Genomic DNA, 72,089 nt, shown 5'->3' with positions numbered 1-72,089 from the left:
CTATATATATATATATATATATATATATATATATACATATATGGTATATGGTTGTAAATGCAAAAATGTGAGCATTTGATTTGTTGAAATTTGAGAGTTTGCATGTGTTACATGTTGCTTTTGTTATTTAGCAGGATGGCTTTGTTTTAAGGGAAAAGGAAACCTTTTTCTTGATGTTCTGATTCTCGCTGCAGTGAGATTCATTCTCACTGCAGCGAGAAACTCTCAAGTTTTGAAAAGGTAAGCTGGCCGAAAACTCGCTGCAACGAGAATCCATTTTCGCTGCAGCGAGGAAGGTACAGTAGCTTCTCGCTGCAGCGAGAAACTTTCTGTTTTATGACCAAAATCTCGCTGCAGCGAAAAACTTTCTGTTTTTCACCTCATTTTGATCAATTGTTGCCCTATTTTCCACTTCTTTGCTACCATATTTGAGCATGGATTTCCAACATTAAGGAATAAATGAATTAAGCTTAATATGAGGAGGTTTGGTGAGAAACCCTCGGCCAGTCAAGAAACCCTTGGTTAGTTGATAATTGAAATCAAGTGTCGCTACAGCAAAAATTCATTCTCGCTGCAGCATAGCTGCAGCGAGAATGTCTTTCCACTGCAGCGAGGACCCGTCGTCTATTTGACTTGATTCGCATGAACGCTATTAAAGTTTTCACTCTCCAAATCCTTTGCTGAATATAAACCTTTTCATAAAGTTATTTTCTCATGTGGGGTTTACATGAGGGGTTTAATAAGATCAAAAACAAATTACATTGTTTTGAAAAAGAATGCATCATGATTTCGTTAAACATTCCTTATGCTATGCTTGTTCCCTTTCTTGTTCACTCACTAGGTTTATACTCACCGTTTTCAACTTCATGTTTTTAGATCACGAGGCAGCCGGTAACTAGGATGAGGTGTCCTTGTAGACTTGTATCCGTATTTTAGTAGGTGTCTCAGTATTTAGTAGCTATACATTCGTCCGAGTTACTCCGTTGGAAGTCGAGTATTCTTTTGTTGTGTATAGACAAACCTAATGTAATTATTAAGATACATGTTGTAGATACTATATATGCACTTGTTCGATATGCTAGTATGAGGTGGCAATGTTTAATAATATTTTGATTCTAAGTTATGAAATATGACTTAGCAGTTTATGATAGAATGATGAATACGTCAGATTAATAGGATTGCTTAGGCTTAGTGGACTACGTCCATTGGGCCCATGCGCCGGTCATGGTTCAAAATTTGGGTCGTGACATTCCTCATCTTACCAAGAACCAAAAAGTGCTATTCACCCACTCTAGCACATTTATTTGGGACCAACAGAATCTGCTTCAAATTGTTGTGGCTTGTTCTTATACATATATGACACCGTTATTACTACTAATGTACAGTTTCCATATGTTCAATATCTTATGAATTTTATTTAATCTTTTATTTATGTGAGAATTGGATGACATATAAAGTTTTCATTAACTATTAAGTGTCTATTTCTGCTTGGCCTTCCCTTAAAAATGCTCTAGCTTTGCCTTTGTAGATAAGTATATGAAACAAGAAGATAAGTGGACTAGTTGGATAGTGCATGGCTACTACAATAGAGAATGGTAATCACTATGGCATGTTATGGGGAATGAAAACCTTAATCGAATGGCCATGGGCAAAAGAGAACAAATATAAACCCAAGGGAAAAAAAATTAAGGATAAAAAGAAACGTATGCCCAAGTTGTAGTAAGGAAATGGGAACATTTAAACAACTAAAAAAGTGAAGGAAGGGAGGAGAGATATGAAAGAAAGGTTTGTATAGGTGTCATAAAGGATGAAAGTCTACACGAGCTCAGGATGAGTGTTTGTTGATTAAACCACGCAAGTGTACATATCGTTAACAAGTAATATAATGAAAGTAAAGTTCGTTCCCACAAAGAATTGTACTTAATCTACTACTATTCTTGCCAAGTACTAAAATTGACACAACCTAATCTTATTCAAACAACCAAAGTGAAAGATAATGAATATTAAAATAAAAACTAAAATTAAACTAAAACTAAAAGCAAGAACTACAACAAAAATAACTAGAATTGATTAAGCAAATTTCTAGAACCACAATATCTCCTCAATGTTTCATATGAATCTTTTCCATTCCTTCTTTACTTACTTGAAAGGCCTAAGTTGTTAACCTAGAGTTCTAATTTATTTTTAAGTCTCTTTTAATTCTCTTATAAAAATGTTTTCCTTCACCAATTAACTATATTCCTATGCAAATTGAAATCAAGAAATAGTCATTATGCTTAAACTCTAATTTGTAAGTGCATTCTTACTTTACACGTGAATCAAATCAATCATCTCATACAATTGATGTTGAACATATGCTATTTCATCCATGTCTTACTCTAAAGTCCCTCTTCCAATTCCGTTTAAGTTTTTAATTCAATCTAATTGGTGGCCTAACAATCAGACGCATTAAGAATAAGATTGAAATAAACAACTCAAACACTATCAATCATAAGCCATAAAGAATTTTAAAAATTCAAACTACGCAGTGGGTTCAATCTTGATTCTAGATTAAAAACTTAGTTCAAGTTAATTCTTAAAAGCATCATCCAAAAAAGAAATTTAACCATCAAAACTAAACAAGAAAGAATACAACTAACAAAAAAAGAAAGAACTCTAATGCTTATCAAATCTTCCGATCTGCAATCATCCTTGCTTTCTTCACTTTCATGCTAGCTTCAGTGCCTTTTTTTTTTTCTCTAAAAACCTTCTTAATTGTTGCCTTTTCGTCCTCTTAAATTGCCCATTTTTCCATGCTTCTAAATGAGATATTAAATAGGGCATGTGTTCTTGTCAAAATAGAAGTTTGATGGCACTAGAACACTTTTTTCTTTACAAATGCTGCTGTTTATTTTTGTTTAGAATTCCTCTGCGAATGTCACAACACCAGGCACTTGGTCACCATGGTGTAGAAGCTTTTTCAAGTCTAATGCATCTTTGTGGATTAAAGTGCTGCGGTACTACCTTGGTGAAGGCCGCGGTGCCCAAAGCTCTACTTTGTTCACCTTATTCTGCTACACTACTATGACTTTCAAATGATTTTTGACTCCCTTCCAAGTTGAATAGGGAAAAATGGTAAACATAAAAGTTGTAGCTCTACCTTCTTTTAACTTTTCAATGGTTCAAGAATCACATCAATTGGACTTTTTTAATGAAAGATATACTTGAAAAACTGAAACATGTGCAGTTGAAGTCTACACCTAAAATGTATCTTTTTCACAAAATTGGCCTTTTTCTTTTCAAAGCACACCTACAAAAAATAAACTAAGTTAAATAATAACTAAACATAATATAAAACATCATTAAAGAAGTTAACAACATTAAAGCCAATATAATTAAATTAAATTAAATCTTAAGAACTTAGACAAAATTATCAAAAATCGTGACCAAATAACTCTATAAAATAAAGTTATTAATAAGCCTCATCACCATGACAAAATACCAAATGAAGGTGGTGGAGATGCAAAAATACCTTGAAGGGGTGTGACATGGCAAATAAAGGTCAGAAGTTTGGCACCAAGAAACTTTTCAATAACCTCTTTTGATGAAGACCACAAGGAAACTAATATAGATAGAAGGGTGCAACTGAAAAAATGTGTTTTGACAATAGAGGAGTGGATTGAAACATATATGACGTTGGTGCAGTATAAATGGGTGGTAGTAAAGGGCATCTTAATTCATGCTTAGAGTTATGGTACTTTCAAAAATTTAGCAAAGTGTTGGAGAGAATTATTAAAAGTTGAGGAGAAAACACTAGAATGTAGCGGGTTTGATGTACATAGCATGTTAATCTCAGCAAAAAAAGAAGACAAAATTGAAAAGTTCGTAAATTTAAAGGTGGCAAGAAATAAGTACAAGATAGGAGTGGTGGAGATTGAGAAAACAGGGGACTTCAACCAAGAAATGGATAAAGAGAAGGAGAAAGAAAGAAGAAAAAAAGGATGGGAAAATATAGGTGAAGAAATGGAAAAGTATGAGAGCTAGGGGTGGCAGTGATAAAGGCTGACAAAAAAGGAAGCAGTGTAAGAGGAAAGGAGGAAGATGATGACATGGTGAGTCTTGATGACATGGCATAAAAAGATGAGGTGGTAATGGTTAATTGGAGAGAAAAAACAAGTTAGACAGAATAAGAAAGGAAGGAAACAAAACAATATTCGAATTTCAAATCCATGTTCAAAGGTAACATAGGGTACAAGACTATGGAATAGAAGGCAAAAGGGGAAGAAAAGTGGGCAAAGGTCTTGTTAAAAGAATGTAATGGCAGTTTACAAGGAGAAGAATTGTTATCCAATTACAAGATGCCACATGTCTGAAATTAGTGCATTGAAGAAAACTTTTCAAAGATAAATCATGTGCTGCTTATTGGCTCTCTTAGTTTTTGATGATAATAAAACATTCCCATTTATTTGTGTCTAATTTTTCTACTTAAGTGTGCAAGACAAGAATTGTATGCCAATGATAAATAAATTATTCCAAGGGACATATAAAAAATTATATGTATAAAAAGCCACAATTGATCAACAAAACAGAAGCTCTTTAGTTGAATAATAAAAGGTTAGTCAGCTAAAATTCAAATCTAAAGTTGGAGGACTTAAGAGTATTCAGAAACAGAAAAGACTTAGTCGACCAAGAAATGGGTCAGTCGACTAAGAGTCTCCTAAAAAAAATCTGGACTTCAAGACAGAACCAACTTAATCGACCAAGAAGTAAATTAGTCGACTAAGAGCCTACTGCCAGAAATCTGGACTTCAAGATAGAAACAACTTAATCGACTAAGAAGGAAGTTAGTCGGCTAAGTGCTCACTGCCAAAAGCTAGGATCAGAAAACAGAAACGACTTAGTTGACTAAGAGCACAATTAGTCAACTAAGATCATTTTGTCAAAAAATTTGAATTAAGCACCAAAAGACAGATTAACGGCCAGAATTGCCACCAAATTGTTTCCAACAGTCAAAAACTGCCTAACACCTATCAAAGCTAATTTTCCAAGTATTTAAGAGGCTTCCAATGACTAGAAAAGCAATTAAGGCTTCCAAGTCCAAAAAGTGCTCAAAAATTGTAAAAACCTTCAACACTCTTACTACACTTCACTCCTATCTTTGTATTTGAGATAAACACTTCACTTTGTACCACTTAGATCAAGTAAGTGATCATAGGTACACGTTTATTTCTCTATTCCTTGTATACTTAGAGTGTGCTAGACGCTCTAAAGGATTTATTGAAGCTTGGATTGCTTGATTTGGTCTATAAGTTCTAACTTAGCTTAGAAAAGTTAGTTTGGGTTTTGGTTGATCCCAATAAAAACCATTGTGAAAGGTTTTGGCTGAGCCTGGTAAAAGCCATTGTTAAAGCTTGGTGAAAGCTTGTGAATTTCACCAATCATAGTGATTGATTTGGAAAATCCTTGGTTGAACAATCAAGGTAGTGGATGCAAGTCTTGGACCAAACCACTATAAATTCTTGTGTGATTGTCTGATCTGTTTTTAGTTTTTCATTCATCTTTAAAATTTTCTTTTATCTTGCATTTGTCCCCAATTAGAAGTCAATTTTAGTAAGAGCCAAAAAGTGTTATTCACCCCTCTTAAAGCACATTTACTTAGGACCAACAAGTGGTATCAGAGCAGGTTCCATGTTCTAAAGGTTTAACACCCTTGGGAAGATCCAAATGGCTCTTCAAAAATTAGTAGTGGCTAAGGGACAATTAACAAACAGACCACCTCTGTTTGATGGCTCAAATTACCCATATTAGAGTACTAAGATGTCAATATAAATTAGAGTAATAGATTATGAGATGTGGGATGTCATAATTGATGGTCCCTTTATTCCTTCAACCTTAAATGTTGTAACCAATGAGATGATTCCTAAGCCAAGGTCTGAATGGACCAAAGCTGAAACCAAAAGAGTCCAAACCAACTTGAAGGCAATCAATACACTGCATTGTGCTTTAACTCCCACTGAATTTAATAAAGTGTCAAGTTGTACCACAACTAAACAAGTATGGGATAAACTTAGGATTACTCATTGAGGGACTTCACAAGTTAAGGAGTCCAAGATAGCCCTCGTAACCCACAATTATGAGATGTTTAAAATGGAACTTGGTGAAGATATCACCAGCATACTAGATAGATTCACAAACATCACAAACAAATTAAGTTAGCTAGGCAAACCAATTCCTGAGCATGAAATCAGTAAAAGACTTCTTAGAAGCCTACCCAAAAATTGAAAGCCAAAGGTGACTGCCATCCGTGAAGCCAAGGACTTAAATGTTATAACTCTAGATGAAATTTGTGGTTCTCTTCTTACTCACGAGCTGAAACTCAAGGAAGAGAAAGAAGAAGATAAGAGGGAAGTAATGGAAAAGAAGAAAATTATTACCTTAAAAGCAAGCATCCTTAAAGAAGAATTGGACAGTCTATCTTGTGATGATGATAAGGAACTAGCTATGGTTACAAGAAGGTTCAGAAAGCCTATGGGCCAAAGAAACTGGAGATTGGCTAAAAGAGGGTATAGAAGAGATCAAGGCTCTTCATGGAAAACAGAAAACAAAAACAAGTCCAATAAGAAGAAAAAACTTATATGCTTTGAATGCAAGAAGCCAGGACACTTCAGGTCAGAATGCTCTTTGCTGAAGGAAGAAATGCCAAGGAAAAACAAAAAATCTAAGAAAGCAATGGTGGCTGCAACCTGGTCAGATAGTTATACCTCAAGTTTTGATGATGAAGAAGAAAAGGTGGAAGGAAAAGCTAATCTGTGTCTTACGGCAAGGGATGATGAATTTGAGGTATCTTCATCCCCTTGTGATATTCCAATTGATGAACTGTAAGAGGAGTATGAATGTCTTTATGATGAATTTGAGAAACTTGCATCAAAATATAAAACTTTGAAAAGAAAAGCTACATCTCTTGAGACTGATTTGTACAAGATAAAACATGACTTCAATTCTGTTTTTGAGCAAAGAAATTTTCTGCAAATTGAATTAGATCATTAAAAAATAGATTTCGAAACTCTAAAATTGCAATTGGAAAATAGAACAGAAGCCTTGCAAAAGGTAGTTGAAGAAAATGTTAATTTTAAAATTTGAGGAAAGAAACATCAAGAAGGAACATATACCTTAACAAAACTTCTGACAATGCTTCATCTAGATGTTATAATTGTGGAAATTTTGGACATTTACCTTATGAATGTTATAGAAATAGAAGCATGCAGAAAACAAGAAAAATTTGGGTTCTAAAAAGATCCTATATTGCAGCTAACCTTCAAGGACCCATCAAAGTATGGGTACTTATTAAGAAAAATTGAAAATCTGTTTTGCAGGTTGAGTTGAATCTAAAAGACACATGTTCAAGAGCTCAACTAAAGGAGAAGGAACCATGGTTTATGGACAGTGGTTGCTCAAGGCACATGACTTGAAACAAAATGTTGTTTGCTCAGTTGGACAAGAAAAAGGGAGTTACTGTTTCCTTTGGTGATGATTCAAAAGGTAGAATTTGTGGTATTGGAACCATTAGTAAGAACTCTCAAGCTCGAATTAGTCATGTGTTGCTGGTTAAAGGTTTGAAACATAATTTATTAAGTATTAGCCAATTATGTGATAAAGATTTTAAGGTATGCTTTGACTCAAATAAATGTGAAATGATATATATAAGTACTAACAAAGTTTCATTTATAGGAAAATGAATTAAGAATATGTATGTTAATTTCTTGAAGATCTTGAGATGAATTGTGAAACATGTCTTATAGCAAATGTTGAAACTGATGGCCGGTTGTGGCATAGGAGACTTAGACATGTGAGCATGCACACCATCTAAACATTGATAAGAAAAAATTTGGTTATAGGATTGCCTGAACTTAAATTTGAATGTGATCAAATTTGTGATGCATGTCAACTAGGTAAACAAATTAGAACATCTTTCAAAGCCAATAAGGTTGTCTCCACCTTTAGACCTCTTGAACTGCTGCACATTGATTTATTTGGACCCATTAGCACAACTAGTCTAGAAGGGAAGTCATATGGCTTTGTGATAGTTGATGACTACTCTAGGTATACTTTGGTCTACTTCCTTGATCATAAGAACGATGCACTACTCGCATTTATAAATCATTATAGGAAAGTTGAATATGAAAAAGGACTTGCCATAGTTAGTATTAGGAGTGATCATGGTGGTGAGTTTGAAGGAGATGAGTTTGAAAACTTTTGCAATGAAAAGCGGTTGGATCACAATTTTTTTGCACCTAGAACACCCCAGCAAAATGAAGTTGTAGAAAGGAAAAACTGAACCTTAAAAGAGATGGCTCGAACTATGCTTTGTGAAAACAATCTACCAAAATATTTTTGGGCAGAAGCTATCAACACAACAGCATATATCCTTAATAGAGTCTCAATTAGAGCCATGATGTCAAAGACTCCATATGAACTTTACAAGGGTAGAAAACCAAATATCTTTCACCTTAGGAGTTTTGGTTGTAAGTGTTTTGTATTGAACAATAGAAAATACTCTCTAGGAAAGTTTGATGCAAAAAGTGATAAGGCAATATTTTTAGGATATGCATTAAACTCAAAGGCTTATAGAGTTATTAACAAAAGGACTTTAACTGTTAAAGAATCGATCCATGTAGTTTTTAATGAATCTAATGCCTTACAAAAGGAAATTCCTATTGATAAAAATGATACGGATGACCTTGAAAAACAAATGGAAGGAATGAGCTTAGATGACAAGAAAAACAATGAAGAAATTTCCTTAAGAAGAGAAATAGAACCTCCACCCATAGAAACCTTACAAAGAATTGAAAGTCAACATAATGACCTTCCAAGAAGTTAGAGATATGTAAAAGACCATCCACAAGAGCTGATGATAGGAGATATTACACAAGGTGTCAAAACTAGGAAAGAAGTTAGAGAGACATGTGAGTTTTCAGCTTTCATCTCTCAAATTGAGCCTAAGAGCTTTGAAGAAGTAGAAAATGAGGAAAGCTGGATAATGGCTATGCAAGAGAAACTTGATCAATTCAAAAGAAATCGTATGTGGTAATTAGTCTCTAGGCCTTTAAATCACCCTATTGTTGGGACAAAATGGGTGTTTAGGAATAAGGTAGATGAGCAAGGCAATGTAATTAGAAATAAAGTTAGGCTAGTAGCACATGGGTACAACCAAGAGGAAAGAATTGACTATGATGAAACCTTTGCACTGGTTGCTAGGATAGAAACTATAAGGTTGTTGCTTACATTTGCTTTTTTTATGAACTTTAAATTATTCCAAATGGATGTAAAAAATACCTTTCTAAATGGTTTCATCCAAGAGCAAGTTTATGTTGAACAACCTCTTGGATTTGAAGACTTTGAAACACTAAATCATGTTTTCAAACTTCATAACGCCTTGTATGGATTGAAACAAGCTCCTATAGCTTGGTATAAGAGGCTTTCAAAATTCTTAGTTGAAAAAGGTTATCTTAGAGGGAGTGTTGATATAACATTATTTATTAAAAGATACTTAAATGATTTAATTGTTGTTCAAATCTATGTGGATGATATTATTTTTGATGCAACTAATGAGGCTTTATGCAAGAACTTTGCTGAAGAGTGCAAGGTGAATTTGAGATGAACATGATGGGAGAGCTCAAATTCTTTCTTGGGCTTTAAATCAAACAAAGTGAGGAAGGAATATTCATCAGCCAAGAAAAATACATTCAAGACATGCTCAAAAAGTTTGACATGCTGAAGCTGAAATCAATTAGCACACCAATGAGTCCATCCACCAAACTTGAGGTTGATGAAAAGGGAAAGGATGTTAATCAAAAGCTCTATAGAGGTATGATCAGAGCACTATTTTATTTAACAGCAAGTAGGCCTGATAACCAATTCAGTGTATGTTTGTGTGCTCGTTTTCAATGTCAACCCAAGGAATCACACTTGACTACTGTTAAAAGAATTTTTAGATACCTCTTAGGTACATAAACTTTAGGGATATGGTATCTTAGAGAATCATCCCTTAATCTAGTTGGATATTTAGATGCAGATTTTGTTGGAAGCAAGACTGATAGAAAGAGCACAAGTGGAACCTGCCAAATTTTAGGTAGTATGCTTATGTCATAGTTAAGTAAAATACAGAATTTCATTGTTCTCTCTACAGCTAAAGCAGTATATATTTCTCTAGGTAGTTGTTGTGCTCAAATCTTATGGATTAAACAATAATTAAAAGACTTTGGAGTAACAATGGATAACATACCAATATATTGTGATAATACAAGTGCAATCAACATTTCAAAAAATCCTGTACAACATTCTAGGATTAAGCATATTGAGATTAGGCATCACTTTGTTAGAGATCATGTAGTGAAAGGTGATACTAAAATTGAGTTTGTTAATACTCTACAACAATTAGCTTACATATTCATGAAGCCTCTAAATGAAGAAAGATTTTATGAGATTAGGAGAAATTTAAGAATGGTCTGTGTGCAGGAGCTTTAGGAAAAATTCTGAAATTTTCTCAAAGGACAGTAGGCATTTAGTTGACTAAGAGAGTCACTTAATCAACTAAGAGCATTCTGTCTCTTTAAATAATAAGACTCAGTCAGTTAAAGAAATGAGGAATTAAATAATGAAAAGAAACTGCCTACCGGGTGATGGAACCGAAAAGAAAAACCTCCTCACCAAAAATAAAATTTAAGAGGGAAAATTTTAAATTTTAAAAGAGGAGGTTACTGAATGTATTTAAAGAGGGGGAGATAGACGGTTTTGATAGAATTCAACCTCTCTTAACACATTCTCACTTCATTTTCTCTCATCTAAAATCGACCCTAATGAAACAAAAATTCCTATTTCTCAAACCCACAAAACAGAAGCCATAAATCTCTCAAACTAGATGGCAAAATCATCACAAACTAAAGAAATTCTGGAAAAAAAAGGGGTAAACGACCAGTGGAGGAAAGTGGACAAGTTGAATCTGAGAAGAAGAAAAAGAAGAGTATGTCTGCCTCTAAGATAGAGAAATTTGGGAAAAAACAGCCTTGAAGGAATACAAAATAGAGAATAAGAAATAGAAGGGTAAATCCTCCAAGAAATGTAATATTTCGTCCTCCAAATTTAGGAATAAAGCCCATGAAGATAGATTCAAGAAAATAGAAAATGCTCTAATTACATATGAAAAATTCCTAGATTAGAACAGCTTTGATGAAGCCCCTGAAATTCAGGTTGTTTTATCAGATTATTTTGAAGAAATGAAATTGAATGATTTTAGATCTTTTAAGAATCAAACCTATAGTGCTAGTTTGGTGAAAGAATTTTATGCAAGTATAGCATTATATAAGGATGAACTTGAAGATTCTGATGATTATATTGATGATGATCTGAATGTCTTTTTAAATGGAAAGAACTTTATTGTGACTGTTGCCGATTTAGGAAATCTACTTAAAATTGAAAGTGAAAATGGTGACTATGAGATGCCTGAAAACTATGATCCCATTTCTTTGTGGGAGATAATTACCGGGAAGAAAGAAAAATATTCATCAAAGAGTAATGTTGGTCTGATTAAAAGTCCACATATTAGAATTTTGCATTACTTTATTACTGCGAATATTCATTGAAGAGGTGGCAATTTTAGCTATATTAGTCTTCAAGACTTATGGCTAATGGAGCATGCCTTTAATGGTGCTCCACTTAATTTAGGCAGATTCATGATTGAGAAAATGAGAGGAATCAGTCGACTAGAAAAAAATCTGCCTTATGGAAATATCATTACATCATTAGTATGACAAAAGGGAATTTGGAGCTCTAGGTATGAATTGGATAAAGTGAAGAGTAGGGACCAAGCTATTTACCTTGGGAGTCTGCCTAAGATGTGGTATAAGCTTGATGGAGAAAAATTTGTTAAAACCCCTAAGGTCACTCCAAGAGGAGAGTCTTCTCTCCCTGATCAATCAAAGGTAGCCCCTTCACAGTACTCAAATGAAATGGTTTTTAATTTGCTCATGCGAATTGATAGAAAGCTTACTGACCAGGCTATGAGGATGCAAAAAATTGAAGAAAAATTAGCAAAATTGGAAAATGTGTTGAAGGAAAAAGGAAAAATGCCTTATGAACCTACAGTTGCAAACACCTTTGCCACTCTAAGCCCTGCACTAGCAAGACAGGATGCTGAAGGTTCAGCCTTTTAGGTTGAGGGTCATGAGCCTGAAATTGATCAACCAAGGAAATCCCCTTCACTTGAGCCATAAAAGAAAGCTGAATCAGAACAAGGTACTGAGGTGCTTGGCTCATATGATGAAAATCCTCCATCTCATCATGAACCGTAGCAAGATCAACCATCTCCCCCCAATTCAAAAGAAGTCTCAATAATGGATGTCTTCCACCAAATGGTTAGAGAAGAACAAGCTGAAAAGGAAGTAGCTAAAGGGAAAGCACAAAAGTCAGTATCTACAAGAGAATCCCTTAAACCAGCTTCAGTTACAGACGAACAATCTGGGAAAGAAAAAGAAAATGTTGCTGCTACTCCATAAGCCAAGTCTAAACCATCTAGTAAAGGTAAGAAGACAATGGTAACCAAGACCAAATTCCTCAAGAGACGGAAATCCTCTAGAATAGCTAAAGAAGTTGGACCATCAACCATCTCTTCTCCTTAAAGCCCCCTTGAAATTTCTAATAAATCATCCCCTGAACCCTCACCATAAAAATGTTTTCTATGGCACTGATACGTCTACACTTTCACCCTCCTTAGAAGATGATTGAGCGTCTTTAGGATTTGATGATGACAAAAAGGGGGAGAATTAAGGTAGAAAGTTTAGGGGAGAATTATGGTAGAAAGTTTAGGGGAGAACTAGGGGTAGTTTAGGAACAAAATATTGACTACTTTTTCTGCTATTTTTTGTTCTGTTGACAGTTGAATATCTAAATTTAACTTTGTGGTTTGTGTTATTGTGTTGAAAATAGGATGTTGTTAAGCTACTTATATTATTTGTTTGTTGATGGTTAAATCTGTTCTTGAGTTTGTTTACTACTGTTTTGAGATTTGGTACTGACATTGGGTTGTTATGATGATAACCAATTTCTGTCGATGATAACCAATTTCTGTCAATGATATTGTGAATGGAATGTGAATCGATTGTGTTTGTGAATGTATATGGATGTTAATTATACTATATTTGTTGGATGATAAATGGCATAGATAAAATCTGGTAACAATATGCTGTCGACAGACACAGCTGAAATATTAATGATATTCTATCAACCAGTCACCTATTGTTGATTACTTTATATGTCAGCATAAATATATTCTGAATGCTTAATGTCATTGTCTGTAAGACATAAATAAAAATTTGCTGAAATGAATAAGTAAAATAAGTACACATTAAGGGGGAGCACATACTAAGAGGGAGCACACACTTAGGGGGAGAAATCCTCATTTTTTGTGTAGAACTAAAAAGATTAAATGGACACTGTACTGTTAATCAAGGAATGTTCTGTCATCATCAAAAAAGGGGAGATTGTTAGTTTTTGATTATAATAAAACATTCCCATTCATTTGTGTCTAATATTTCTACATGAGTGTGCAAGACAAGAATTATATGCCAATGATAAATAAATTATTCCAATGGACATATCAAAAATTATATGTATAAGAAGCCACAATTGATCAACAAAACAGAAGCTCCTTAGTTGAATAATAAAGGGTTAGTCAGCCAAAATTCAAATTAGAAGCTGGCGGGCTCAAGAGTATTGAGAACAGAAAAGACTTAGTCGACCAAGAAATGGGTCAGTCGACTAAGAGTCTACTACCAAAAATCTGGACTTCAAGACAGAACCAACTTAATCTACCAAGAAGTAAATTAGTCGACTAAAAGCCTACTACTAGAAATCTAGACTTCAAGACAGAAACAACTTAATCGACTAAGAAGGAAGTTAGTCGACTAAGTGCTCACTGCTAGAAACTGGGATTAGAAAACAGAAACGACTTAGTCGACTAAGAGTGCAGTTAGTCAACTAAGATCATTTTGTCAAAAAATTTGAATTGAGCACTAGAAGACAAATTAACGACCAGAACTACCACCAAACTATTTTCAACGATCAAAAACTGCCTAACACCTATCAGAGCTGATTTTTCGAGTATTTAAAAGGCTTCCAACTATTAGAAAAGCAATTAAGGCTTCCAAGTCCAAAAAGAGCTCAAAAATTACAAAAACCTTCAACACCCTTACTGCACTTCACTCCTATCTTTGTATTTGAGATAAGCACTTCACTTTGTATCACTTAGATCAAGTAAGTGATCATAGGTACACATTTATTTCTCTACTCCTTGAATACTTAGAGTGTGCGAGGCACTCTAAGAGATTTATTCAAGTTTGGATTGCTTGATTGGGTGGATAGGTTCTAACTTAGCCTAGAAAAGTTAGTTTGGGTTTTGGTTGATCTCGGTAAAAACCATTGTGAAAGGTTTTAGCCGAGCCTGGTAAAAGCCATTGTAAAAGATTGGTGAAAGCTTGTGAATTTCACTGTTCATAGTGATTGATTCGAAAAATCCTTGGTTGAACAATCAAGGTAATTGATGTAAGTCTTGGACTGAACCACTATAAATTCTTGTGTGATTGTCTACTTTGTTTTTTGTTTTTCATTCATCTTTAAATCTTTCTTTTATCTTGCATTTGTCCCCAATTAGAAGTCAATTTTAGTAAGAGCCAAAAAGTGTTATTCACCCCCCTCTAGCACATTTACTTGAGACCAACACTACCATGTGGATTTGAAGCAATCATTTAATATCACCTTATACTTAATTATAAAATAATTAATTTATAGGTTAATTATTTTAAAGGCACATAGTTGGACCAATTAAAATTTTCCTATGTGTCATGTATTTATCTCTTGAGATAATTTAAAGATAATGTCTTAATTAAACCAATTAAGATTTATTTATTAGTTATCCAATTTAGAGATAAGATCCAAATTTGATCATTCAAGTTATCTCAAAAAAATTATTATAATTTAGAGATAATAGTCAAATTTGGCAAAACAAAACTAGAAGACACAGTTTGACTAATCAAAAGATCATTTATGAGTCATCATGATTTATCTTTAATCAAATTAAAATAATTTAGGATAATTTAAAGAGACTAAATTCTCGTAAAAATCTCTCATCTAGCACTATAAATAGAGTGCTCCTCCAAGCCATTTGATGACAATAAAGAAAGGGAATAAGGGAGAATGAAGGCAATTGGGAGGAGAAAAAGATTCTGAAGATCAAAGCCTCTCCAAAACTCCCACACGTCAAAGGCCTCTATAAGGAAAATTCTAAAGATCAAAGCTTCCAGAAGGAAGAAAAGATCAAAGACTCTTAAGTTCCACAAACAAATCCAAGAAAGAAGATCTAAAGATAAAATCCTCTCCAGATTTCCACAAGTCTAAGTCCAAGAATGGAGATATAAAGAATCAAAGCCTCTATAGAGTTCCTTAAGTTCAAGAAAGAAAATCTAAAGAATCAATGTCTTTCTAGTGTTCTAAAATTTCAAGAAAGAAGATTTTTAGAATCTAAGCCCCTCTAGAGTTCTAAAAATCCAAAGTCCAAGAAAGAATGTCTAAAGAACCAAAGCCTCTCCAAAGTTCCACAAATCCAAATAGCAAGATCTGACCATAAATTCTTGAAGTGAATTCAAGATCCTAAACCCTAAAACCCATGAAGCGAATTTAGGATCAAGTCATAAGACCTTTGAAGTGAAGTCATGACCCTTGAAGCGAAGATTGAAGAAATTAATTTGAGGACAATTTTTATTGTAAAAAAAATCATAGATTGTAAACTCCGTGTCTAATAAATAAATTTTTATATTTTTCTCTTAATTTTTAAATTTAAAATATTTTACTCAAAATTTATGTGTATAAATTTTTAGTACGACTAATGGGACAATCTTTACCTTTCATTTATTTTCCTTAAACAAATTTCCAAATTACAATGGTGCCAAAGAATAACTTTACCAACAAATTAACTCTTAAGTTTGATCGAGCAAATCTTACAGTCTTGTCAAATTCATCATCAAGCACAGATGTTCTAACTCATCCATATGGCACTAGGTGAATGAATTCTATGACATGAGTTTCCCAGTGTTAAACCAAAATCCTTTGTATGATACTTCTTTCCCAAAGTTAGAAGAAGTTTCTACATGGCAAGTTACTTCTTCTAAAGAATCAACTATAATTTGCCAACTCTTAACCAAGGAACAAAATGGCTATTCAAGGTGCAGGTCTGTTCCATCATCCCCTTTCCATAGTGCCTCTTCGAAAGAAAATTCTAAAATGATGGCTATCATGACTACTAGCATGACATCTCTAAAAGAACAAGTTGAGCACTTTTGGTGAAAACTGTGGAATCTCTAACAACGAATATCAAAGAAAAGGTTGATTAAATTCCCTCAATAATGGTAAAACTTAACAGCCTTATTGGAAAAGCACCAAGTGATCTTGGTCAAAATGAGCACCAAAATCTTCAAGAAAATTATGAGAATTCCACTATGGAAGTGGAAACAAATCCCCACCAAAAAGCCAATGAAGTGGTCACTCCTAACTAATTGAAGGAATTCATTAAAGAAGCCATTAAGGAACAAGTGGAATACATCACCTAGCCTTTTTATACTTAAGTGAAAACATACTCCCAAAAGATTGATTGCATGAAGATGCTAGAGAATTATCAAGCACCAAAGTTCCAACAATTCGATTGTAAAGGAAATCACAAGCAACATGTTGCCCACTTTGTGGAAACTTGCAACAATGTCAGCATCTAAAGAGATCTTATGGTGAGGTAGTTCATTCGCTCTATAAAGGGCAATGCCTTTGACTACTACACTAAGTTAGAGCCTAGGATAATTAACAGTTGGGAACAACTAGAGTGTGAGTTCCTTAATCGCTTCTACAACACTCAGCATGTTGTGAGCATGATTGAACTCATAACTTCACACCAATGGAAGCATGAATCCATGATTGATTACATCACAGGTGGAGAAATCTAAGTCTCAATTGCAAAGAGCGATTGTTTGAGTCATCAACCCTTGTGTATCTAAAGGATGAATTAGGGATTACGCTACATTCTTCAAGGCATTAAGCCTTAAACCTTTGAAGAGTTAGCTACTTGTGCACATGACATGGAAATAAGCATGTCTATTATTGGAAATCAATGACCTTATGTTCAAGAGCCAAAAAAAGGTGAGGAAATCAAGGAATTCATAAAAAGGAAAAAATATTGAATGATATGTGTGAAAACAAATAGTTTATGACTGTAAACATCAAGGCCCTCAATATCCATTTCAAATTACAACAAAGTATGGGTAAAGCTCAAGGAGCTCAAGGATCAATTAGAGGATTTGTTGGATAAGGGTTTCATATGCCCAAGCATGTCACCATGGGGTGCGCTAATGTTGCTTGTGAGGAAAAAGGTTGGTTCACTCAAGTTGTACATCAATTACTAACAACTTAATAAGGTAACAATAAAGAATAACTACCCTATTCCTTGTATTGATTATTTATTTGACTAGTTGCAAGGAGCACAATGTTTCTCCAAGATTAATCTTTACTATGGTTACCACTAACTCAAACTTAGGTAAGAAGATGTGCTTAAGACTGTATTTTGGACGAGTACAAACACTATGAGTTTCTGGTTATGTTCTTTGTTCTTACAAATGACCCCACAACTTTTATAGATATGATTAATCAAGTGTTCAAACCATATTTGGACAACTTTGTTGTGGTATATATTGATGATATTTTGGTATAGTCAAGGAATAAGGAGGAACATGAACAAAATCTTAGGATTGTGCTTCAAGTGTTGAGAGATCGCCGATTATATGCCAAGTTCTCCAAGTGTGAGATTTGGCTTGATAATGTTAGCTTCTTAAATTATGTAGTTTCCAAATATGGTGTTAAGGTAAACCTTAAGAAGATAGAGGCCATAGAAAAATGGCTAAGGCCAACCTTTGTGATGGAGATTCGTAGTTTTTTAGGTTTGGTTGAATATTATAGATGGTTTGCCAAGGACTTCTCTAAACCTACAACTTTGTTGACTAGATTGACTCAAAATGTGAAGTTTCAATGGAACAAAGTTTAAGAAGAGAGCTTTGGAAAGCTTAAGAGTTGTCTTACTTTAGCTCCCATACTTAGCCTACCACAAGGTGTCGATGGATATATGATTTATTGTGATGCCTCATGTGTTGGTTTAGGTTACATGTTGACGTAACACGATGAGGTCATAACTTATGCCTCAAGACAGTTAAAAAGGCAAGAGCAAAATTATCTTGAACATGATCTAGAGATAGCAGCCATTGCGTTTGCAGTTAAGATTTGAAGAATTACCTTTATGGGGAGACATGTGAAATCTAAACAGATCATAAAAGTCTCATCAAATACATTTTTGAGTAAAGAGATCTCAACTTTAGGCAACATCGATGGATGGAGTTACTTAAAGACTATGATTGTACTATTTTATATCACCTCAGCAAAGTGAACATGGTAGCCGATGCTTTAAGCCAAAAGTCTATAGGAATATTGGCCTATTTAACCATTGGTATGAGACCTTTGGCAAGGGATATCCATGGTTTGGGAGACATGGGTTTGCATGTTAAGGTTAGTGAGATTGATGCTTTGATAGCACATTTTCAAGTTAAGCCTATGCTACTTGATCACATTAAGGAAGCCTAAGGTAAGGATCAATGGGTGATCAAGGCCTTAGATGTTGCCCAAAGGAGAAAGAGGCAACACTTTGATGGAGATTCTGACAGTTTACTCCATTATGGAGCAAGAGTGTATTTACCGTATATGGATGATCTCAGAAGGGAGATTCTTGAAGAGGCATATTTGTTGGCATATGCAGTACATCTTGAATCCACCAAGATGTACCATGACTTGATAAAGGTACATGGGTGGGAAGGTTTAAAAAAAAGATGTAGCCAAGTTTATGGCTAAGTGATTAGTATGCCAATATGTTAAGGCGACCCATCAAAGGCCTGCAAGCTTGTTTTATCCTTTACCCATTCCTAAGTGAAAATGGAAACATATATCTATGGATTTTGTAATAGGATTACCTCACACAACAAAAGGGTGTGATTCCATATGGGCGATAATTGATAGTTTGACTAAGTCCACACACTTCCTATTAGTGAAGACCACCTATGGAGTGGCATAGTATGCCAAATTATACATTGAAGAGATTATGCAATAGCATGGAATTATGGTAACTAAAGTTTCAGACAAAAGAACCTAGTTCATTAGTCAGATTTAAGGTAAGTTCCAAGAAGCTTTGCAGACTAAGAGTAAATTTAGCATTGGTTTTCATCATTAAACCAATAAACAATCTAAGAGGGACTTTGGAGGATATGTTACGAGCTTGAGTGTTTGATTGTAGAGTTACTTGGGATCGACACTTACCTTTAATAGAGTTTGCCCACAATAATAGTTATCAAGTTAACATTAAAATGGAACCTTATGAGACACTGTATGAGCGTAAGTGTAGATCACATATCACTTGATTTGAGGTTGGTGAGTGGAAACTGCTCGGATCAAAGATGGTTCAAGAAGCCACCAACAAGATTCAATTGATTCGTGATAGGTTGTTGACAGCTCAGAGTTGAAGATTAAGAAAGAATTATACAAAGCAATACAAGGATGATGAGAAACTAGCTCAAATGCCTCTAAAAAGGCTGAATAAAATAGTTATTACAAAGAAAGAATAAAGGCTTTTGAAATAGATGAAGAAGCTTAAGGCTCAAGTAGCTTAAAAAAAGAACACTTGTATTTTTAGAGTGATTCTTGAAGAATCTTGAGTTTGATCTTGCACTTTAGCTTGAAAATCTTGCTTTTATTGTTCTCAACCTTGGAAAATGTTCCCTAGACCTTTATTTATATGTATGTGTCCTAAAATAACCATTTAGGGATTTGTGTTTGAAAAAGTTACTGTTATACATGTCCTTCGAAGCATGTCTTGATACCTTGAAACTTTATTTGACTAAGGTCTCGATACTCTTTTGCATGTCTCGATACATGGTTCATCCTTGGCATTCTTAAACCGAAGGATCTCCTTTCTCTTTTTCCACCGATTGGTAGCCTCAAACCTCCATAGAAAATCCCTCTTATTTCCTTTCATATATTCCAGCTGTATTTCACCATTAAAAACCACCCAAAAACTCTCTCTGAATTCCTCTCAATTAGGTTAGCATCCTTCATTTGTTAGCTGTCATTGTAATTTGCTTTTGTTAAAGTTCTATTCTTTAAGACTTCTGATGATCCATTTAGTCAAATCTAGATCTTTGTTTGCTTTTTGTGATGTACGTTGATCTATGGTTCTTTTTTTCTCTTTTCACATTTTTTGCTTCTTGAAGAAGTTGCTTTTCTTTTCTAGGAAACTTCTAGAGTGAAGTACCTTGCCAAAAGCAAACTTGCATTCAACCCAATTTATGTTACGCTGAAATGCAAACTCAAAATTAGATTTTGATCTATGTTACGGGTCTGAAATTTGATCACTTGGAGATTTAGTAAGTTGTACTTTGTCTAAAGGAGCTCAAGAACATGAAATGTCTCGTATTTGGATTCTGTTTATGTTTCCTAATTCCACATTTTAATTGTGGGGATGAGCCCTGCAGCCAATTGGGATTGGTTAAGGCTTGATTCCAATCACGTAACAACATCATTCATGTTGAATGATTAAAGGTTTTCTTTCATCAATAAGACATCAATTATAACAAGTTATAAGTCTAATTGGATGAAGTCCATGAGATTAATATGCCTTGCAAGGAAACTGTAATGGGTTGCAGTTATGAGATCCTTATGCATCAAAGCGTAATCTCAAAATGTTCTTGGTCAATGTATCATTGAGACTGGACATCAATGATACTTAGAGACTGGTACATTCTATGTTCCTTAGTTGAGAAGTAAGCAACCGATCTCATAGGTTGAAGTATAGAGATACTTGGAAGTAAAATGTAGATACTTGCCTAAGAGAGCAAGTTCACTGAACATGACCTGCCATGAGAACTGCATTTGGTATTTGACTCAAGTGTCTATGCAATACTTCTCATGTGTCAGTTGTGTAAATACTCCCTAGACTTGAGACACCAGGTTGTCTTATGTGTGGAATGCTATGCTTTGATTTCATAACTACGGGTGCCTAACCAAGGATGCCAAAACAGGATGTTTTTGGGTATAGCATGAAGCATGTGAAGGCAAATGAGTGGTCAAGATAGGAATCATCACCCCAAGTGATGCAACGGACATATCCTAGCTGTTCTTAGTTAATATTAGCTTATTGAAGTCTTTGGCCAAGGCGACTTGAAGATTGTGAAAGGAATTTCATAAGTCTTTATAAAGCTGATGATCAAACTTTTAAGAACGAATATGGAGATCAATAAGAGTAGACACTGCACCATGCTCTTATCATATTCGAGATATCTGATGAGGGAATGAATTACACTGAATGGCTGATCACTGAAAGGTTGAGTCAAACCATCTGGACTCTTCTAACATTTGGGTGGCCATGATGGATTGCTAGATCCTAATCTTGGTCTATGAACTTTAGGTAGTTAACTTGATTAATCATAAATTTAAAGTAGTTTAAATTTATCTAATTCTAAGTTTAACTTAAGAATTATATGTTGAGTTCATTGCCAACATATTAGAAGTTTAATGGGTCACACACCTAAAATGAATGTTGAAAATAAAATGGGAGAGGTGATTAAGTTGGACTTAATCAAATTAGAAGTTATGCGCTTCTCAAGCACTTGATTAAAATTGTTTAATTAAGTTGTGCCTAATTAATTAAATTATTTAATTAAGTCATTGAGCCTAATTAATTAAATTAAACAATTAAGTTATTGGACTTAATTGATTAAATTTGTTTAATTAAGTCATTGGACCTAATTGATTAAAATTATTTAATTAAATTATTGGGCTTAATTAATTAAATTGTTTAATTAAGTTATTGGGCCTAATCAATTAAATTAAACAATTAAGTTAATTGGACTTCTTAAGAACTTAATTAAATTATTTAATCAAATTATTGGATTAATTGGCAATTACAAAATAGTTTTGTAATTAGGGTTTAAAATTAATCCAAGGTATAAAATACCTTGCTATAGCCTCCAAACAAGAGTAGAAAACGGCTGAAAAAAAAAAAGGAATGAACGGCACATTAGAAATTCTTTTGTCTTGCCATTCCTTGTGTGAAGAAAAATAGTTTTTTCATTCACTTCCCTTTGTGTGTTCAGCCCCACAATTTTGTGTGGATTATGAGTTTATGAAACTCATCTTTGCTAGCACACTATCAAGGCATAACACTCCCAATGCTTAAAGAAAGATTTTCTCTTTCATTGGTGTAGATCACCATTAGAAACTGCACAAGGATTCCTTGGACAACTTTGATTTGCAACAACCGGGCTGAGGTGGTTGAGCTTTTTGAAGGCTGATTTGGTGGTTTAACAAATGATTCATCAACCTTTATTATTTAGGTAAAGTGATCTGATCATATACTTTTATTTTTAATTTAATTTTGTACTCAATTTAGTATAAAACAGATTCTAAAGGGGTGAGGTGTAATTTAATTTTTAAATTTATTTTCGCTGTGTTTTATTTGTATTTGATGTATGATCAACTCTCACCCAACATTAATGTCATCTGTAATTGCATTGTCTAATCAAATCCTATTTTAAGCTTTTTGTCTTATTATGATTATTTTGTGCCTTTGTTTTGCCCTTTGTATTTCGAGTTTTAGGGTTCCAGTCTGCATTTCAAGGTAATGTCTTTTATTGTTTTGTTTTGTTTCAAATTTACATTTATATAAATTAATTTAATATAGTTTATATTGTAGCTGTTCTCATTCTATCTTGTAGATGTGTTCGATGTTGTACTTTGGAACTACTTAGCTTATGCTTGTTATCCGAATATTTACACAAAACTTGTAATACATTTATTTTTTGTTTCTTCATGTAATTAGAATTTATGAAGATTTTTGTAAAATATTACTTTTTTATCAATAAAATTTAGAATATCTGTTTATAAATAAATTTGAGTTAATACGTGAGCCTTCTAACATATTTAGTCTATTATATTCCATGCTAAGCTTAAAGGGAAAACATTGGATCCTGCCAGTTATATATAGCTTCATAAATTTCATACTTATTATCGTTGCACAATATTGTTAATTAACAGCCTCCAGATTAATTTTGTTATTTATACTACAAAAAATATCATCAAAAACGACGTGCATGATAATGACAATTCCCCTACCCTCTTAGAAACATAGGGTCAAACATTTTAAAAAATACAAAAGAATTCAACCAACTATGTGAATATTTATATATACAATTATTTATTCTTTCTCTTTAATTTCACGTTGTTTTAGTCGACACACTACTCCTCGTGTTCCTCATCCCTCTTTTCTAGATTGTCCTATTTCTCAAAAAGGTGTCAAGAAGAAAAACAAAACATCACTTTCCAATCATATCTTAATCAGTCCATAATATAAGTTAGTAGGCTTTCATGTGTTTAGATTAGGAGAATTGACTTCTGCCTAGCGTCCGTTTGGTAGAAAAGGAACAACTGTTCTTACCTACCTAAGACGTTTCATACTTATTGAAATGGTATCTTATCCACTAAATATAACTTATTACTAATATCCAAGATCAACATGTCAAATTTTTATAAATGTAGTCGTTTATGGTACAAATATCCCTCGTAATCATGTGTATTATAATTAACCAAACAAAAATCACGAGGCATCAATTGAGTTGAAAGAACTTGAGGTGGTGTTTTAGGTGTTGTTTGATGGATTGGAAAATTAGTGCTACAATTTTTAAATATTTAATTTATCCTTTGAAAATATGTTTTGCATGCTTTTAAAAATCCATTTATGTTGAACTGATTTTTATTCATTTCTTTTTTGTAAAATAGATATAGATTTCATATCTACGAAGTATTAAGAAGAAAATGACATTGGAAGAAATTTGACTTAATGCACAGTACTATATTTGTTTTAATTGCTCAACGTTTTAATATTTTTTCAATAGAAATATTCTATTAATTAAGTATAAAGGCAATGCAATCTCAATCCAATACTGCAGCACATCCTAGCGCTAAGCAAGACCTCAATGCAACATTTGACACCAACAATACAGCCATTGACAGCCTCAAGACGTAACCTAAGCTACAAAAGCTATTAAACTATAGGTGCAGAATTACAAACAAGCTCAAGCAGTTACTATTAGTACAACAAATCATCATAAGATAGCAACAGGACAGTAACACTAAAAAGCGGTAGCACATCCTCTTAGCAGCTACAAATTGAATCAAATGACTCTATCCTAATCAAATGTACAAGTAGCAAAATATTAAGGATTGAAGCTTATACAACAAAGTTGCCAAAACCATTAATGAGAATTCATTTCCTTTTGCATCTGTCAAAACCACAACAATTGTGCCTTCTGCCCAAGATGCTAACATTGAAGCCCTACAACCATCATCATTCTTAACTTCAGAAGTTTCATCGATCAAATGTCCTAGTGTGTTCAAGTGCAACTCAACTAGTCAGCCTTCTGTCACCTTCTCATCTTCTTTGTCAGGTAACTCTTTTGAACCTGCTGTCCCTATTTCAATTTCACCACCACACATTAAAATCCCAGCTTAACGAACTCCTCCATGATCACAAGATCAAAAATAACATCTTTAAACCCAAGAAAGCATTATCCACAACCAAACACAACCTTTGTCCATACCATTGTCAAACAAGCCTTGAATGATGCTTACTAGAGAAATGCAATGGTTGCTGAGTTTAATGCTCCTATTAAAAATAATAGATGGACACTCGTACCATTTATCTCCAATAATCACATAATGAGCCGGAAGTGAGTTTTTAGGGTAAAAAGGAGGTCATATGGTTCCACTGGCAGGCACAAGGCTTGGCTAGTAGCTAAGAGCTTATTAGAGGCCTGGAATTGATTATTTGGAAACATTCGGTCCAATTATCAAGCTTACAACTATTAAGACAATCCTTTGTATTGCACTGGCTATTGGTTGGAAAATAAAATAACTTGATGTAAATAATGCCTTTCTTCAATGGACATTACTTGATGAAGGCTCAACCTTCTTGATTTGTGGGAGAGGACAAGCCTTCTCAGATTTATGGATTAAAATAGGCCCTTATAGCATGCTATCAAGAAAAGTCCTTCCTTAATTCATATGATTTTCAAAAATCAATATTTGATGCCTTTCTCTTCATTTACTACAAAAAGTCTGTCCTCAATTTAATTCTAAGTATACGTAGATGATTTTCTTATTACAAGGAACAACACTACAGCTATCGCTACCTTCTTCCAATAGCTTGCTAGCAGATTTTCCTTGAAGGACCTTGGCAATCTCAACTACTTTCTTGCCATTAAAGGGATTCAAACTTCCAAAGGATTATTCTTCTCAACAAATATGCATTTGATATCTCCTAGAGATGTTTGACTTGTCCAATGCTAAACCAGTTACAACACAAATGGCCACCACTATTAAGCTTTAACTTAAAGATGGCTCAAGACCTATTAAGTCAACACTTAATAGACAACTCTTTGATTCATTAGAATATATATCTCTTTCTCACTAGGTCTAACATAGCACATTCAATGAACAAGTTGTTTCAATTCATGTATTACCTTAGCTAACTAGTCTAGTCTTGGAGTTCTAAAAAATCTTAAAGGTAATCTATTTTTGAAGTAATCATCCTCTCTTCAACTGGCAACATTCAGTGATACAAATTGTGTTGGGAAGTTGGATAGCTTAGTCTCTGCTTATGTAATTTACCTTGGTGGTAGTTCTATCTCTTAGAAGTCTTATAAACAAATAATTGTTGCTAGATCATGAACTGAGGTTGAATACAAAGCCATTGCCAATACAACCTCTAAATTAGTTCCGTTCAAGCATCTTTTGTCTAAACTCAAAATTTCACTCTCCTCTACACCTATCCTTCACTGTGATAACATTAAGGCAACCTATCTAAGTGATAACCTTATCTTTCACTCTTGAATGAAACACTTTAGCTTAGACTATCACTTTGTTTGAGAACATGTCAATTCAAGTGTCTACAAAGTCTCTTACATTTTCACTCATGATCAATTAGCTAATGGTCTAACAAAGCCTCTCTTTCGACAAAGATTTCTTCTCTTAAGATCCAAGGTGGGTGTAGCAGGTGACTTCACTATCTTGAGAGAGTGGGTTGGCATATAAAAGAAATATAATCTCTGCCCAATACAACAGCACACCCTAGCACTAAACAAGAGCTCAATGCAACACTCGACAACAACAATAGAACCATTAACAACATAAAGGTGGAAGCTAAGCAACATTATCTATTATACCATAGCTACAGAATTAAGTATAAACATTTGACAATGGAACACTCACCCAACGGATTTACATAGGGTGGAAAACTTTAACCAAATGGGAACCTCGATGACCACCTACCAAAGAAGGATGGAAAGACAACTTTCCAACGATGCCCATCAAGGTTTACTAATATGAAACAAAATAGAATTTACATGTTGTGAGATATAAAATCTCAGTGAGCAGAAACGAGGAAGGGGAACAAATGAATCAAAGAAGCCTTTGCAAATATCATTTAAAATAAATATGCTCATTCCTTCAACCAATGCTCAATCATCCACATGTTTTACACATTAGGACACTATACAGTCCAACAAAACCTCTCAAGTGTTAGGACAGATAATCCAATCATAATGGAGCACAAAACCCTTCCAGTAAGGTGGAAATCATCAAGTTAGCAGCTAAGTATCAATACTTGTACCCAATGAATCGATAATTTTCAAGTAGAATGCTTTCTGCTTTCAAGGTCACAATACCTTGGGTAAAGATATTGATACCACTCATCCAAAATGCTTCCTAAAGCATTCTGTTGAACAAGTATTGATGCTTTCTTGGCAAGTATCGATACTTTTCCCCTTGTAACCAATTTTCTAGCTTCTCTTAAGCAAAATCCCAAAAGGAATTCCACCCTTGACTTCCCAAGTCAATTTCCAAACAGCATTCAACCCAAAATATATGTTCAAACACTAGATCCTTAGATCGTTTTCACAACATATGTATCCTCATCCAAATAATCCAATTGTACAATAAGATTGTAATATTTACATGTCATGCCCTCATGAATTATGCAATATGTACATGCTTCTTTAATGATGTTTTCAAAACATATTTTTAAAATGTGATCTAAAGCATGCAATGCATGTACAAAACATGACGAGGAACATAGGTTCAAAATGTGGCAAAGCTTGTGGTTTCAAAATGTGATGAGCCACATAGGTTCAAAACATGTTAGGGATGTGTAACCCATCAAAACATGACATGGCGCATAACCAAACATGTTATGGACATGTGACCCATAATGATGCTGATATTCAAAACATGTTATGAACATGTGAGTTATGATGATGATGATGATGCACTCATGATATGCTAAACATTCAAGCCACAAGATAGCCATTCAAAACATAAAAATGTATGTGATTCAAATTACAATCCATGTAAATCATAATCTAGCTTGCAAGCCAAACATTCATCATAACAAAACATGCTAACAGCACATGATCTCATTCATTATATTCTCAAAACATGCTAAGCCATGTAGTTCGAACATCATCCACAATCCAAACTCAATTCATATTTGAAAGAGTAAAACCATTGAAAAGTTTGTCCGCCACAAAGCCATTTTTATACATATATAAGTACATTTACATAGCATATACGCATTTCAAAACCATATTCAAAACATGGTGAGAATCATCATTCAATCCACAAAATTTGGATTTTTATCAAAAGCATTGCCAATGCTATTCCAAACACCAAAAACATTCTCAATGCTATTCTAAACATGCTTATGTATTTATATATCAAAATACTTTGAAAATGTTATAACCACTCACCTGGACAAATGCGTGCCTTTTCCTCTAGCACCTTTCGACGAACACTCGACTTCTCTAAAAGCCAACTTTTCAAACAACACCTATCCAAGATTAATTCATTGTTAATACCTTGTTCTTTAGGTATAACTTTCATAAATAACCATAAATCCTTTTACCAATTTCTCCTTTCAATCTGAAAACCCTAACTCAGCATCTAAAATCCAACCTAACTATGATTGTTATTCTACAATTATTTAGGGGTTTTAGCAACTTTACCATGGTGAGCTTGAGAGTACCAAAACCACTCCAAAACCTAAGTTTTAGAGAGCAAAATGAATTTTAATGATCCATAATTTATGCAAATCAAAACCATAAGTTTAGATATTTTTGATAAGGAAACCTTACCTCTAGAAGTCTTTGAAATTAAAATCTGAACTTGGGTATGCTTTTAAAATGCTTGAATCCCTTGAAATAAGGAGGAAGAGAAAAAAATGAGAGAGAAAAAAGAAAGGTTAGTAAATAGAGAGAAAACATTTTTTATCCATTTGGGGCAAAGCTAAAGGTTTTTAGGGCTTAAAATATTGGGGAAAAGTCTATTTCACCCTTATTTTTTTCAATCTACGTTAAAGGTATAGATACTTTTGGAGTAAGTATTAATGCTTTTAATCTGGGTTTAAAGGTATCGAGACTTGTTCATCCAGTCTTGATACTTCATTTATAAGATGCACTTCTAGGCTTCAATTATTGATACCTTATAAACAAGTATCGATACTTTTGTCCTAGAATATAGTTTTCAAGACCAAAACCAAAACATTTGAGCCTTTATATGTCCCAACTTTTAGATAAAACTCATTCAGAAACTAAAACACCTTTTTCTAGGTTTGAAATGCTCAAAAACATCATTTGGAAATCAATTTTTTTTACATGCTCACCAAGCTAAGTTACAAATTCTCAAAGGTTGGGTTTCACAGACTAACTACAAGTAAAGAAGAGATGTCTGGTATTTTTCGGTTCCTTGTTGCACAGAAGACATAATGTGAAACGTCTACTTAGCGCTTATCGCTTTACTAATTTCTGCCTTACAGCCACTTAACCCATTGGCACTTGCAAAACGAACACCTCCACTTTATGAGGTGCAAAACCCATCCAAATCTTCTCCCAATAGTTTGCTTTCACACTATTACATGTCAAGACAATTCTACTAAAACATTTTACAAAGTAGCTACCACTTATCGAGCCTTTTTAAACCATTTTGTCTTCCATATCCATATGAAGAAGGAACTCCTACGTAACATGGTGCAGGCGGTTCCATTGATCAATCTCCCAATCAAAGAGGTTTCTTCTTAGATCAATCGTTCATTTCCAATTATTGTTCTCCTCTAGGTTCCAATTCATTTCTTTTCCCTATATTATTGACTATAAGTGCAAAAATTATAGGGCACTCTTATCTAAGGAGCATTCTTTTGATCCATTCATTGGTACAAAAGGATATGCTCCTTCCATTCGCCACTATGCATCCTAATCATTCTTTCGAGAAAAGAGGACTAATCATGTTAAGCCATAGGGTTGATACCCTCATGCCACCCTTTCAAGGCTGACAATAAGTTTGAAATATTGGCATCACTTTTCTCCACTGTAATGGTTCTCCAAAGACTACTTTTTTTAATTACCATGTCTCCATATTTATTTTGTAAGCAAAGTTTAATTGTTAATGCTTAAATCAATCACTCCAAGTACACCATAGTCTCTATAGATGCAAATCGACTCCCAATTAACGAAATGTATCTGTAGCTTTAATGATGACCCATTCCATAGGAATGTTCTTTGTATTTTTATCTAATTGCTCTACTACTCCCTTGGGAATTTATATAATATAATTACTTTAGTAAAAATGAAAAGGAAAAGCAAGGAAACAATGGGGTTTAACGGAAATTTACATAAAAGAAAAAAGAAGACAAAGCTATAAAAAAATAAAATGTAATTAATAAAATTGGTAGTATAATTTTTACTAATTTTTCAAAAATGGAAAAGTAATAGAAAAAAAGTGAAAGTAAATTGTTTAAATATGAAATTTTAACCATATACAAATTTAATGAATTAGCTTTGGGCAAATGAATCAGACAAAAATTTTAAAATTTTTTTGAAAAACAGTATTTTTTTTAAATTTCAAAAGTTAGTATGTCATACAGGGGCGAAGCATCCCTTTGTAATGGCCTCCCCAAAATTTTTGAAATTTTTTATATATGATATATTTTTTAAGGATTTTTTAAAATAATTTTTATTGAATAATTAATATAATTAAAAAATAATTAAATGACCTTACAAGCTCTATTCAATTTTGCTCAAAATTTTAAATTTTTTTAATTTTTTAAGTTTCTCCACCCATCTTTCCCTCTTCTCTTTTCTGTCCTTGTATTATGATATTAATAAGAGGTAAAGTTTTTATTTATTTTTTTCTATTTATATTATTATTATTAATTTTATTTATTTATTTATTTCAATTCTATTCTATTTTCTCATATATTTTAAGTTTCTATAGATTTTTTTTTATTTTCTATGAATCATTAACCATATTCTTTTTTTTTTTGTTATATAGATTATATCTCCTACTTATCATGGTTTTTTTTTCTATTATGTGAATTTTATTTTTAATGATTTTAATTTTTAAAAATTAAAAATTTATTGTATATCTAGTTCTCAAATATAAGTTCTAGTATTGCATTATTGGTTATTATTTAAAATTTCACCAATATATTATTTTTTATTAATCCTAATTATATAAAAAAAAATTATCTTGAGTGTATGTTTTTAATGTGCTTTACGTTTTATATTTAGTTGAAAGGAATTTATCTTGAGTATAAGAAGAAATTATTAATTTTGTATATCATATTGAACTATTTATATTTTGTGCACTATAGTTTAATATTTAGTATTATAAACTTAAATATAATCAAAAAAGAATATTGGATATTGACTACATTAATTTTTTAGTCATTTATATTGATAAAGACAAGACTTCAAAACAAAATAGATAATAAGTTTCTTACAAATAATTTAGTTGTTTATATTAAAAAAGATATTGTCATCATCGAACAAAATTTTTCTAGAGTACTATTATAAGTTTTTTTCTTTTTCTTTCTTTTGCTTTACATGTTATATAAAATTATTTTTTATTATAAATCTTTTTATTATTAATGGTTAAGTTCAATATATTAGTATTAAAAATTTTTAATTTTTATTTTTCTTAACCTTTACCCCCCAATGAAAATTGGCTAGCTCCGCCCTTGATGTCATAGTAAGTCCTTAAAGACTAGCTTTGAAGTTTGAGAATTCTCTACAATTACAAGGTAGTTGACAGCACCTACTCTCTGCTATGTCCTCCATACACATATAAGCCTAAGCTTTTCTACTGCAAAATAGCATACAGCAAATTTGTTGAAGAAACTAAGTAGGCTTAAAAAAGAGCATCAGAAAGAACAGATTAATGGTAAAGTAAAGAGCACTAGCGGTTTGCAGACCCACAGGAAACTTGTGTCTGTAACTACCTACCCCTTCACTTGTCCCCATAGTAAAATTATTAAATATTTTTTATTACTTTAATAATAAAATCTAAATATAATCACGACCTAGGGCAGGTTGGATTTGGGCTCAACTTTGCATTCGTCTTTTATTATTGTGAGACATTGACATTTGTTGACATGGTCACGAATGTCGACTACTTTTTAATTTGGAACAAAAAAAACACCACTCAACAACTGACCCTAACAAACAGAAGTGTTAATCTTTGCAACAATTTGCGCCCCCTCCCCCCTCCCTTAGTGTTGTCAGCTCTTGTGCCCCTCTTGCAGAAAGCCAAGCATAATTCAAGGAAGCCCTCATCAGCCATATACAAGTTGATAGACAAGGTCGCTTCCCCCAACAACCACCATTGTCAATTATAAATCTTATCTTAAATTTGAAACAGCCCTCGACGCAAACCCATTAATGGGCAGTGGCCGCCAGAACAATATTCTAATCTTATTTGTAAAATTTAAAATTACCACTTAATTATAAAATCACTAATTAATTTTTCCTATCTTGCATCTTAAATATATAGTTTTTTCTATTGAATAACAAAAATTGTAAAACACTGACTTATAGCTACTACAGTACAATTTAAAGACTTCGAAAATTCATCTATAAGTGTTGAGGAACTGGACCATATGTATGGTTTTATTCTTGCACAAAAATAGATAAAATCAATTAAGTGACCTCTCTTTTAAGCTTTTAATCAATTTACAGGGTTTGGTTAAGGGCCTATTTCTATTATAAATTAGGAGGATTGAAGTTCAAGAAAATGGTAAATACCCGAACCCCCATATATTTAAGACTCAAATATATGTATATGACTTAATTTAGTAGTTGATCTAAATGTTTATGGCACATTTGATTTGCGAAATGGAATAATTATTCCATGAAATGGTATAGGACAGTAATAAACATATATAAAACTTTCAACAAGGTTGAGGGAATAAATATGAACAGTTACTAAGACAAAAAAACATTCAATTCAATGACTTAAAAATTAAAGTTTTGGTGAAAAATTTTCTGGTATATATATGATTAATAAGAAATAAAAAAATGTGAGATTCTTTATTTTGATTTTTATCAACCAAATAGTTATTTTGTTTCCCAATCAATTAAAATTATTTTCTTTAATTATGTAAGGATTACGGAATTCTTAGGTATTGCTTCTATACTGGAAATGAGTGTTGCATTTAGCATTACTGAATTTGAGAGTTATTATTAATGAATTTAAACACATGTTTTATTTGTATTAATATAAAAACTTGAGCAAAAGCTAGCTTATTGCATGAACCTTCTACCTACTGGAATTAAATCTAAATTTTATGTCTCTATCTTATCTCATCCCCCTCCCCCCCCCGGCCCCCCCCCCTCTTCCCTCTAATAAGGTACCTGACTTCGGATTAAATTTATTATTAGATGCATGATATTTAATTGGCAGGCAATAGTGTGAATTAAATTAAGGGCTAGCTGTTTAGCTTTTGTTCTTTTAATAATTGAACATCAAGAAGGATAAGGGGATGAATCTTAAACTTTAATCCTTCCTTTGAGAAAGTAAAAAATGATTAGGTTAAAAGTGACTCGTTAGGAAAGAGAAAGTGTCTACCAATTAACACATGATCAGGCACGCATAAAGAAATTAAGACATCCTAGTCACCAATAGTATATGAAAGCAATTTGAAATTAATTTCTATAAACAAAGACTAAATTGGTATCATATGTTAAAGTAATTAAGTCAATAAGTCAATGTCTTCTTCCGAGTAAATAAAAAAAAATGGAGTCTAATTATAGTAACAGGTCAAGTTTGTGCTTAAATTAATAGAGGATTGGGCGGCCATGTTTTAAGTTATTACCCTGATGGAGAAAGAGAAATTAGTTGACAAAAACCTCATTAAAGAAAGACTCTAGTTGCCTAACAATTTTATTGTTGGTGTTTGGGACTTGAGTCCTGTGAAACAAAATTTTTTCTTTTAAAATATCTTTTTAAGGTTTGTTTATCTAAAATTATAAAATTTGTTAAAATTACTACTCATTAGCATAAATTAAAATATTAAAATTAAATAAAATATGATCTTACATTACAAATTATCAGGTTCAATAACTAAAATATGACAATTTTCTATTCATCGATTAAAACTAAATATAATCATCATAAACCATATAAAGTTAAACACAAAAATCAAATAATCAAATCAAAAAAAAAAAGATAAAGACTCATAATTTCAAGATATTATCTGACACGCAATACTATTTTCTATTAGTTAGATTATAATTATGGACTCAAATTATTAAAATAATTAAAAAATATTTAGACATGAAGTATTTAAAAACTTGATTTGAGTTGAAAATTTCTTACAATTAAAACCTAGATAAGTTGTTTTGAAAGAGTGAAAACCACAGTCAAGGAAGGAAAAGGGGAACGATTTGAATTTTTTGATAGAAAGAGTAGTTTAAGTTGACTTTTTTAATAAAGTCTTAAATTATAGAAGACAATTTTTTTTATTTTTTCCTTGTTATATTTAAATATTAAAACATAAATTACTTTTTGATAAATCAATTTTACTCAGAGTTTTTGACCTCACTTTCTATGAAATTATAAAAAAAAAGTTTATTAGTATAGTAATTAAATTAAGGAGAGCAGTGAAATGGAAGAACTCTTTCACTCAACGACTATATATATGCATATAGTACATACCCACCAAAAGAATAAAAGGTTTTCTTCTTAATTCTTCGATTCCATAGTGAAACGATGGAGCAGAAGGAATACAATGGAAACCATTCTTCTCCAAATCCAGCAGAAGAGGAGGGAGATCATACTTTGCATCAATCTGTAAGTTTCTTAACTAAAACTTTATATTATACTTTGCATCATCTGTTCGACGCAGAATGGAGATATTAAAGTTTCTTCTTTCTCGCCCCTCATAAACAAAAGGAGTGCTAGCTATACTTTTTATCCTATTATATTAAGATTTACGCCATGCTCTCTTTTCTTTTCTTTTTTTTGCTTCATTTTTCATATTTTTATAGTTTTTAATGCTTTTCTGATGGGTTTGGTTTGTTGGAGTTAAGCTGATTTTCTTAATTTCTACGACTATTATCTTGTATATGAGGTGCAAAAGCTAATATTTTGACTGGAAAATGGAGGAAACAACCTCTTATGCGTATAAGAAAATAAAAAAAAAATAAAAATCCTCAACCTGTTGCCTTGGCCATCTGGCTGAAAACTTCAAGAAAAAAAAAAGACAAAAGTAAAAGAAGAAAGAAAGAACATTGGCCTGGGAAAGAAGAATCTACTTTGAGTCGTTAGCATCACCCTGTCCAAGAATTTTGGCAACCATACAAGCAAAATGCTTACAACATGTTTGGTTTACGAAATGAAATATAAGAGAATGGAACATTTATTTATTTATTTATTTATTTTTTAAATAATAATAATTTATAATTTAAACTAATATATGATTATTTTATTTTATTCTTTGTTTTTTATTTTTAAAATATTAAAATATTAAAAATTTATAATTAGAATTTTAATTTATTAAAGTATTAATTTTTAATAATTTATAATTAGAACTATAAATTTTGTTACTTTATATCTATTTTGGTTTTTCTATTCTTTTTTCTCTGTCTGTCAACCACCAGAAATGTGGACAGCGTAATGGACTGCCGATCTAGTGCTTTTCGTGATTGGATCTAGTTACTACATCGCCAGATTGGCAAAAATGCAAGATTTGATGCTTCCTCAGTCCCATTTGGCTGTGGATGCACTAGTGCCCCCATTGCCACTGCCATCGTCTACTGCTCTTTAGTGGTGGAGGAAATTTAGGCAGAGAAAAAAGAGAGGCAGATCAAAAAAGAGAGAAAGAAAAAGAGAAAAATGAGAGAAAAAAAACTTTTTATACGGTAGGTTTCGTAAATTCTTAAAATGAGCAAGAATTTTTTTGACTCTATTCCGCAGGGGATGGAATGGTTAAATACCAAAGGTGCCAATAATATTTGTTATGTGTTTTTAAAGAATAACCATTCTTCCGAGTGACTATTTTATACTATAAAGACAAACCAAACAAAAGAATAGATGTCACTTCAAGATGGGGAATGCCAAACAAGCCCTTAGTGTTTTAAGCAGCAACGTTGGATAATTATGGGCTACTGATTTTTTACAAAAGCAGCTGCTCAGTGTCTTAAATATCAACTTATCATATATGACTCCAACTCTATTTGAGAATCAATTTTAGATTTCAGTGAAATTTTATCTGTTAAAAGTTCTTTTTTTTTTTTTTTGTTGAATGGCCTGTTAAAAGTTATTTAGTAGTTAAATTTAAGGTTATCTTTTTTTTAGAAGACAAAGTATGAATATATTAATCCAAAGAGAAAAAAGATCCCCCATTCCATTATTAACAAAGACGTGCAGTACAGTAAAAATCATATGTCAAAATGTGTCTCCTTTTCCAACAAAGTATCTTATATATTTTTGCATAGGTGATACCAAAATCTCCGAGTTCTGCCTCTCTAGGGCTTGACGAAGAGGCCTATCTTTCGAAAGTGCCTCATCAACTACGGCAGGTAAATGAAAGTGCCTATGAACCACAACTAATTTCAATTGGTCCTTATCACCATGGTAAGCAGCACTTGATTGAGATGGAAGTCTACAAAAAACGTTGTTTACAAAGGATTCTTGAGAGAAACGATGAGCAAAACGACCATAGATATCGGGACGCCATCGACTTTGTAAGAGCTCGCAAATGGTATTCCCCATCCTTACCGAAAGATATTGACGCTAAATTTGATGCAATAATGCTAGTTGATGGTTGCTTTATTGTTGAGCTATTGAGGCAGATGGAAACAGGTGAATATGATGATCCTATTTTCCAAAAAAAGTGGGTCCAAAATGCCTTGCTTGGTGACTTGTTGCTATTCGAAAATCAACTTCCTTTCTTTGTGTTAGTGGGCTTGTATCATGTGATCCAGGATCCAACAGATGGAAAAGATTTCGCTTGCCAGGCTTTTTCTGTTCTTTCTGATTTCTTGCCAGGCCCAGAGACATGGAAAGAAAACCCTCCTACTATCAACGATACCGACAATATCAAGGACCTACTCAGCTTACTACATGATAATTGGTGTCCTTCTCCTCAAGGAATAAGGCGCCATCAGGATTACTATAGAACAAAAGATGAAAAAGCAAAGGCAGGAGAAGAAGCAAGAAAAAAAGGTGGCCTAGAAAAAAAATGGAAATTCACACTCTGTGCCGTAGAAAAGCCAAAAGAAAAAAAATTCCAAGGCGACGTAGAGAGCGGTGTGACTATCACATGCTGTGCAAGAGAAAAGGAAAATTTAAGAAAAGGCCTATTGGAATGGCAATCCTTACGTTGTGCAACAGAGCTGAAAGAAGCAGGAATCCAATTCATAAATAGTACCGAAGAGAGCGGTGTGAACAGTTTGTTTGATATAAGCTTTAGAGACGCGACAATGAAGATTCCAACCTTTGTGGTTGAAGACGATACCGAGCGTCTCTTTCGTAACCTCATTGCCTATGAACTATATGAGGAAGGTTCAACTTATGTCATTGATTATGTCACGTTGATGGATAACCTTATCAACTCAAGCAAGGATGTGCAATTGCTTCGTTTCAGTGATATCATCGAAAATATGTTGGGTGATGATGAAGCTGTTGCTAAAATGCTTAACAAACTTCGTGATCATGTTATCTTATGCGGTGATACCTTTTATTATGAGGAGATATTTGTTGACGTGAAGAGGCATTGCGCCAGACGTTGGAACACATGGAAGGCGAAATTAAGGCATGATTATTTTCACAGTCCCTGGGCACTCATCTCCTTTATTGCTGCTCTTCTCGTTATCCTTCTTACCATCGGACAGTTTGTAACTGCACTCATTCCTCTTGTAAAATAATGGATTGGAGGCAGGCTTGAGGCTTGGTGGTTGTAAAATATGGTAAACTAAAGCTCATGCGCTTCTTGCCTTTTAGTTGTTCTTGTTTTTGTCTCCTCATGTTTTTCTCATTGCTGTTAAGTTTAGCTATTTGGGTTAGTTACTTTGAGTTTTTCCCTTTGAGTTTGTCTCAGTTGTATTGTTCTCGTTATGTTTATGGTGATATCTCCACTCTATTTAGGGTTACATCTACTTTGTACTTTCTTCATATATTCAATAAAGTCTTTTATTTGCCGAGCGAGTTTAGGTTCCAGTTGGTAAACATAACATAACATTTCTCATTATGTTCTCCTGTTTGGGTGCATAAACTATCAGTTTAGGTTCCAGTTGTTTGCTGGTAGGGACGGAGCATCCCATTGTGATCGGGCCGTCGTTTCTCAAAATTTTTAAAATTTTTTAAATATTATATATATTTTTAATATTTTTTTAAAAATAATATTTTATTAAATGATAAATGCAAATATAAAATAATAAGATGATTTTATGATGGGGCTACGGTTCTATAAAACTTTTAAAGTTTTTTATTTACTATATATATTTTTTCAATTGTTTGATGAAATTGGAGAAATGTTAGTATATTGCTAGTTATCATATAAATTCTAACCCAATATGCTAAATCTATCAAATTAAAAAAAAAAAATAAAAGTAAGTCTACTAATTCAAATCCACTATATCTTAATATAAATCTAAACTTATCATAATCTATTATATCTTAACAGTCCAGTCCAATAACTTATCATAACATATAATATATCAACAGTTCAACCCAATAGCTCAATATGTTAATTAGTAATTCAAGTAGCAAATAGAAAATAAGAAAAGAGCTTTTCAAAAAGTTACATATTTTGTATAAAACACACAAAGTAAAAGACAATTCATTTGAATTTAAAAAATTATTTTCTTTTCTACTTTTGCACGTTAATAGTGAAAGAGATTACACTAATATTTTATTTGGAAAGGTAAAAAAAAAAAAAGAAAGATCGCTCTTACTTTTCCTTATTAGCCTTAATTATAACTATTCACTTTTTTTTTTGTCAAGATAAGTTGTGAAAGAAAATTCATAATCAATGAAGTAAAAAATCCACCTTTAAATTCCTTAAATATTGGTGCAAAGTTAAAATTAAAGACAAATATGAAACGGAAGAATTATAGTCTTCTCGACATTCAGAGCTTCTTTTTGAAAGGAAGGGGAGTTGCAAAATTTTTTATGTGTTAAAATTAAATTAAATTTTGTGTACATTATGTGTTGGATCTTTGAATATTTAAGAAAAAGTTTAAATTATATCAGGATAATTTTAAAATGTAGCTTTTCAAGGCATGTGTTAATAATAGCTTCGGTCATATTTTTTTTATAAGAATCTCATCTACTGCCAACATTCTTGTACACTAAATTAATTCTTATTAACACTCTTTAACCCTAAGATTTCTTTTCTACAAATAAAAACTAAACAAAACTTTTGATAAATTGCAAGCTATTTTGTATCCCACCCTAAGTCAGAGGCCAAGAGTGTAATTGTCTTTTCGTAAGTTTTGTATATTCATATAAATTACTTGTATATTCAGAAGCAATGGATTGTAGTAAATCTAAATTTTGGTATGATACCATGAATGATGAAATAAACTCTATGGTGGATAATCAAGTTTGGGATATTGTAAAGTTAACTAATGGGTCAAAGGCCATTGGTTGTAAATGGATTTTCAAAACTAAGAAAAACTCATTAGGCACATTGAGAGATACAAAGCAAGACTTGTTGCTAAGAGATTCACAGAAAAGGAAGAAATTAACTATCAAGAGACCTTTTCTCCTGTGTCTAGAAATGGTTCTTTTTGTGCTATCATGGCATTGGTTACCCATTTTGACTTAGAATTACATCAAATGAATGTGAAAACGGCGTTCCTCAATGGAGATTTAGAGGAAAAAGTATACATGAAACAACCTGAAAGGTTTATTTCTGATCATGGTGAGTATTTGGTTTGCGAGCTTAAGAAGTCTATATATGGACTTAACTAGTCCTCTTGTCAGTGGTACTTAAAATTCCATAACGTAGTTTCTTCTTTTAGTTTTGTAGAGAGTGTTATGGATCAATGTATATACCATAAGTTTAGTGAGAGTAAAATTCTTTTTTGGGTTTTATATGTGGATGATATTTTACTTGCAACCAATGATTTGGGGTTGTTGCATGAGGTGAAACAATTTCTCTTAGAACATTTTGATATGAAAGATATGGGTGAGGCATCTTATGTCATTGGCATTAAGATTCATAGGGACAGATCTCAAGGCCTTTTGGGATTGTCTCAAGAAGTTTGTATCAATAAAGTTTTTAAGAGATTTTGGATGAAAGATTGTTCACTCAATGTTGCACCCATTGTGAAGGGTGATAGGTTTAGTTTGAAACAATGTTCCAAAAATGATCTTGAAAGGGAAGGGATGAAAAATATTCCATATGCTTTAGTTGTTGGAAGCCTGATGTATGCTCAAATCTGTATTAGACCAAACATTACATTTGCAGTTGGAATGTTGGGAAGTTATCAAGTAACCAAGGATTAGACCATTGGAAAGCTGCAAATAAGGTCATCAGGTACCTTCAAGGAACTAAAGATTTCATACTTATATATAGTTTTTCCAACAATCTAGAGGTAGTTGGATACTCAGATTCAAATTTGCTGATTATGTTGACTTTCGTAAATCAACATTTGGATAAATCTTTATATTTGCTAGAAGAGCTATATCTTCGAGAAGTACAATGCAATCTCTAATTGTTACTTCTATCATGGAAGTAGAGTTTGTTTCTTGTTTTGAGGTGGCATCACAGTGTATTTGGTTAAAGAGTTTCATATATGGGCTTCAAGTTGTTGAGTCTATCTTGAAGCCATTAGAGTTGTATTGTGACAATTCACCAAGTATAATCTTTGCTAAGAATAATAAGAGTGAAAGTAGAAGTAAACATTGACATTAAATACTTAGCTGTTAGAAAGCATATAAAAGCAAATAAAGTGCTTGCTAAGTGTTGTTGATTTCTCACGTAAGTGTATGTATCGTTAACAAGTAATATAGTAATGAAGTAGAGTATCATTCTCACGGAGAATTGTTTTATTCCTATTGTTAACTACTAAAATTATAACACCCTAATTTTATCCAAACAATTAAAATAAAAAAAAATTAAAACTAATAAACTAAAACTAAAATTAAATAATAAATAAAACTCACTTAACTACTAGGCCTAAGATTATAATATCCCTCAATACTTCATCTGATTTTGTCTCTCTCTCTTAACTTAGTTTAATGGATTAAATTGCTAACCTAGAATCTTAAATTATTTACAAGTCTCTGTTCAGTTTATTATAAAAATACCTTTCCTAATTAATTTACTATATACCTATGCAAATTAAATTGAAGAAAGATTCATTAAGTTTGTGCTCTAATTCTGGCTACGTATGGCTTATAGGTGTATATCTACCCTATATGCAAATCAAACCACTTAATCAACTAAGTATATTCGATCATACGTTATTTTATTCAAGGTCTACCTAAATCTCCTTTGTCAAGGTTTAACCTTGGTTTCCAATTCAATCTAATTGGTGATCAGGCAATTAGAAGTATTAAAAACAGAATAAAATAAAAAACTTAAATCTATCAAACATAAGTAAAAGAGAGATAAATAATTCAGACTACATAATGAGTTCGATCATAATCTTAGATTAAAAATTTAATTCCCCATCAAGTCACACATCATCATTAAAAAAAATATAAACATTAAAAACAAACTAAGAAAATAAAAAAAAATAAAAAAGAATAAACTCAAGAATTATAATCTTGATCTTCTAAGTCTTCTTGAATCCTTCAAAATCTTCTCAGCTTCAATGATTTAGTGGTTTGACTCTCAGCTATTAATCTGGTGTTTTCTTCTCTCTTTTTTCTCCGAAAGGTTATTTTTATGGGCTTTGAAGTTCGACCAAGTTGGGTGAAGAAAAAAGTCAATTTCAGCTGGGATTTCCTCATCAAACTATGTAAGCCGCAGTTTTGCCAAATTAATTAACAGAAATCGCAATTGCTCTAGGACTACTGCAGTGTGTTAACTTCGACAAGATTTTTGACTATCCTACAGACCGAACTGGGTGAAGTTCTAAACATAAAAGTTGTATATCTTTCTCTTATCTTTCTAATGGTTTATGATCGCTTCATTTGGAGCTCTGTAGAGAAAGTTATTTCCAAAATACCGAAACATATACATTAGAAGTTGCACCTCGAAATTGCTCTCCTTTTTCTATTGAAATTCTTCTTTCAAATACCTATAAAAGCACAAGTAAATCAATAACAACCTATCTTAATCATTTTAACACTAAATTAAGTATAAAATTAACCAAAATTAGATTGACTCACCTAAAATAACTAATTTAAGATAATTAAATAAAACCTACTAATTTCTATGCATTACTACAAAAACTGAGCCAAATTATTATCAAAATTAAGCCCAACTAACTCTATATCATAGAGTTATCACTGAGCATATTCACACTAAGCTAATGATTGCAAATCCTCTAACAAAAGGCATGTCGTCATAGTTGTTTAAGGATCATGTTTCATGAATGGAACTTAGTTATGTCTTGTCACATATTATTTTTTTTTTTTATAATTGGAGGAGGAGGGATTCGAACCCTATTTTTTAGGCAAAGGGATTATGCACCAACCAATGAAACAAATACTCGAGTGCATCTTGTCACATATTGTTTGAATTAAGGCGTTAGCATATTTTATTATGAAACTTTGAATTTTTAATTGTTTTCTCTTTTCGGATTGAGAATAACAATTGCCTTTGCAAACCTGGAATAAACATTTAAGGTTTATCCATAAAATTATATACAACATATTGAGCTTTTTGCGAAAAAGATTTTTGCATTGTAATACATGGAAGGTAATACTTGTTCTCAAAGGACTTACCGCCATGATTCTTGTAATTTATTCTTTTTGTTTTAAGCATTTAGGTAATTAAACTAATTTATTTTGTAGATATTAAAATAACAAATGTTTGGATCAAGTGGGAGAATGTTGGACTTTTAGATTTGATTTAAATTTAAAATTCAAATATGGTTCTATCACGTATTTGTTATTATCTAGAAAAAATTTATCTCTCACATTTAAGTATATGACAATATTAGTTTAAGTGATATAGATAAAATCTATTTTAAATTCTACATAAAGATATCCCTTAGAGTTTGGGAGATGAGATTTCCTTAATGGGAGGAAGTCTATAAATAGATATCTTATGATGTACCCAAAAAATAATAGATATCTTATGACTTCCTTGACACAACCAATTCATTAACCGTGTATCTATCATAGCGAATTGCATTGGGTCAGAAGATCTCATAAAAAAAAGTTTTTAATTTTATTAATTAGAAGTTAGTATCAATTTCTATTTATTTCCATTGTTATATTATTTGTAAATATCTTTGAGTAAGATTTAACATGTACATGTACATGTAATTCGAGAATTTTATAAGCAGGGTTGGGAAGAATTTAAAGCAAATACTTCATTTATGCAAAACAAATAAAGTTCCCACTCAACGACAACCAAAAAATAGTAAAAAGTCTTATTCTTAATTCTTTGCTTCTATAACAAAACTATGGAGGACATGGAAACAAGGTCGACAAAATTTTTTGTGATTCCTCTAGTGGAAGAGGAGAGAGCAGATACTTTACGTCAATCTTCCCAGTTTCCTTTATCATCTCTAATGGAAGATTAGATAAATAATTAAGGTCCAAAATATCTCTTTTCTAACTTGTTTCTCACCCCCCATAGACAAAGGGTTGCTATGGGTTTTATCCTATTATATTAAGATTTATGCCAAACTTTCTTTTCTCTTCTTGTTTTTTTTCATATATATTTTTCATTCTTTTGTATTTTTTAATGCTTTCGTGATGGATTTGAGTTGTTGAATAATATTTTTTTTCCTTAAACAAAGTCCAATTCATTAATAATAAATAATTAAGTACAAGAAAGCCTAACAGTTCAAATTATTTGAACTGTAAAATAATAAAGTATTCGCCTAAAAGCACCACTCAGTGGGGTACATACATCCACTATAATAAAAAAAAGCTCCCGAACAACAAAAAGCCCCTTATAACAAAATAACATCAGTAGCAATGAAAATGAAAATATACAAGCACATCATGCATCCTTTTCAAAATCTACGGGAGTATCAGGGACAACAATGTTGGTGTATTTTCAAAATCAAAGGTTATACCACATAATGAAAAGCTATCTTAGCTCAAAGGTTTGTCACATAAAGTGACATAGTGTGACTATTGGATTGTGGGCAGATTTTCATGTGAATGGTTATGTCTCTTGGTAAAATGACATCCAAAAGTTATGAGACAAATTGAAAAAACACCATATCTCAAAAGTTTAAATATGAAAAGTTATTGTTTCAAATTATAACTCAAAGATTATGTTTTACAGAATGAATAGTTGTCCTGCCATAAGATGATTATTGAAACAATACCTTTATCCAAAAGTTGTGTTTGGCAAAATGTAAATATGTCTTTGAAACAAAATGGTGCCTTAACGAAAGGCTTGTGTCCTTGAAGAAGAGACACTTGCAAGCCTATATAAAGGGCTTGTTACCAACCGTTTTTGACACATCAAATTAAAAACAAAACAAGAGCAGAAAAATCAAGAGCAAGAAAAGTGTTGTGTTCTATTAACATAAACACTTAAGTTTCCATCAACTACAAAAGCATCCAAATTCCTTATAATCTACTTGTTATAGAAAGTAGGCTTTAGGGCCAAACAATTTTGCAAACCCTCGGGTGTATCTAGTGGTTTGCTCTCGTAAAGTACAAGACGAAGTTAAACATTGGCTTCATTGTATCCCTAAGGCTATTCGCATTATTCCTCTTTGCATACCAAGTGGTGGGGGCAAAATAAGTCTTAAAGATAGAGTCTATTGAAGGCTCCCCTTGAAGTCAATTTTGCTAGTTCCTTAAGTTCCATCTAAATCCCATTTGCACCAACAATTTTAAGACTTATGGAATTCAATGGCTTTCTTAAAAGTGATACAACACTATCGTCAAGCTAGACAGCTTTGAAGGAGGAAACTTTGTTTATTGGCAAAATATGGATTGATTTGATGGTGACAAAGAATGTGACAAAATGGTTCCTTATCAAATTACAAGATAAGTTTTCTTTCCTTACTTGATATGCATGATATTGTATTTGATATGCATGGAAAAACGTATATTGGTTGAAAAGAAAGATTTTGTTATATTCATATATGATCTTGATATGAATAAGGTTATTGTTGTGTCTTCTACAATTGACATACTTCTCCCATCATGGAAAGATATTAAGAAAAAGTATAAGAAAGAAAATATGTCTCTTGAGGACCTTAGTAATCATCTTCAAATAAAAAAAGAATGTTGCAACCAAGATGAAGTCACAAACAAAATGAGAAAGATAAATATCTTAAAGTAAGCCATCTTGAGTTGATGAAGGTCTATGTGATGGAAGACACAAGGCATGGACATGCGACATTCCTATTATGCATGAAGGTGTAATGGTGCCAATATGTAAATTTAATATTTTGATATATGGTGCATTCGCATTTTATCATTGAAGGCATAATAGTGTAATATAGATATTCAATATCGTTAATATGGCATTCCTATTGTGCAATAAAGGTGCAATGATGCTTATGTGAACATATACCTTGATGTGTTAATATGGCATTCCTATTGTGCAATAAAGGTACAATGATGTCAATTGAGAAAAAAAGAGAATGTGTGTGAACTTGTAAAGTCCTTGTATGGATTAGAACAAGCACTTAAACAATGGCATCAAAGTTTGATAAGGTTGTGCTAGCTAATGGCTACAAGATCTATTAATATGATAAATATGTCTATAGTAAGCTTCAGGTGTCATCATTTATGTATATGTGGATAACATGTTAATCTTTGGTACAAATTTTGGAACCAATGGAAGACACAAAAAGATTATTGTCAAAGAATTTTGACATGAAAAATATGGGTGTGGCGGATGTTATTCTTGGCATAAGAATAATGAGAGGCAATAATGGTCTAACATTGTCTCAATCTCATTGAAAAGATTGTAATGAAATATGGTAAGTCAAATTATATGCCAATGTCTATGCCTTATGATTATAATCTAAAGCTCGTACCTAACAAAGACAAGCCAATAGCACAAAATGAATATGCAAAGGTGATTGGATACCTAATGTATGCTATGGTCTGTACAAGGCTGGATATTACTTTTGCAGTTGGGATGCTAAGTCGATTTACAAGTAATCCAAGTAAAGAACATTGTATGCTGTTCATAGAGTTATAAGATACTTAAAGAGTACAAAGAATTATGGCATTTGTTATTCAAGTTTTCCTTCAATTTTAGAAGGATGCATGATGCTAGTTGGAACTCAAATAGAATAGATCATACTTCTACGACTGGTTGGATTTTTACAATTGGTAGGGGTGTTATTTCTTGGGGCTCTAGGAAACAATCTTGTCAAGTGGACTCCACTATAGCAGCTGAATTTATAGCCTTAGCATCTATCACCCAATAAACGGAATGGTTGAGAGATTTACTCTATGAAACTCTGTTGTGGCCTAAACCAATGGCACCAATCTTAATACATTGTGATAATGAAGCAACTATATCAAAGGCATACAATCAAGCATACAATGAAAAAAGTCGATATATTAGACTTTGATATAGCATTATAAGACAAAGAATTTGTGAGACCCTGTCAAGCTCGATTAAAAGACGGTATTGTACCGAGTTATACAACTAAGTTAAATTGAGCCTTGAACTAGTTCAAATAGAAATTCTAAGAGGAATTTGAAAATTTTAAAACCCACAGAATGGCTTAGAATAGTGATTCAGAGTTCAAGGTCCAGTTTGGAGTCCATCAGGAAAATTGACCGATTAGGGACAAAACGGTCATTTTACCATTTGATGATAAAATGGAGATTTTTAGCCAAGATTTGATAACATTTGACCAAGAATAATTATATGAAATATAATTATGATTATTGGAGTATAAAATGATGTTTAGCAGTGAAAAATTGTGATTCCCAGTATTTTTGGAGCACAAGGGCAAAATGGTAATTTTACCACTAGAAGACTAAACGGAAATTTTTATAAAACGTTTTTTGCCCCATTTGGTTAATATTGATCAATATTAGTGTTATTTGAGGTTGAAAAGTAGAAATAATGTGATTCCGGTACATTTCGGAGTATAGGGGTAAAATCGTAATTTTTTCACCCTAAGGGAAATCGGTAAATTTTTCGCCCCAACACTTGTCAAGACCAAGGGATTTTAATTGTGGTAGGATTGGATAAATACCAGAATATTTGTGGTGGAAAATTAAGAAGAAAAAGTCAAAAAGTTAAAAAAATTAGACCAATAAGCATGTGACACGTGGCATGCTTGATTATTTTATTATTTTCTATAGAAATCAGCCCATTAAATCCCCAATTCTCTCACCATATTTGGCCTAGGCAACCAGCAACAAGAACAAAGGAAGAAAAAAGGGAAAAACAAGAAAACCTAGGTGAAAATTCAAAGAAAAAGTGAAGAAATCAAGAAAACAAGCTAGGTAAGTTAGAATTTCTTTAATTCTCCTTGATACCTAGCTTACCCATGCTTTTGTTCTTGATTTTCATGGTTGAATATTGAGTTATCATGATGAATTCAATTCTGAAAAATGGGTATGGAAGAGGAATTGTTGTTGAAATAATTTGATTTTAGACTATGTTAGTGTTTAGGGATAGTTAAGCATGGTTATAAACAAAAACAGAAAAGAAATATTCAATTTCTCTAGGGTTCCTTGTTGGTCGAACCATGAGGGCTGAATATCAATGGGGGATTGTTTTAATTTCAAGGAAAATGGCTTGAAAAATGATGAATTAAGGTGAAACGGTTATGTAGAAAAACTTTCGATGCTAGTGCATCAAATGACTGAATTTTTCTATAAAGAACTGTGAGGGTTCTAATGCTGAATTTGGCTTTATTTAAATGGTATGTGGTAAATTAAGGTATTAGAGGAGAAATGGATTAATTTGGAGGTGATTTGGACACAATCGCCAATTAATCGGGTGATCGGTCGAATTTAATCGATACCGCGATTAAGCGGTAATCGGAGGTATTTTTGCATTTACATATCAAGCATTAGTAATTTAAATTAGTTTATATCAATTTAGGGATAATATAGTAAATTCCTCGACTTTGTTATTTGTCAAGGTAGTGAGACGTCCGGAAAAGGCAAAGGAATTGCGCTTGAGGACTATTAGTCTGAGTGCACCCGAAATCCGAATTTTCGACACCTGTGAGTGGACTGCCTTCAAAACTTGTTTTGGGAAATATATGAAATTGCCACCCATTTGAATGAATTACCAAGCTTTTCATGAAAATAAGTGCCTTGGGAACAAGCTTTTGAAAAATGGTTTTATGTTGTAATATGTGATTGCTATGGATTCATGCACTATTGTATTATGATGATATATATATGTGTGTTGTGCATGATGAATGATATTGTGTATAATGACTGTAACCGTGTGTGTGCATGATGTGGGGGATGCACATGCCGGTGATGATGGTGGCGTGAGAGATGGATGATGATAGTGCCCGTGTGCACGATGTGGGGGGATGTACACGATGGTACTGATTATGCACGATGTAGGGGGATGCACACGATGGCACCGACTATGTGCACGATGTGGGGGGATGTACTTAAGCCGAGTGTGATTATGATGATATTGATGTTTATCTATGTAATTATGCATATCTATACTTATGAAATGAAAGTTCATGAATATGATATATGATTGACATATATGTGAAATTTGATACATTGCACTTTGGAAATTTTCACATGTTTTAAGTTGATTTTGTTGGTTGAGCAAGATGGCCTTTTATTGAGTGAAGGGAAACTTTTTTCTTGGTGATCTGTTTCTCGCTGCAACGAGATTCATTTTCGTTGCAGTGAGAAACTCTAGGGTTTTTGGAGGGTGGCTGTCCGAAAACTCGCTGCAGCGAAATTCATTCTCGCTGTAGCAAAAAACTTTCTGTTTTGTCTCCTATCTTGTCCAATTGCTGCCCTATTTTTCACTTCTTGCTACCATATCTGAGCATGGACTTCCAACATTTAGGACTAAATGAGTTAAGTTTAAAATGAGGGGTTTTTAATATGAACGGAACTAAATTGCATTGTTTTGAAACAAGTGCATCATGATTTTAAATTCTCCTTTATTGTTGTTGCTTGTTCCCTTCCTTGTTCACTCACTGGGTTTATACTCACCATTTTCAAATTCATATTTTCAGATCACGAGGCAGCCGGTAACTAGGACGAGGTGTTCTTGTAGACCTGTGTCCATCTTTTGGTAGGTGTCTCGGCATTCGGTAGCTGTATATTCATCCGAGTCACTCCGTTGGAAGTCGAGTGTTATTTTGTTTTGTATAGACGAACTTAATGTAAATTATTAGAGTACATGTTGTAGACATTGTATGTAAATTTTTAAGGAGTATTGCTAGTACGAGTTGGCAATGTATATCACTATTTTGATTCAAAATTATGAAATATGACTTAGTGATATTAGATGGAATTATAAGTAAGATAAATAATAGGCTTGCTTGGGTTTAGTGGATTACGTCCATTGGACCCTTGCGCCGATCATGGCCCGAAATTTGGGTCGTGACAGAATTAATGATGGTGTAGTCACTATAAGTTATGTGCGGTCTTGTGAAAATTTAGTGGATCTGTTTATTAAAAGTCTGAAAGGGACTTGGTAATGAAGACCTCAAGAGGGATGGGTTTCAAGCCTATCAACTAAATCTCCAATGGTGGGAGCTCACCTCGACGCTTGTGGCCAACTTGCAAGTCTTGGGTACTGACCATTCTACCACATGGATGACTGCAAGCACTAATTTATATTTTCCATCCCAAGCTATATAGTGCTTGGTTCCCATAATGTGTAAGGTAAGGTTGAACAAAAGTTCTTAATAGACTCATAACATGTATATGTTGAAGTGCTATAATTACAGAGTACTTTCGATGAGAGCTACCTATGTGAGTGGAAGTGTGGCCATTTCTAGGAGCAAAAGGCTTGACTCTAACAACACTCATGAATGGATGCAAAACATAAAGCCAAAAAATGTGTTGGCAAAACTAGATACAAAGTGAGCAAGGAAGCTTGTGTGTGTTTAGTAGCCCAACTAGTCAAATGGAGAATTGATGGTTCAATGCATGGTCAACCACTCAATTCAGACTAGAACCAACCACACTCACTAAGTGAAGGTTTAAATTTACAGGATACCTTCATTTATGCACACGGTTCCCAAAGTTGTTGATATTTGAAAATTTTGAAAATGGTGGGGGATTGTTGGTGTATTTTCAAAACCAAAGGTTATGTCACATAATGAAAAGCTATCTTAACCCAAAGGTTATGTCACATAAAGTGACATAGTGTGGCTATTGGATGGTAGACAGGTTTTCGTGTGAATGGTTATCTCTCTTGGTAAAATGACATCCAAAATTTATGAGACAAATTGAAAAAACACCATAAATCAAAAGTTTAAATATGAAGAGTTATTGTTTCAAATTACAACTCCAAGATTATATTTTATGGAATGAATAGTTGTCCTTTCATAAGATGATTATTGAATCAATACCTTTATCCAAAAGTTGTGTCTTGCAAAATGTAAAAATGTCTTTTGGACAAAATGGTGCCTTAATGAAAGGGTTGTGTCTTTGAAGAAGAGACACTATCAAAAACAAAACAAGAGAAGAAAAATCAAGAGCAAGAAAAGTGTTGTGTTCTATTAACATAAACACTTAAGTTCCCTTCAACTACAAAAACGTCTAAATTTCTTATAATCTACTTGCTGTAGAAAGTAGACTCTAAGGCCAAATAACTTTGCAAACCCTCGGGTGTATCTAGCGGTCTACTCTCGTAATGTGCAAGACGAAGTTAGACATTGGCTTCATTGTATCCTTAAGGCTAATCCCATTATGCCCCTTTGCATACCGAGCGGTGGGGGCGAAATAAGTCTTAAAGATAACGCCTATTGAAAGGCTTTCCTTGAAGTCAATTTTGCAAGTTCCTTGAGTTCCATCTAAACCCCATTTGCACCAACAAAGAATGTACAAGAAACGAACAGAAAGAGTGCAGAAAGAAAGCTCCACTATGTACAGCTTCTCCCCTCCATGAATACTGGCATACCATCTGACTTGTTTCACTAGCAAGTTAGAAATTAACTTCTCTCTAAATTTGTTTGTAGGAATCATCTTCAATCAACTCTTGTATATTTGTTTTATGACTTTCTATAATTATATTATAATAATCTTTTTATAATAAAAATTTAAAAAGAAACAAAAATTGTATTGCAACTACTTCATTTATAACCCAACCAAAACCCCGTTGAGCTCCAACCATTCCTTCCATGAACTAAAGAGAGTAGCGAGGGAACAACTCTTTTGCTCAACAACTATATAGTAAAAAAAATTTCTTCTTAATTCTTTGCTTCTATAGTGAAGCAATGGAGCAGATGGAGGACAATGGAAACAAGGCCGACATAATTTATTTTCGGCCTCGTTTCTTATCCAATCCATTAGAAGAGGAAGGAGGAGATGTTGTAATTCAATCTTCCTAGATTCATTTATCATCTCCAGTGGAAGACCAGGTCCAGGTATAGAATTAAGGACCAAAATCTTTCTTTCATGACTCCTTTCTCACCCCCCAAAAATGGAAGGAGTGCTAGCTATATATAGTTATTACTTTTTATCCTATCATATAATGATTTATGTGATTGCTTTCTTTTCTTTTCTTTGTTTTCATTTTTCACATTCTGTATACTTTTTAATGCTTTTCTGATGCGTTTGGTTAATTTGTTAAAGTTAAAGCTGATTGTCTAATTATTTTCTATGAATGTTGCACTTGGGTGCCTAGCTCTTATTTTGGATATCATCAGATACAGAAGCTAATATTTTGATTGGAAAATGGACGAACAACCTCTTTTGCGTATAAGAGAAAAAAAAAACAAAAAATAACCCTCAACATGTAGCTTTGTAAATTTGTAACTCATTAAATACTTTTGGCTCGATAATATATATTTTAATTTTTAAGTTTCAAAAAAATTACATTTATTTTGACTTAATTAACTTTTTATGTTAAATCTCACACATTTACGTTAATATTCTAATCATGTTTATTCCACCTTTGTAATTTTTACATTAATTCTTATAGGTTTACGTTAAGGGTTTTCAATTGTTCATTTTCACCGTAATTATTGTTATCTTTATTATTATTCATTTACAAATTAAAATTTGTAAACTATTAAATAATTTTCCCTCAATAATATAAATTTAGATGTCTAATTTTTTAAAAAAATTATGTTTGTTTCAACTTAATTATCTTGTTACGTTAAATCTGACTTTTATAATTTTTTACATTAATTCATACAAGTTAATTTACGTCAAGATTTTTCAGTTGCTAATATTCACTATAATTATTTTATTCTTATTATTATTCATTCTTAAATTAAAATTTGTAAACCGTTAAATACTTTTATCTTGATAATATAAAAAAAATATGTTTAATTTTCACAAAAAATATATTTATTTTGACTTAATTGATTTTTTTAGTATTATACAATTTTATTGGTGAGAACCATAACTAATTTAGCTAGGAATTTTATGAGTACAAAAATAAAGCATCAACAGAAATTTAATACAATATAAATAACCCCTAGCTCCTATCTCCTGACAACAGCATCCTTTGCCAGAGAATCATAAGTACTATTTACCGATCTTAACGCATGACATATCTCCCAATTCGTAATTCTTTTCTCGAGATGGTCGATAAGCAAAGCCCGTGCTCTGAAATTCCATGGAGCAAATTGAGGCTGATTAACCCATTTGACGTTGTAGTAGAATCACTTTCAATAAGAAGAGAATGAGAATAAACCCATTTAGAAGCCATAAAAATAAGAGATGCTTTCTTAATAGCTAGGAACTCAACTCTATTAACATCACCAATCCTTGTTGCCTTTGAAAAGGTAATAAGCATCCTTCCCTTGAAATCTCTAAACACTCCACCAATTCTTGATTCACCGGGATTACCGGTTTTCACATTGTCAACATTAAACTTAAGTTGACCCTTTGACATTTTTCTCCGTTTTCTTTTCTTTGATAGATAAATTCACTAAATTTGAGATAAATACATTAAATTTCGGAATCTGAAAATATTTAGTACCGAAAATTGATCTTCCTTCCACTTAGATCTAACCCACCAAGTTGTTCTAATTTTAATCAAATCAAAAACTTGTAAGCTATCCCAACATTTAGCATTGAAAATGATGTCATTGGCTTTTGCATGTTTCCTATAGTTTCTCCTTCCCCGTAATGTATCTTGCATTTATCTTTCGAGTCTGAGTGACCAAGGGGATGGTTTCATGTCCTGAGCAATGGTCCTAGTGTATGGTAGGAAGTGTCTTACTGTCTTGTGTGTTCTTTATGTTCGGGTGTCTTTCTTTCTCCTAGTATGTGAATGTATTATGGCAAGAGGGATTGAACACTAGTGGTTCACTGTTATAACGTGAGAGGGACAAATCTCTAGCTTAGAAGAGATTCTGGTAGAAGATGGATGAAAGTTATAGCTATGCTCTGGTTTTGGTGTTGACAACTAAGTAGTTATGTGACACTACTTATGTTTGCCGTTTATGATTGTTCATTTTTGAACACAGTAATAATATTTAAATCATTGGCCTAGCAAGAAAAAAAAAAAGAAAAAAGTTTCATTGATCTTGGACACGTGAAGTCGTGGTCGCAGCCACTGCTAGAAGAGTGGAAACGGGAGCTGCCCATCGAGTTGTACTAGATGTCATTGCAGTTGCCAGCTTCTGCAATACCTCTCGCTATTTAAGTAAATGAAAATTTTGAAAATGTCTAGGAAATTTACTTGTAATCATGAAATTAGGTGTTTAGATTAACCCATCTCATTGCAAACAATAGTTAATTAAGGTCATGTATAAGGCTTTCTGTCCACCAAATGTGATACTGTGCAATCCACGTTCGATATTCCTAGACATGCTTCACTTTAATTGACGATTAAAAATAGAAAATTATCATCATTTTTAAAAATATCTAAATATTTAAATTATAATATATATTAATTATTAGTTGCCTCATCTTTTAGGGGCTTTTTGTGAGATCTCGACCTCTAGAGACTCGTAACTAGAAACAGACGTGATAATACGGACTAGGGGTAATTTCATCATTTCTCCTGGTGAGCCCCTGAAAGTAGTTTTCGAATGTTATTAAGGTCCAAGTAGGCCTAAGGAATGAATGAATGAGGGTAAGATAATGAAGAAGATAGAAATAACGATAATTTTCACGGTAGGGGTAAAATAGTCATTTTGCATCTCGAGTTTAAATTTTTAAGTTTTCATGAACCCAAGCATTTTTAAAGCTTAATGGACCTTGTCTTAGTGTCAAAGAAGTAAAAAGATTGTATAAAGGCAATGGAAAGACAAAATGACCTTGTTAAGGGCATTTTGGTACTTTCATGAGAAAATGGATAAACATAAAGCATAAATATCTAAGTTTCTAAGAGGTTCTTCAAATTTCCAGCATTTCTTCTTCTTCTTCCTTTCCCATATTTTTGCACCCCCCATGGAAGCTTGCTTTGAAACTTCCATATATTTCCTCGAGTTAACCCCGATTTTCACGTTTTTGTGCACCCTTTCACAATGTTTTTTGTGCTCTTTTACTTTTTCATTATAAAACCCTCAAAAAACCTTTCCTTATTACATTCTCTCACTAGTTGGACGTTCTAGAGAGAGAGAGAGAGAGACTTTCCACATTTGTTTGGAAGCTATTGAAAGAGAATTCAGCTACAAAGAAACCCTAAGGTGAGTGATGAACTAGGCTTGGTTTTAAGTTGTTGATAATGGCTAATAATTGGGATTATGAGTTGTTTTATTGTTGAGTTTGTTTATTCATTTTTAGTGTAATTAGAGTAGTGCAAGGAATAACCATTTGATATAGTTGAAAGCCAATTAGGAATGACTAGTAGAACTTGAATTAGAAACTAGCTTTTGGAGTGATATTAATGTAAATTGGATTGGTTGTGATATTTTTGTGCGTGATAGGTTCCAACGAGGCCCTATAGCCCCATTTGAACCATTAGTGGAGGTTAGAGTCGATTAGAGGTTCAACAATACTGGTGAGTGAACTTACATTTCAAAATTGTTTTGGAAAATAGAATTGTGTTGAGATGAATTATTTGCATGATTTTATCCAACTTTTCGTTAAAAATGGGTGCTTGGGAACAAGCCCTTGATAAATGCTTTGATGTTGTAAAAGGTGTGAAATGTGTAAAGAGGATGAATTCATGTGCTCTTATATTGTGTTGGTATACATATTTTAATGTATGTTGTGCAATGATAAATAATGTTGTATGATGATAATGAGGTGTGCGAGTAGGGAGTGCACACATGATGACATTGAAATGTGCGAGTAGGGAGTGCACATATGGTGGTATTGCCTTGTGCGTGTAGGGAGTGCACAAGAGTTGAGGAAGGCGGGGTGGTGTAGGTGTTATATATGATTATATCTATAGATATGTGATAGAACGTGTGTGACTGTAAAATGTGATTATATGGCATGTTAAAATTGGCATGATGAACCTTGAGAATTTCCTATTTTCTTGCAAATTGATTTTATTGCAGCACCAAACGAATTTTTAGTGCAAAGGAGGTCCTTTTTACATTTAGGTGCCTTGCTTCTTGCTGCAACGAGAAAGCATTCTGGCTGTAGCAAAAAACATTCTGTTTTGGCCTCTAGCAACTCACTACAATGAGAATAAATCTCGCTGCAACGAGAAACTCTTGGGTTTTGGTGTAGTATTTTCACTTCGATAAAGATTTTGACTATGTTCCCGTACGAACTAGGAAAAAGTAGTAAACATAAAAGTTGTAGCCCTGCCTCTTAGCTTTCTAATGGTCAAAAAATCAGGTCAATTTAACTTCTGTAGCAAGAGATATGCTGGAAAAACTGAAATATATGCAAACTGACACTATTTCTCATTGCAGTGAGAAACATTCTGTTTTTCGCTGCAATGAGAAACATTTTGTTTTGGCAGCCTGAATCTCGTTGCAGCGAGAATGAACTTCGCTGCAGCGAGAAACTTGCTGCCATGCTTGCTACCTTGCTTGATTTTGACATATTTTTCACCCATTTAACTTCATGGATTGATCTTGGGTTTTTGCAACACTATGAGGTTATTAATCAAAGTTTGAAAAGAGGGGTTTTTAGTAAGAAATTAAATCAATTGCATTGTTTTTGAAACAAGTGCATCATGATGTCCAAATTCTTCCTATCGATTGGTTGTTCCCTTCTTATGTTCACTCACTGAGTTTGTACTCACTGTTTTCAATTTCATGTTTTCAGATCAGGAAGAAGTTGGAACCTAGGTCGAGGTGTCCACGTAGTTTCTTCTCCTTGGTAGGTATTTTGGCATTCAGTAGCCGCACCTTCACTGTGGTCACTCCGCTGGATGTCAAGAGCCATTTTGTTTTATGAATACGTTCATGTGATGTAAAGTACTAAGATACGTGTCTTAGACAAAATATGTATATTTTAATTGTTAAAGCCACCATGAGTTGAAATGTTAACATCATTTTGGGTTTATATTAATGAAATTCTTGATTGCTATAGCCCATTATTAAAGTGATTATAAGTTGGACTTATGAAAGGTGATTTGAGAATAGTTAATGGAATGTTGAGCAAGATTATATAATAGGCTTGCTTAGGCTTGGTGGGCTATGCCCATTGGGCCCATGCGTCGGTCATGACCCGAAAATTGGATCATGACACTTTTTTAATAAAATTATATTAAAAATTGTTTTGGGACAGGGCAGGCCATTAGTTTATTACATTCGGCTGAAGACTTAATGTCACGACCCGGAACTCCCATCGAGCCCGTGACAACCGTCGCGAAGCCTCGATAGACATTCTTCCCCCGAATGCCCTTCGAGACCTCGCAAGGCTTTCGTACCAGTTTTTCCATTTCTCTCTCTTTTTTTTTCTTTTCTTTTTTTTTTGAATAATAAAATAAACTAAAAATATTAATTAAAATAATCTATTTTAATGTAAAACAATATATATATATGTATATTTTTGAAACATCAAAAAATTAATTTTCTGCACATAAAAATAAAATAAATTTATACATACTGTAATATAGAAAACTGGAGTATGCAATTTAAATTACAATGACACGTGGGCCTCCAAATAACTGAGAAGGTTTAAGTCTATAACCTTGCTTTTTAGGATGCAACTCCGAAATTTACTTCTCGATGCAATTGAAAGTCTACTACCTATTCTGAGCCTGAAAAATGTATAGGAAGAAGGGGTGAGATTATAAAATCCCAGTGAGTAGACAGACATCATCAAAATAATCTAAAGCCGAGTAATAGGAGACAATTAAAATAATTCATCCCAACCCATATAAATAATTGGATTTCATCTAATTACTCAACATGATTTATGCACTTTTCAAAAACTTGGCCCTTGCCAAAAATCCATTCTCGGGGATACCCCGCGAAGGCATCTTACTGAGACCGCCAAGGCTGTTTATTGTCACACACACAAACACATTTCAGCTCTGACAACACAACCGTTCCTTAGCGTTGGCTGAGTCCCAATTTCACGTGGTGGCCAGCGTGAAGTGTACTCAAATCCTATCTCGAGAGTTATCCTACGCACCTCTCCAATCGAGGTAAGCTCAATAATTGAGAACCGTGCCCCTCTAATTAAGCTGGCCCATGGAACTCCCGTCACTGCAGTGCCCACTTTATAATCCACTAACCAATAAAATCACAATAGTATGACATGGCTCACTTAACACATTCAAAGCAAATCAAAGCAGTTCACATATTCTTTAAATCATAAAAATAACCAGTCATACCCACATTTATCATAAGCCATTTAATGTAAAATCATGGATAATAACACAATCATAGTATAGGTCTCCAATTACTCTATTTTTGAAATCATTATTAAATTTTTAAAAATTTTATAAAATTATTTTATAAAATCCCATTTTCCATAAAACACAATAATTTTCCAATTAAACCATTTTTTCATAAAATCACACAATTAAATAAATCTACTCTAGATAATTAAGACAATAGTAAGTTTACTCACTGTACTAGGAGTAGATATACTCCTATTCTCGGTCTTCGGGTGTAGTCTTTTACCCGTATCAGATAGCTCACCACCTATCCACGATACATGACACAAAAATTTCAATAATTTGTGTCAAATCAATATATATTATTTCAGGCTCTTATCCATGCGTATGCACTAGATAGGGTGTGAAAATATTTGGACAATCGCTTAATCACAATGTCCGACCTAACTCGCCTATACACGGTGTAGATTCTAAAATCTGCAATTCAACTCCAATTCCATCCATTTCAATTTCAATTATCCAATTATATCCACAATACCTCAATGACTGTGAATGTGGTCCAATTTATCAGTTCAGACCACAAATTACGCTTTTACCCCTAGTGGGTAAAAATTTCAATTTTTTTTTGCACAAAAAATTCCCATTTAATTTCCAACCTCATAATTCATCATTTTTCCATCTAATTCTCTTAAAATAAAGTCAACCTCATCCTCACACACCATTGGCTAGATTCGGCCTAGAGAAATTCATGGAGAAAATGAATATTTTTCTTGTTGTTTTACTCATAAACATGCTAAACTAACACTAAACACTAACATAGTTCAAAATCAAATTAATCTAACAACTTTCTCTCTCTAAACCCATATGATCAGATTTGAATCCATCATCAAAACACATAATTTAACCATGGAAAATAAGGAGAAATGCATGGAAATGATAAATTATAAGCTAAGCTTGAAAAATCATACCTTTAAACACTTGATTCCTTGAAAAATCACATTTTTTCTTTGAATTTTCTCACTCTAGGGTTTGTTCTTATTTCTCTCTCTCTCCTGCTGGTTTTGGCTGACCCTCCCAATGAAGAATTCTGGAATTTTCAAGCCTTTTAATAGGCTTAATAAAATATTATTATTTTATTTACTTTTTGAATATTTTATTATTTTTTTTCTAGCCATCTTTTTGACTTTCTTTTTCTACCACTCAATCCTCTTCACTTATCCATGTCTTCCATGAAATTTCTAGACTTTTCCAAAGTTTTGGTGGAGCAAATTTTTAAAAATTACACTTTTACCCCCGTAAAGTGAAAAATTACTTTTTTACCCCAAAAACTGAAAAATTGCTCATAGACATATTTTTCATCCCTTATACTCATACCATTCTCCAATTTGTCAAATGTGATCTAAATTCTCTCAAAATCTCAAAATTTTTTCGTGGGTGAAAAAATTACGATTTTGCCCCTAGATAGTGAAAATTTCGATTTGACTTCGAATTGATCCTCGAACTCCGAATTACCATTTTGAGTCATCCCTAAACTGTGAAACTCTTAATTTCATCTTAAAATTCCTATTTAAACTAGTTCGAGGCTTAATCGACTCAATGGTACCATTAGGGGCAATATCATCTTTTAACAATTTTTCGAACTTCCTAAATATACAAACATTATACCGAGCATGTGAATGACATTATAATTATTTTACAAAGCAAGGTTTGACACTTAATTAGTTAATTTCCCTTGAATAGTGGTTGCGACAATCTTAAACTATGTATCTATAATCTCCTACACCTGTCTGTCATTTGCCATTTACTCTTTTGCTTAGCTGAGCATGAGGTGAAGAAAGCTTTCTAAAACTTTCTTTTTCTAACGCATTTTAGCTGATATGGCTTTTGCATATATCGAAATGTGTCTCCGTTCCAACAAAGTATCTTACATATTTTTGCATCGTTGATACAAGAATCTCCAGGTCCAGGGCTCAACAACAAGGCCTATCTTTTGAAAGTGCCTCATCAACTACGGCAGGTTAATGAAAGTGCCTATGAACCCCAACTAATTTCAATTGGTCCATATTACCATGGTGCTAATAAGGCGCACTTGAAAGAGATGGAAGTGTACAAAACTCGGTGTTTACAAAGGATTCTTGAGAGAAATGGTGAGCAAAGCAAGGACAGATGTGTGAAGGCCATGAACTTAGAACGAGCTCGCAAATGGTATTCCCCATCCTTGTCGAATGATATTGAAGATAAATTTGGAAGAATGATACTACTTGATTGGTGCTTTATTGTTGAGCTATTGAGTGGGAAGGTACCAGGTGATGATCCTTTTTTCAAACTAAAGTGGGTCCTAAATGCCTTATATCATGACTTGTTGCTATTCGAAAATCAACTTCCTTTCTTTGTGTTAGTGGGCTTGTATCACGTGATCAAGGATCCAACAGATGGAAAAGATTTCGCTTGCGATGCATTTGCTGTCCTTTCTGATTTCTTGCCAGGACCAAAGAAGTGGAATAAAACCCTCCTACCATCAAAGATACCGACAATATCAAGCACCTACTAAGCTTAGTGCATGATAATTGGTCTCCTTCTCCTCATGGAATAAGGCGCCATCAAGACTACCATAGAACCAAAAAGGAAAAAGAAAAGGTAGGAGAAGAAGGCGGCCTAGAAAAGCCAAAAGAAAAGAAATTCCAAGGTGACGAAGAGAGCGGTGTGACTAAGGGCGCCGACCACAACTCCTTCAAATGGACATTGGTATGCTGTGCAAGAGAAGAGGAAAATTTAAGAAAAGGCCTAGTGGGATGGCAATCCTTACGTTGTGTAACAGAGCTGGAAGAAGCAGGAATCCAATTCATGAATAGCTCCGAAGAGAGCGACGTGAAGAGTTTGTTTGATATAAGCTTTACAGACGAGACAATGAAGATTCCAACCTTTGTGGTTGAGGACTTTACCAAGCGTCTCTTTCGTAACCTCATTGCCTATGAACTATGTGACGTTGATGGATAACCTTATCAACTCAGCCAAGGAACTATCGAAAATATTGGGTAATGATGAAGCTGTTGCTCAAGGTGACACCTTTTATTACGAGGAGATATTTGTTGACCTGAAGACGCATTGCACAAGACGTTGGAACTCATGGAAGGCGAAATTAAAGCAGAATTATTTTAACAGTCCCTGGGCATCCATCTCCTTTTTTGCTGCTTTTCTCGTTATCCTTCTTACCATTGGACAGTTTATAACTGAAGTCAATTCTTCTTGCCTTTTAATTGTTCTTGTTTTTGTCTCTTTATGTTTATCTGATCGTTGTTAAGCTTAGCTGTTTGGTTTAATTACTTTGAGTTTGTCTCACATGTATTGTTCTCCTTTTATTTCTCGTGATATCTCCCCTCTATTTAGGGCTACATCTACTATGTACTTTCTTCGTATATTCAATAAAATCTTTTATTGACTGAGCAGCAAAATATATATATATATATATAGCTCAAGAGTAAAATAAAAATTATTGCATATAACATAAATGGTTTATTAGTTCAAGTTCTTGGTTTGAGTAATTTAAGGATGGTTGTATAAGTAATGGCTTAAATAAATGCTTGCCCTTAATTTGCATTTTATTTTTTAATTAGAGATAGAAATTACTCATTCTGTCTCACATTTATTTTATATTTGCATATTTTTAGTTGTCCAAAATTAATATCTTATTTGGAAAAGTAAAAAAAAAAAAAAAAGAGAAAGATCATTCTTATTTTCCTCATTAGCCCTAATTATAACTATTCACTTTTTTTTATGTCAAGATGCGTTGTGAAAGAAAATTCAAAACCAATGAAGTTAAAATTCACATTTAAATTTCTTAAATTTTGTGTAAAGTTAAAATTAAAGACAAATATGAAACAGAAGAAATATAATCTTCTCGAAATTCAGAACTTCTTTGTGAAAGGAAGGTAAGTTGCAAAACTTGTACATTATGTGTTGGATCTTTGAATATTTAAAAAAGAGTTTAAATTATATTATGATAATCTTAAAATGTAGTTTTTTAAGGCATGTATTAATATTAAGTCACGTCATATTTTTTTATAAGAATCTTAACAACTGTCAACGTTCTCTTACACTAAATTATCTTACATTGAATTAATTCTTATTAACACTCTTAACCGCCAAGATTTCTTTTCTACAAATAAAAACTAAATAAAACTTTTGATAAATTGCAAACTTTTTTGTATCCCACCTTAAGTAAGAGGCTAAATATGTAATTTTCTTAATAATTTTTTGTAGGTTTTAGTTTTTTTTTGAAAAGCAAGAAGTTGTATATTCATTCATGTATGCAAAAGCGATATGCTATTGCAAGTCATAACAGCACATTCAATACATTAAGACTAAAAACTTAATTATTGACTTTAATACAGCTGGGCCTGTTTTTGAACAAAAACAGCTGCTCAGATAGGGGTATCAATGACCACATCTAACTGTTGGCAGCCTCATATCATATGGGTATTCCAACTGCGAATCTTAACAACTTGCATGGCCGTTCATACCATCGATGGCCGTTCATACGGGTATTCCGTCTTTATTTTATTTTTGAGAAATAAGTGCATAATTCTTCTTCTAAAAAATTAAGGAAACAAACATATTTTACTGTAAGGTCAATTAATATAATTTTAAAAAAATAATAAAAATCCGTTAACAAGTTAATAAGTAAACAATATAATTATTTTTTATGAAAAGTTTCAATTTTCATTAACAATTTGAGCAACAAAAAATAGATTTTTAGCAATATGCATCTCTCTACATGAACAAAACCACATAAAGTCCACTTGTAGAGGTCGTTGGTAATAAGGCAAGCCCAACGCAATCTCAGATGCATTGTTGATCAAATAGAAAAATGTTGAAATTGTAAATTTAATTTAAATTTAAAATTTAATTGTGGTTCTATCACGTATTTATTATTATCTACCAAATATTTATCTCTTGCATTTAAGTATATGATAATATTAGTTTTAGTTGTATAGATAAAATCTATTTTAAATTCTACCTAAACATTTCCATTAGAGTTTGGGAGATATGAGATTTCCTTGATGGAGGAAGTCTCTAAATAGATATCTTATGGCTTCCTTGACACAAGCAATTCATTAACCATGTATGGGAATTGCATTTGGGCAAGAAGATTTGATAGAATTTTTTTCATTTTATTATCCCTTTTAGTAAGGTTTAACATGTACATGTAATTCAAGAATTTTATAAGCAGGGTTGGGAAGAATTTAAAGTAGCTACTTCATTTATAACCCAACCAAAAAAAAAAAAAAATTAAAGTTCTCACTCAACGATAGCCACAAAAAAGTAAAAAGTTTTATTCTTAATTCTTAAAGTAAAAAGTAAATTCTTTAAATTTCGGAATATGAAAATTTCCATCACCGAATATTGATCTTCCTTCCACTTAGCTCTAACCCATCAAGCTGTTCTAATTTTAATCAAATAAAAAACTTGTAAGCTATCCCAACTTTTAGCATTGAAAATGATGTCTTTCCACTATAATAAATTTGACTTAAGATTGCACATTTTTAAAATGTGACATTAAAATTATTTTTAATAATACTTTTTTATGTTTTTTAGAATATTTTTGTAAATCTAACTTAACTATATAAATTTTTAAATGCATTATAAATAAAATGTAACGATAGAAATTGTATATACTAGTAAAAGTTACACTTTTTTATATTACTAGTAATTATGATCCTTCATGTAATTAGAATTCATGAAGATTTTTGTAAAATATTACATTTTTATCAATAAAATTTAGAATATCTGTTCATAAATAAATTTGAGTTAATACATGAGCTTTCTAACATATTTAGCCTAATAAATTCCATGCTAAGCTAAAAGGGCAAACATTGGATTGTGCCAGCTTTATATAGCTTCATAAATTTCATACTTATTATCGTTGGACAATATTGTTAATTAACAGCCTCCAGATTAATTTTGTTATTGATACTACAAAAAATATCATCAATAACCACGTGCATGATAATGACAATTTTCCTACCCTCTCTGAAACTTGCGGTCAAACATTTTAAAAAATACAAAAGAATTTAACCAAATATGTGAATATTTATATATAAAATTTTGTATTCTTTCTCTTTAATTCCACGTTGTTTTAATGGACACTCTAATCCTTGTGTTTCTCAAAAAGGTGTCAAGAAGAAAAACGAAACATCACTTTCAAATCATATCTTAATATATTCCACAATATAAGTTCGTTGGATTCCATGCATTTAGATTAGGAGAATTGACTTCTGCCTAGTGTCCGTTTGGTAGAAAAGGAACAACTGTTCTTACCTACCTAAGGCGTTTCATACTTATTGAAAGTTTATCTTATCCACTAAATATAACTTCATATATTCCATTTGATAATGTGCAAGATCAACATGTCAAATTTTTATAAATGTAGTCGTTTATAGTACAAATATCCCTCGTAATCATGTGTATTATAATTAACCGAACGAAAATGATGGGCCATCAATTGAGTTGAAAGAACTTGAGGTTGTGTTTTAGGTGTTGTTTGATGGATTGGAAAATTAGTACTACGATTTTTAAATACTTAATTTATGCTTCGAAAATATGTTTTGCATGCTTTTAAAAATCCATTTATTTTGAACTGATTTTTATTCATTTCTGTTTTGTAAAATAGATGCAGATTTCATATCTACGAAATATTAAGAAGAAAATGACATTGGAAGAAATTTTTAATAATAATATAAGGGTGATATAATCAAATGATTGAAAAGATTTTAAACGAATTTGACTTAATGTACAGTACTATATTTGTTTTAACTGCTCAACGATTTAATATTTTTTTAATAGAAATATTCTATTAATTAAGTATAAAGGCAATGCAATCTCAGTCCAATACAGCAGCACATCCTAGCGCTAAGCAAGACCTCAATGCAACGTTTGACACCAACAATACAACCATTGACAGCCTCAAGACGTAAGCTAAGCTACAAAAGCTATTAAACTATAGGTGCAGAATCATAAACAAACTCAAGCAGTTACTATTAGTACAACAAATCATCATAAGATAGCAACAGGACAGTAACACTACAAAGCGGTAGCACATCCTCTTAGCAGCTACAAATTGAATCAAATGACTCTATCCTAATCAAATGTACAAGTAGCAAAATATTAAGGATTGAAGCTTATACAACAAAGCTGCCAAAACCATTCATGAGAATTCATTTCCTTTTGCATCTGTCAAAACCACAACAACTGTGCCTTCTGCCCAAGATGCTAACATTGAAGCCCTACAACCATCATCATTCTTAACTTCAGAAGTTTCATCGATCAAATGTCCTAGTGTGTTCAAGCTCAACTCAAACTAGTCAGCCTTCTGTCACCTATTCATCTTACTTTGTCAGGTAACTCTTCTGAACCTGCTGTCCCTATTTCAATTTCACCACCACCCATTAAAACCGCAGTTCGAAGAACTCCTCCATGATCACAAGATCACAAAATAACATCTTTAAACCCAAGAAAGCATTATCAACAACCAAACACAACCTTTGTCCATACCATTGTTAAACAAGCTTTGAATGATGCTCACTAGTGAAATGCAATGGTTGTTTGAGTTTAATGCTCCTATTAAAAATAATAGATGGACACTTGTACCATTTACCTCCAATAAGATTATAACGAGCCCAAAGTGAGCTTTTAAGGTACAAAGGAGGTCAGATGATTCCATTGACAGATATAAGGCTTGGCTAGTAGCTAAGAGCTTATTAGAGGCCTGGAATTGATTATTAGGAAACATTCGGTCAATTATCAAGCTTACAACTATCAAGATAGTCCTCTTTATTGCACTGGCTTCTGGTTGGAAAATAAAACAACTTGATGTTAAGTAATGCCTTTCTTCAAGGGACATTACTTGATGAAGGCTCAACCTTCTAGATTTGTGGGTGAGGACAAGCCTTCTCACATCTACAAATTAAAAAAAGGCCATTCATGGATTAAAATAGGCCCCTAGAGCATGCTATCAAGAAGAGTCTTTCCTTACTTCATATGATTTTCAGAAATCAATATTAGATGCCTTTCTGTTCATTTAATACGAAGTGTTTGTCCTAATTTATTTCTTAGTATACGTATATGATTTTCTTATTACAGGGAACAACACTACAGCCTTAGCTACCTTCTTCCAATAGCTTGCTAGCAAATTTTCCTCGAAGGACCTTGTCAATCTTAATTACTTTCTTGCCATTAAAAGGATTCAAACTTCCAAAGGATTATTCTTATCTCAACAAATATGCATTCGATATCTCCTAGAGATGTTTGACATGTCCAATGCTAAACTAGTTACAACACAAATGGCCACCACTATTAAGCTTTAACTTAAAGATGGCTCGAGATTTGTTGAGTCAACACTTTACAGAAAACGCTTTGATTCATTACAATATATATCTCTTTCTCACTAGGTTTGACATAGCACATTCGATCAACAAGCTGTCTCAATTCATGTATTACCCTAGCTACGTAGTCTAGTCTTGCTTAAAAAGAGTTCTTAAAAATCTTAAAGGTAATCTATTTTTGAAGAAATCATTATCTCTTCAACTAGCAACATTTAGTTATACAAATTGGGTTGGGAACTTGGATAGCTTAGTCTTTACTTATATAATTTACCTTGGGGGTAATCCTATCTCTTAAATGTCTTCCAAACAACGAACTATTGCCAGATCATGAACTGAGGCTAAACGCAAAGCCATTGCCAATACAACCTCTAAATTAGTTTTGCTCAAGAATTTTTCATCTAAACTCAAAATTTTACTCTCCTCTACACCTATCTTTCACTGTGATAACATTAGGGCAACCTATCTAAGTCAAAACCCAATCTTTCAATCTTGAATTAAACACCTTAACTTAGAGCTTCACTTTGTCTGAGAATATGTCAATTCAAGTGTTTACAAAGTGTCTTACATTTCCACTCATGATCAATTAGCTAATGGTCTAACAAAGCCTTTCTCTCAAAAAAGATTTCTTCTCTAAAGATCCAAGATGGGTGTAGCAGGTGACCCCACTATCTTGGGGGGGTAGCATATAAAAGCAATAAAATCTCAACCCAATATAGTAACACATCCTAGCACTAAACAAAAGCTCAATGCAATGCTCGACAACAACAATACAACTATTGACAACATTAAGGAGTAAGCTAAGTAGCTATTAAACCATAGCTACAGAATCAAGTATAAACATTTGCAGTGGAAGACTCACCCAACAGATTTACATAATGTGCAAAACTTTAACCAAATGGGAGCTTCAACGACCACCTACCAAAGGGGCATGGAAAGATGACTTTTCAATGATGCCAATCAAGGTCTACTAATATGAAACAAAATAGAATTTACATGTCGTGAGATATAAAATCTTAGTGAGCAAAAACGAGGAAGGGGAACAAACAAAAGGGAGAAGTATTTGCACATATCATTTAAAATAAATATCCACATTCCTTAAACCAATTCTCAATCATCCACACATTCTTTACTATAGAACACTACAAAGTCTAGCAAAACCTCTCAGGTGTTAGGAGAGATAATCCAATCATAATGGAGCACAAAACCCTTCAAGTAGGGTGGAAATCATCAAGTTAGCAGCTGGCTATCGATACATGTACCCAAGGTATCGATACTTTTCAAGTAGAATTCATTTTGCTTTCAAGGTCTCGATACCTTGGGTAAAGGTATCGATACCCCTCATCTAGAATGCTTTCCTAAAGCATTCTGTTGAACAAGTATAGTTACTTTCTTGGCCAATATCGATTTTTTTCCCCTTGTAACCAATTTTCTAGCTTTTCTTAAGCAAAATCCCAAAATGGAATTCAACTCTTAACTTCCCAAGTCAATTTCCAAACATCATTCAACCCAAAATATATGTTCAAACACTAGGTCCTTAAATTGTTTTCACAACATATGTATCCTCACCCAAACAATCCATATTACACAATAAGATTGTAATATTTACATGTCATGCCCCATGAATTATGCAATACGTACATGCTCTTTTAATGATGTTTTCAAAACATATTTCCAACATGTGATCCAAAACATGCAATGCATGTACAAACTGTGATGAGGCATGTAGGTTCAAAACATGGCGAAGCACGTGGTTTCAAAACAAGACGAGGCACATAGGTTCAAAACATGTTAGGGACATGTAACTCATCAAAATGCAACATGGCACATAACAAAACATGTTAGGGACATGTGAGCCATAATGATGTCGATATTCAAAACATGTTATGAACATGTGAGTCATGATGATGATGCACTCATGATATGCTAAACATTCAAGCCACAAGATAACCATTCAAAACATATGAAATGTATGTGATTCAAATTAGAATTTAGGGATATCATAATCTAGCTTGCAAGCCAAATATTCATCATACCAAAACATGCTAACAGCACATGATCTTATTCATTATATTCTCAAAATATGTTAAGGCATGTAGTTCAAACATCATCCACAATCCAAACTCAATTCATATTTGAAAGAGTAAAAGCATTGAAAGGTTTGTTCCCCAAAAAACCATTTTTATACATATATAGGTACATTTACATAGCATACACGCATTTCAAAACCAAATTCAAAACATGGTGACAATCATCATTTAATCCACAAAATTTGAATTTTTATCAAAAGCATTCCCAATGCTATTCCAAACAATAAAAGCATTCTTAATGCTATTTTAAACATGCTTATGTATTTATATAACAATATACTTTGAAAATGTCATAACAATTCACCTAAACGAAGCGTGCTTTTTCCTCTAGCACCTTTCGATGAACACTTAACTTCTTCAAAAGCCAACTTTTCAACAACAACTATCTAAGATTAATCCACTCTTCATACCTTGTTCATTAGGCATAACTTTCATTAATAACCATAAATCCTTTTACCAACTTATCCTCTTAACCTCAAATCCAAAAATTAGCAACTAAAATCTAACCTAACTATATGAGTTCTTTTATAATTAGTTAGGGATTTAAGCAACTATACCTTGGTGAGCTTGATAATTACAAAACCACTCCAAAAAACCTAAGTTTTAAAGGGTAAAACGAATTTCAATGATCCATAATTTATGGAAATCAATACCACATGTTTAGATGTTTTAGATGAGGAAACCTTACCTCTAGAAGTCTTGGAAATCAAAATCTGAACTTAGTTATGCTTTTAACATGCTTGAATCCCTTGAAAATGGTGAAGAAGAAAGAAAAAAGAGGCTAGGAAATAAAGAGAAAATGTTTTTAACCATTTGTGGCAAAGTCAGAGGTCTGTAAGGCTTAAAATATTAGGGAAAAGTTTATTTTACCCTTATTTTTTTCAATCTACGTCAAAGGTATCAATACTTTTAAAAAAGTATCAATACTTTTAATCTAGGTTTGAAAGTATCAAGATTTGTTCATCTAGTCTTGATACTTCTTTCATCAGTTGCATTTTTTGGGCTTTAAGTATTAATACTTTATGAACAAGTATGAACAGGTATTGATAATTTTGTTCTATAATGAAGTTCTCATGACCAAAACCAAAATATCTTACCTTCACTAAGTCCTAACTTTTAAATAAACTCATTTGGCAACCAAAACACAATTTTTCAGGTTGTAAATGTTTAAAAAATTTATACAGAAATCAATTTCTCATTTTACATGTTCATGAAGCTAAGTTACAAATTTAAACTTTCTCAAAGGTTGGGGTCTCACATTCGCTTCCCTTTAAGAAAATTCGTCCTTGAATTTAATTCAAATAGGCACTAAACTTAGTTATGAAACAAGTGTAAGTATTTCATTTGCATGTCATCCTTGGCTTTCCAAGTTACCTCTTCATTAGAGTGTTTGCATCATAAGACTTTCACTGAAACCACATATTTAGAATAAAGTCTTTTGACTTGCTTATCCAAGATCATTATTGGCATTTCCTCATAGGATAAGTCATCTCCCAACTGAATCTCCTCAAGTTAGATCACATGAGATTGGTCAAGGTTGTACTTACAAAGTATGGATACATGGAATATTAGATGAATGTTAGAAAGGTCTAAGGGTAAAGCCAACCTATAAGTCAATACACCAACTCTTTCTAGGATCTCAAAAGGTCTAATATATCTTGAGCTCAACTTACCCTTCTTACCAAATCTCATAATCTCCTTAGATGGTGAAACTCTCAAGAACACATGATTAGCCACCTTGAACTCCAAGTCTCTACGCTTATGATCAGGATAGGACTTTTGTCGACTTAGAGCAGACAACATCCTATCTCGAATCATTCGTATCTTGTCGGTGGCCTCTTAAGTCATCTTTGATCCAAGGAGTTTCCATTCATCAACCACAAACCAAGCAATGGGTGATTTATACTTGGACCCATATAAAGCCTCATAAAGTGCCATCTCAATGCTAGCTTGATAACAATTGTTATAAGTAAACTTAACCAAAGGTAAGTGTCAATCCCAAGTTACTCCAAAATCAATGACACAAACTTGTAACATATCCTCCAAGGTTTGTATAGTCCTATCAAACTGTCCATATCTCTGAAGGTGGAATGCCATGTTAAAATTAAGCTTAGTACCTAAAGCTTCCTAAAACTTACCCCAAAATCAACTAAGGAACTGTGTACCTTTGTTAGAGACTATAACCGACACTATATGCAATCGCATAATTTCATCAATGTACAATCTAGCATTCTGTGCCACTTTATCGGTGGTTTTAATTGGCAAAAAATGAGCAAACTTATCCAATCTATCCATAGTCACCCAAATGGAATCATGCCCCTTACTCATAAGAGGTAATCTTATCACAAAATCCATTGAAATGTGCTCCAATTTCCATTCGGGAATAGGTAAAAGTTGCAATAACCCTGTGAGTCTTTAATGCTCTGCCTTTACCTGCCACAAACTAAGCACATAGCCACAAAGTCGGTTACATCTCTCTTTAAGCCTTCCCACCAATATACCTCTCTCACATCATACTACATCTTGGTGGTTCCTAGGTGCACAACATAAGCAAATAAGTGAGCTTTCTCTAGAGTCTTTCTCTTCAAACCAGTCATGTCTAACATATACACCTTTTCTCCATAATGACCTAACCCATCAGACTCTTTAACAAAGTGTTGATTTTTTTTCCCTTAAGTATCCTCTAAAGCCTTGGTCACCCATTTACCCTTGGGTTTCCTTAACATGATCAAGTAGCATCCTGAAAATGTCTTAATAAAGAAAACGTTCCATCAATCTCAAAATTTAATCCCATGTCTCCAAGATCATGTATATCTCTCAACAATGGTGTAGTACCCCGTACTTTGATATGGTGGCTAATAAAGCTTACATGTGAAACCTCAACCTTCATAGACGCATAACTCAAGGTGGAACTTATGTTTAAAGGCTTAATTTGAGCTAATGATGCTAGTTTTATGTTACTTATAATTATCTTATGTCGTTATAGGAGTAGGATCAAAAAATAATTTTAATTGGTAAAGAAAGGTGCATAATGAACAGTAGCCCTATTTGCATATGTTTTGGTTTTTCATGTATATCTCCCACTATAGAAACTCAAATAACATGATTTTTGGACCATTAGAAAGATAAAAGGCAAGAATACAACTTTGATGTTTACCACTTTTCCAAGTTCTAGCAGGAAGCTAGTCAACATCTTTGTCGAAGTGAAAGGATTGCGCTAGAAGAACCAAAATTGGCAGAATGTTTGAGCACCGCGGTGCTGGAAATTGAGAACCGTGGCCCTCACCGTAAATTCTATAAATAACAAGATTTTGGGATTTTTGAAGCTAGGATTTTTGGGGGTGACTTAAGGGACCTCTTTCAGAGGATTTTGGACCTTTCCCTAGTGTCAAAAAAGTAAAAGATTTCACAAGAACAAGAAGAAGACAAGTGGTATTGCTAAGGGCATTGTTGTAATTTCATGAACAATTGGATAAGATTTAACTATAAATATCTTCATTCTCCAGCATCTTCCTCAGATTTCCAGCACTTCATCTTCTTCTTCTTCCTCCCATCCCACATTTCTTCACCTTCCATGGAAGTACTCTTCAAGCTTCCATAACTCTCTCAAGTTAGCCTTCATTTTCATGCTTTTGTGCATTTTTTTTATAGAACGTCTTATGCTCTTTAACTCTTTCACCTTAAAACCCTTGAAATGTCTTAGATCAATACTTTCTCTCACTAACTAGGGTTTTAGAGAGAGGAAGAAAGACCTTCTATAATAGTTGGGAATTCTTGAGGAGATATTCAATTACAAATCTAGCAAGGTGAGAATTTAAATTGAGTTGATATTTTAGTTGTTGAGAATGATTAATAGTTAGATTTATGAGTGTTTTGTAGTTGAGGTAGTTTATTCATTTTGGTGTGATTATAATAGTGCAAATAAATAGCCACTTGATGGTAGTTGGAAGCTAGTTAGGAATAACTAGTTGAACATGATTTATGAGATAGCTTTTAGAATTATGGTTATGTGATTTAGTTGATTGTGATGCTAATGTGTGATAGGTTCCACTAAAACCCCATATCACCCTTCCGGGCATTAGTGAAATTTAGAGCTACTTTAAGAATCAACAAAGATAGGTGAATGAACTTGCATTTCAAAATGATTTTGGGAATGTGAATGTATTGTATAAAACATTGGTT

The 72,089-nt window shown here is 32.9% G+C and overlaps 2 protein-coding genes across 2 annotated transcripts; both read left to right on the top strand.

Annotated features, from left to right (window-relative positions):
- The first annotated feature begins 34,195 nt into the window (after nt 1-34,195).
- Nucleotides 34,196-37,690, top strand: LOC108662677 (UPF0481 protein At3g47200-like). Its single transcript, XM_018124102.2, has 2 exons — nt 34,196-34,335; nt 35,982-37,690. The coding sequence occupies exons 1-2, from the start codon at nt 34,255-34,257 to the stop codon at nt 37,410-37,412; spliced, it is 1,512 nt and encodes a 503-aa protein (XP_017979591.2). The 5' UTR covers nt 34,196-34,254; the 3' UTR covers nt 37,413-37,690.
- A 21,626-nt stretch (nt 37,691-59,316) lies between these two features.
- On the top strand, nt 59,317-60,740 carry LOC148761712 (UPF0481 protein At3g47200-like). Its single transcript, XM_088808692.1, has 4 exons — nt 59,317-59,341; nt 59,401-59,935; nt 60,034-60,395; nt 60,451-60,740. The coding sequence occupies exons 1-4, from the start codon at nt 59,317-59,319 to the stop codon at nt 60,738-60,740; spliced, it is 1,212 nt and encodes a 403-aa protein (XP_088664818.1).
- Nucleotides 60,741-72,089: the final 11,349 nt, after the last annotated feature.

The sequence above is a fragment of the Theobroma cacao genome, chromosome 7, assembly GCF_053813885.1.
Source record: "Theobroma cacao isolate CCN51 chromosome 7, ASM5381388v1, whole genome shotgun sequence".
In the NCBI taxonomy this organism is placed as follows: domain Eukaryota; kingdom Viridiplantae; phylum Streptophyta; class Magnoliopsida; order Malvales; family Malvaceae; genus Theobroma; species Theobroma cacao.
This window is presented reverse-complemented; position numbering and strand designations above follow the sequence as displayed.

Bases quoted from the DNA above. Each gene is read 5' to 3' on its own strand.
- LOC108662677 (XM_018124102.2), top strand. From the start codon at position 34,255: ATGGAGCAGAAGGAATACAATGGAAACCATTCTTCTCCAAATCCAGCA. The intron at 34,336-35,981 runs GTAAGTTTCTTA...ATTTTTGCATAG, and splicing joins ATCATACTTTGCATCAATCT to GTGATACCAAAATCTCCGAG.
- LOC148761712 (XM_088808692.1), top strand. From the start codon at position 59,317: ATGGCTTTTGCATATATCGAAATGT. The intron at 59,936-60,033 runs GTGGAATAAAAC...TCATGGAATAAG, and splicing joins TTCTTGCCAGGACCAAAGAA to GCGCCATCAAGACTACCATA. The intron at 60,396-60,450 runs GTAACCTCATTG...TTATCAACTCAG, and splicing joins CTTTACCAAGCGTCTCTTTC to CCAAGGAACTATCGAAAATA.